Below are 72,089 nucleotides of genomic sequence, written 5' to 3'. Positions count from 1 at the left end.
GTTGTATTGCTTTCTTCCATTCCCTGGCAGGGGGAGTCCTGTAGCGAGTAAACCTTATACTCGCTCCATTATCTCATCATCCTAATGGCATAACTAATTAGCACTAACTACACAAGCTATAACCCTATCCCTATTTACAGGTAACAGTTCAACCATCCTCCTATCTTATTGGAGGGAGTTGAGGTGTAGTTACCGAATATAAGCAAGCGATAGTAGTGAATAAGGAGACAGATTGAGGTAAAAAAATTTCAGACACGGTTGGGCACTTCCATGCCGACTTGACCCTGTTGGGCCAGATCGTCCATTCCTCTTATTTGGGTGGTTAGGTTAGGACACAGTCAGCGCGCTCCTGGCTGGCTGGCGGTGGTCGGGTGGTGGTCCCCCCTGGGGTCCCTGGGGGACAACCACCAATGGTGTACCTGAGGAACTGGTGCCCTATCCTAACCTGTTTTCTTGAACGATTCGTCTCGAGCTTTTAAGATGAGTCTAGGGCCTCAAGGAGGGGGTCTCTACTTATGAGAGGTACCGAGGATGAATGTAGAATAGTTGGAAACCAAAAAATACACTGGTGAAAGGCATATAAACGTTTTTGGAGTATTTTAATGGCATGAGCAAAAATGGACGATTTGTCCCGGGGGTGTTACGAGAGTACTACGGTATCAATTTGGGGGCCCTTACTTTTGAATGGATCAGAGGGTGAATGTTCAATAGATTCAAACCAAGAAACGCAGTTGAAAGCGAATATAGAAGTTTTTGGAGTACTTTAATGAGGCTATGACTGAATAGTATAGGGAGTCCTTGGGCACAGCTCCATTTTCTGTAATGGTCAGAGGTGGATTACCCCCAGTGAGGGTCAGGCATGCATGGGGGGGGGGTCAAGATTCCTTACAAAGACCAAGTTTGGATATATAGGTGTAGTAAGCCTTATCTTGAATTTGCATGATACTGTGGGGTACATTGACATGAAGGGCGAGTCATAGAACAGGATCTGCATGTAAGATGGGTCATATTGGGGTTTTAAAGAAGTTAAGATAGCTTTAAAGAGTCCTGTGTGCTTGATAGTGGGGAAATGTTCAGTCAATAATTCTCGTGTTTTGAATCTGAATGAGGGGTCCTAGTTTGCGTTCTAGTCGTAAAATGAGTTCCTTAGTATATTTGCTATGGAAAATGAGCTTTCAGTACTCTATATAATTTGAAATGAGGTCAAGAAAGACATGTTTATGTGCGGGAAGAGTCAGGTTGGAAACTGTTTATTTCAGTCATCCCCCCTTGGCTTTGCTCCGTTTTCTGTAGCTAAAGTAAAGATTCCATTTTCTGTGGTATTCAGTTGAATACTGGTGAAAAAGGCTTACTTGCATTTGTATGGTTCTAACCTGTTTATAGATATATTTTTCGGGCCTCAAATTAGATTTTAATATGAAAAATAGCATCAAATGTATGTCTATCTTTTGTAATAAACGTTACAAGCATTAACAATACCTGTGATATTTCATAGCATACGAAATGAAGTTTAAATAGTGGGGCCTCAGCCATATTGTGTTGGGTTTGACACTTCTAACATTAATTTGACACTCGTAAATATACTATAAAGGAAAGAAGTTGAGTAGTTTAAGCAATTTAATACGTATTGGGGTATTCTGTATTAAATTTAATTTTTTAACATCATAACAGTTTTCAGCTATTGTGGTGGGGGCTCAATAACTTCATATAGCGCAACGACTGGCGCTATCTGTACTTAGTCCCCCCTAAACTTAAAACAGTTGCACAATCTTACTTAAACACATTGCTAAACTCTTAAACAAAAACTCAATTTTTAACTTACACAAATAAACCCAGGGCTTTCACATTCGCGCAAAATACTTAGTCCCCCCTAAACTTGAACACTCACAATCTTACGGTGCTTTAATTTCCAAAGCCTTCCAAACCTGCACTGGGTCCTGCCCTGCTGACTGCGGCTGGATGGATTACAATTGAGCCAAAAACAGTTGGTCAGGGCGAGATACGGCCTCATTTTTAGAGACATTTACTATAGCAAAAGCTTGAACGTCGAGAACTGAATGCGGGCCTGCACGAGAGTTGTTCTTGGCACTCAAATGTTTAGAGATTAAAATACATAGAATCTGCAAGAGCCCACCCTAAGTCGCTCACGCGGCCAATAGACATGTTTTTCGCCCAAATGTATTTATTTAAAATAATACGTCAGACAGAAAGAGTTTCGCATTGCTATTATATTTACCTTATAAAGCCTCTTTATAAAAATGAAATGCCACTGCGTATTATGATTGTTTGATAATAAATATTGCATAAATACTTACACGATTTCATAAACAAAAAAAAACTTTTAATGAGCCATGGTTGGAAGGCTTTATCATTACCATAATTACAAACTTTTAAAACTAACTAAAAATATATGTCTCATAGAGGAAGATTTATTCTTCAGGATATATATTATTTATTAATTAAGAGTTTCATTCTGTATAAAAAATGAAAGTTGCCAATATTTTCAAAGCTCTGGCCACTAATTTTTTATAAAGGTTTTCCAAGGGAGTAAATCTTGCTTCCTCTCTTTCTCCCAAATGTTTCCTCATTTGCACAGGAGCAGAGCAACCTTTGTGCGGGCCCTGGTTCAGTTCCCCAACGTCCGAGCTAATGGACATTACAAATTTCACTAAATGATGCAGTATCTTAGCTGTCTCTCTAATTATAAAGTTGTTAATCTTTTTTATAACCTTTGAGTGCTAGGTCTCAAAAGGTTCTTTACCTCAAAAAGAGAGAGAGAGATTCTATTTTTGTCCATATTCGAGCGGAATGTTGAGCAACCTTCGTGCAGGACCCGGTTCAGTTCCCCAACGTCCGAGCTATTGCACATAGCAAATTTCTCTAAATGAGGCAGTATCTCGCCCCCACCCCCTGGATCAATGATTTTAGGGCAGTAAATAAGCAATTGCTATCTAATCCCCCCCCCCCCCAAAAAAAAAAAAATACTGTTCATGAAAATGTGAGCTTATTTATACTAATTTATGAATATAAAAAAACAACTCGACATTTGTACAATTTTTATTTACATAAATAAATTAGTCTCTATGCCTTTTTTGTCTTCTTAGGAAATAATCGGTCGAAGGACATGCGAAATGGTGCGTCTGCAAATGGGGCAGTTTCTCATAGATACAAGACAATTACTGCATGTTACCATATGTCTGCAGGGCAGCAGTACGACACTCAACGCATTGTTAAAGCACACCTTACACAAAATATCAGCAGCCCAAGACGTTGGCGTAGATGTGTTCATCACAGTTTCAACATGGGATGTCGCATCAAAGTCTGTGGCCTCTTCGCCAGTTTCAACATCCATTTCATTAGCGACTATAGTCGTCTCTTCCGCCTCTGTTTCAACAGGAGAAGGCAAAGCCCGCAAACCAAGATTAGTGCTCATGAACCCGCTCATTGATCCAACAACGTCGACATCCATTTCATTAGCTGTGGCGACTGTTTCCATGTCAGAGGGCCCGGATTGCCATTCCAGATTCGCAGGCTCTACCCTACCTTCCACATCCTCATGATGAATTCCCCTTAAACCCATTTCGGCTTTAGTGCTCTCTTGCATATACCACAACATTAATTCTATACATCTGGCCTCAGTAACAAACGGTAATAAATCTTTGGTGCTTTTGAGATATAGCCTTAAGGCAGGTCTCACACAGACATCAGGAAATCCAAAATGTTCAATTAATGCTGGGAAAAAACCCAAACCTTCCATCAGACCAGTTAAAAGATGTTCATCTATGGGTTTTATAGTTCGACGCTGCGAAGATTCTCTAGCATTCTTAATGAACTGTGCATCCTTTTTAATGTTGACAAAGGTGCACTCAGGATACCATTGCGCGTGCAGTGTCCAAGGGTCGTCAGCGGGTTCCCAATTACGAAAACCATTCCCACAGAAAAAGCAGCGCATGTGGTCACTTAGGCCTGTAAATTTAAGAAAAAAAATATTCCCATTCATTATTATTATTATTATAGCTCACATCCGGCAATGTTGTAATACAAAACACACACGCGCGCACACACACACACACACACACACACACACACTTCCCGGGACCAAAGAGCCAGAGCTCCACCCCCGCAAGCACAATTGGGGGAGTAAACACACTTTTTTTCAGATATATATACAAGAGTTGTTACATTCTTGTACGGCCTAGCATTTCGGGCAGGTCCCTAGAATACGATCCCCACCTCGAAGAATCGTTTTTTACAACCAAGTACACATTTTACTGTTGAGTTAAACAGAGGCTACAGTTAAGGAATTGCGCCCAGTAAATCCTCCCCGGCCAGGAGGATACACACGCACACACTAAAAATAACAAAAACTCCAACAATATTTGTTTACCACAGAAGAAAAATCCTGATTCTGCCAATTCGTGAGATGTTTGCTTGACACAACCAGTCCAGCTGAGGTCGAATGTTTCCAAACGCTGTTTGTATGTTGCCAAGCCTGGATATCTAGGTTTAGCGTATGGAATTACCCCCAGAACCTGCAAATCATCTCCAGTCATTTTAGTTTCTTCCTCGCGGGGTGGGGTCTCTAAAAAAACAAAGATGTTCCATCACATATATGCATAAGACACAGGTTCTAAGTCAATTCTTTCAAAAACAAAAAAAAATAAAGAAAAATTATTTGAAAAGACTTACTGCGTTTATACTTATTTTTTTTTTTTGTCCTCCCTCCACATCGCCAATACTAATTATTCACAGATAAACTAGTAAATTATATTTATACAATATACTCACGATCAGATGTTGCTATATTCTTTGGTTCGAATAGGGGTGAAAAGAAATCCAGCCCATATTCGAATGCCAGTTTGGTGATTTCCAAAGGAACGTTATTGTCCTTTTCGCCTCTTATGAAGGAACAATTTGGCGACACTTTCGCATGCCTACTACGGGGCGTATCGCCCTCAATCCAAGCATGCACAACTTTACAACAAAAGGCGCAGGAACAATGATCCGCAACTCTCAGATAATAAAATCCCTCATTCACCAGGTCTTGGGGGTTTAGCCACTCGACAGGCCAATTTATAAAGGTGTCTAAACGCATTTGGGCACATTTAAGACTGTCCCTGGAGTAAAACGTTTTAGTACGGGAAGGTTCCATTGTGTACTGGTGCGACACTGGCGAATGGAGGCAAGATCCTAGGCTATATATTGCCCTCCCCGAAATAAGTGTCAAAGATCGCTACATATGTGCTAGTTTCTTTTTTTTTTTTTTTTTTTTGGTTTGGCAATTCTAGCCACCGCTACTCTTTTTTTTATGGCATAATTATGAGGAAACAGGGAAAGGAAAAAATGACTCGCAAATGTGCTAAATCATGTTGCATAATGCAGTGAATTAAAAAAAAAAAAGATGGCAGTTGGTAGTCTAGGAAAGGTGACCAAGTACTTATTTTTTGTGATAATTATCGAGAAATGTCATTAACTACATAAGGTATCCCTAATGTCAATAAGTTATCACAAACCTTCCAATAATGATGTGGCCTCCATGACTTTATATATATTTCATTAAGGGAATATGGTCTGACTACGGTTTTTTCATGGGGGGGGGGGGGGGAACATTAAAAAAAAAATTGTAACATGTCGCACTGTGTTTGACCTTTTCTGCTTCTGAAAAAAAAGGTTGCCAGTGTTTGGGTATTAAGCTGACGTATATTGATATTTTATGGCAAGATATTTGAGATACATATTGCGCTATTTGAGGTGGTTTTTTTTTATGCTAATTAAGTCAGTGAAAAAAAAATGTTCCTATGGGCTTCTTGTTGGTCGAGGCCCTTATAATAATAATATAAATATTTGCTCAGTACGTGGTAACTTTTACACGCACTAGCAGGGATGGAGATATAAGGGCGCAAAGCCCCCACGACGAATATTCGCAGGGTCGACACAGGGCGGTTGACTAGGCTTTATCCAAAACATAAGGGAAAGTAAAAAAAGAAAAGAAAAATGGAGACGTGGCTGGAAACGCACACCGGATATTTAACCGATGAAGAATTTTGCAATAATGAAACTTGCATTGTGTATCCTGTAAACTGCATATCTTGCGTCCCGTACGGGATGGCGAAGGACATATCAGTGAAATACAAACACGCAAGCGCCTATGGTGAACGCAGGCCTTTGTATAATCTCAAGAGATGTGTTCCCCATGATCGCCCAATTCCCGGTTCAATTCATGTCTCCAATCGTCGAGCTGAAAATCTCCCTTGCATTATTGCTGCTGCAGTGCAATATGGTATAGGGGCGCCTGTAGAGAACAATGAGATCGCCAAGTCGCATATAGAAAAATCCAAAGATCGTGATATGCTCACCGGATTAAAAGAAGATACAACGCAAAATCGCCTCATCTATTTCAAAAAGGCTATAGAAGCCATAACGAGATTCATCAAGTCTTCTCCGGAAATCGCACGAGTTGTATTACCTGTGGGTATTGGTCGCACCTGTGTTCAAAGAGATGAAGTTTGGGAGGAAACATATCTTCCAATTATCGAAGATCTGTATGAAAACTTAAAACATTATGATGTTAATGTTATATTGGTGCGTAATGACCAGAGCTCCAAGGAAAAAAAAAATGTCCCTGGCAACTCTACGATGCGCAGTTGTCCCCCGCGCCGGCGTGAAAAGTGTATATAGACCCCCTTCCGAGTCACTACCTCACAAGCCAGCACTATGGAGCTCCCCTCCCTGATTGGCGACTTTGCCTCTTTGCCCATCTATAACAATCGTGATTGTCTGCTCTATGATTTGGATGCAACAAGCGTGCAGTTGAGCGAAATGGTGCACACTTTATGGGAACGATACCCCTATGCTCGATTGCATCGGAAAAACCTGCCGTACAAAAATCGTGCTGTTAGAACTGATAGAGATATCCCCGGCCTCATATTTGTTGGCGAAGCACCCGAATTCTGCAATAGGATGGATGACGACCCCTATGAAAGTTATGCTGTTTTACCGCACCTTATTGGATTAATCACCCAGTTTACCAACGGTCCAGCGACGCCATCTTCTTACAAAAAGCCCAGGTACGAAGCATGGAGTTTGGATGAGCATTTTTATGACGGCCTGAAAAATGATACCGAATACCAAAGATGGCGTTGGTTTGACAAAGCTCTGCGAAAAGCCATTGAACATATTCTTCAGAGAAGCCGAAGAGGACAAGTGGGAAGGATTATTTTCCCATATGGGTTGGGCAAGGCTTGCGGGCAGTATCTCACAAGTGGCGAACGCAACATATGGGAGACTAAATATTTCCCTGTGATGTGCAAATTAGCTCAGAAACTGCAAGAACGTGGTATAGACACTTTAATGATATGTCCTGTAAATAATGACACGCCAACTCGCTCTCCAACCCATGGCATCTTTAGACACAAGATTCCACGTATGGCCATTCCACCTGTTTCTACGAATGATAAAGACTCTGTTTCTACTGTCGGACCTGCCGCTGACGTGAGAGAAGACGGGTCAGCTGTCGTGGAAGATACCACGAGCGTTGCTGTGGAAGATGATCCATCTACCGGCGCCATGTCTGTTACTGTAGGAGATGAAGTGCTCACTATTGTGGAAGACGACGACAATGAAGACAAAGAGAAAATGGAAATGGAATATAATGAAGATGAGATTAGAAAAGCTGTAGAATCTATATTGTAATATTTCATACAAATTAAACCACAAAAAAAGAAATGTTAACCTGTATTTTTATTTACTTTTCCTAATTTCTCTACACACACACACACACACACATTTATTTATTTATTGTTTCCTAATTTCTCTGTACAAAAAGAAAAACTATGAATTACATATTATAAAAGCCTCTAACAACTCTATGTGACAAGGTGTATATAAGACGAAGGTTATGTTAAAAAACCTTTTTAATCGCTTCGAGATGTGTTCCAACTACATGCGAGCCAAATTACGGAGACTCAAAGATTCTATTATTGAAGTGGATTTCCCCAACGATGATATATTTAAACCCGGGGACTGTATTGTCTATGATCTTCCTGCCCTACACCAGTTTTCTAATGGTTACTCCCAACAGCTGTGGGAAAAATATCCTTATGGGGTGGTTGAAAAGAAAATATGTCCTGAAACGCTTTGTGCTGTAGTTACGGATCGTGACACTCCAGGAAATATAATCCTCTCCCCGCCACCAGAACCTAATGTGCAGCCTTATCTCTTAGCCCTCATATGTCAATATAGTGTAGGTGCGTCTATTGAAAATAATGACATTAACCAATTTCATATTAAGCACAGTAAATATATTGATTTAGTAGCGGGATTGCGGAGAGATACAACTATCAACAGACGATGGTGTTTTAAAAAGGCCGTGAGTCGCATTATGAGCGAAGCCAAGAGTAATAATTCTATCAAACGGATAGTTATGCCATTTGGTATAGGCTGCAATTCTGGGGTGGGTTGGTCTAGAGCAGGTGAAGAAGAAGAAGAATGGCTGGCATCTTACTACCCTACACTGGCTCATTTGGCTCATGTAATGAAAAAATGCAAAAAAGAATTTGTGCTGGTGCGTCCTAAACAAGATGGAGCAGGGAAAGGTCAAGTACCGCCACAAGTAGTGAAGAGACCATCGAGTAAAAGTAGGAACCTTAGATCTTATTACACTAACGACAAATAATAAAAAAGTGCTTGTTTTTTTTTTTGTATATGTACTCATAATAAAATAAAAAATTGTATAAATGTCAAGTTTTTTTTTTTTTTATATGTTAAAGTAGTTTTTAAAAATAAGAGAGAGACCTCATCACTTATTCACCCCCATGACAAGTACTCTAGCAAATACTACCTGACATTTTTTTTTAACATATTTCATCTTCAAGGGGAGTGTGCAATAATAATAATAATAATGATACATGATTTTTTTTATTTAGGTAAAACACACACACATATATATATATATATATATATATATATATATATATATATATATATATATATATATATATATATATACAAACAAAATAATGTTCTGATTGAACAGAGTCTGGGTTGGGGGACAAAGTCTCGGGATTTGGGGATAACCCCCCCCCCCCATCAGGCCACCTGCACATTGTTCCTGTAGTATGTCCCCTTTGCATCATTAGTTCCTAAGAGTTATCTTGTGGGTGGAGCTCTATCTAGATCTGCCTTAATGACGGGATGCAAATTTTCCCTCCAATAAACCTCATCCTCTGGCGCAATTTCCTCAGCTTCGGAGGTGGAACAATAATCCCCATAATCCCCAAAGAAAATTTCTCTAAATGCATTCTGCGCTCGAACTTTGTCATGATAAATAAACCAGTTTTCACGCTGTTTAAAATCAATCCCCGCAAACTGTTTTTCTATTTCACCTTGGGCTTGCACCCACTCGATAAAGTTGGGTATTCCATTATACGCCACATTAATCAAGCCTATTCCTATTTCGACAGGTAGTCTTATTTCTGTTTCGTCACAAAAACCGCCATATACGGTCTCAACGGCGTTAATTTTTTTTGTTTTCTGTCTTTGAACATGTGAGTCTTCTAAATCTGCGCCTTCATACTGCTTTTCAATTGCCGCCAAAGCCTTGACGCGTGCGATGAACTTGAAATAAATACCAGGGGCGATTCCCTGCATTGCATCTTCCTCTTTTCCTCAACATCTACAGCCTGATGGCCGAGCTCTGATAAAAGATATAACAGAAAAAATTAATTGCATACGCCCATAGAGAGAGAGAAAAAAATCGTTGAACTTTATTGGATTTCTTTTAGATTTAACTTTTAACTACTTGGAACGTATTATCAATGAGGCACAAACCATGACAAGTCCTGTAAAGTATTAGGGTTTATGCATACCATTTATAGTATCCATCACAGCTTGGTCGTATGATCTCTCACTGAGAACCCCACACCCACCCCAGCCAGATATAGGCCGAGACCTCCTGACCTTGCTGCCAGGGGTCGCCAGTTTATTTTTTTTTGTTTTTTTATCTATAAGTTGGAATAAATAAGCTCGTATTTCCTTGAACGTTTTTTTGACAAAATTCTTGATGTGGGAAACAAATACTCAAATGTGCGAGGGAATGAAAATGCGCGAAGAGGCCATAATGGTCCTAAGAACACACATTCTTTCCACAGTCACTGATAAGTCGCCGGCTGGATGGATTGCAATTGCTTATTTACTGCCCTAAAATCATTGATCCGGGGGGTGGGGGCGAGATACTGCCTCATTTAGTGAAATTTGTAATGTCCAATATCTCGGACGTTGGGGAACTGAACCAGGACCCGCACGAAGGTTGTTCAACATTCCGCTCGAATATGGACAAAAATAGAATCTCTCTCTCTCTCTTTCTTTCTGAGGTTAAGAACCTTTTTGAGACCTAGCACTCAAAGGTTAAAAAAAAAAAGATTAACACCTTTATAATTAGAGAGACAGCTAAGATACTGCATCATTTAGTGAAATTTGTAATGTCCATTAGCTCGGACGTTGGGGAACTGAACCAGGGCCCGCACAAAGGTTGCTCTGCTCCTGTGCAAATGAGGAAACATTTGGGAGAAAGAGAGGAAGCAAGATTTACTCCCTTGGAAAACCTTTATAAAAAATTAGTGGCCAGAGCTTTGAAAATATTGGCAACTTTCATTTTTTATACAGAATGAAACTCTTAATTAATAAATAATATATATCCTGAAGAATAAATCTTCCTCTATGAGACATATATTTTTAGTTAGTTTTAAAAGTTTGTAATTATGGTAATGATAAAGCCTTCCAACCATGGCTCATTAAAAGTTTTTTTTTGTTTATGAAATCGTGTAAGTATTTATGCAATATTTATTATCAAACAATCATAATACGCAGTGGCATTTCATTTTTATAAAGAGGCTTTATAAGGTAAATATAATAGCAATGCGAAACTCTTTCTGTCTGACGTATTATTTTAAATAAATACATTTGGGCGAAAAACATGTCTATTGGCCGCGTGAGCGACTTAGGGTGGGCTCTTGCAGATTCTATGTATTTTAATCTCTAAACATTTGAGTGCCAAGAACAACTCTCGTGCAGGCCCGCATTCAGTTCTCGACGTTCAAGCTTTTGCTATAGTAAATGTCTCTAAAAATGAGGCCGTATCTCGCCCTGACCAACTGTTTTTGGCTCAATTGTAATCCATCCAGCCGCAGTCAGCAGGGCAGGACCCAGTGCAGGTTTGGAAGGCTTTGGAAATTAAAGCACCGTAAGATTGTGAGTGTTCAAGTTTAGGGGGGACTAAGTATTTTGCGCGAATGTGAAAGCCCTGGGTTTATTTGTGTAAGTTAAAAATTGAGTTTTTGTTTAAGAGTTTAGCAATGTGTTTAAGTAAGATTGTGCAACTGTTTTAAGTTTAGGGGGGACTAAGTACAGATAGCGCCAGTCGTTGCGCTATATGAAGTTATTGGGCCCCCACCACAATAGCTGAAAACTGTTATGATGTTAAAAAATTAAATTTAATACAGAATACCCCAATACGTATTAAATTGCTTAAACCACTCAACTACTTTCCTTTATACACAAGGGAGGGAGCAAAGCATTGGCAAAAAATTATAGACCAGTTGCACTAACATCGCACATCATAAAAGTATTTGAGAGAGTGATTAGGAGTTAGGTCACCAATTTCATGGAGACCAATGACCTTCACAACCCAGGCCAACATGGATTTCGAGTGGGAAGATCGTGCCTCTCACAGCTACTTGAGCACTACGACAAAGTCACTGAGGCATTAGAAGAGAAACAGAATGCTGATGTGATATACACGGACTTCGCAAAGACCTTCGATAAATGTGACCATGGCGTGATAGCACACAAAATGAAGTCAATGGGAATAACCGGTAAAGTAGGACGCTGGATACTCAGTTTTCTGTCAAACAGGACTCAGCGAGTAACTGTCAACCATATAAAATCTAGTCCAAGTGCAGTGAAAAGCTCTGTACCTCAGGGTACAGTCCTTGCACCACTGCTTTTCCTTATTCTCATATCAGATATAGACAAAAATACAAGTCACAGCTTCGTATCATCCTTTGCAGATGACACAAAAATCAGTATGAAAATTACCTCGGCTGAGGACATTGAAAAACTTCAAGCTGATATTAATAAAGTTTTCGACTGGGCATCAGAAAATAACATGATGTTTAACAGTGATAAATTCCAGGTACTCAGGTACGGTAAAAATGAGGACCTTAAACATAATACAGAGTACAAAACACAATCAAATGTACCCATAGTAGGAAAACAGCATGTAAAGGATTTGGGAATAATAATGTCGGACGACCTAACGTTTAAGGAGCATAACCAAGCAAATATTGCGACAGCCAGAAAAATGATAGGATGGATTACGAGAACTTTCAAATCCAGGGATCCCATCACAATGGTTGTACTCTTCAAGGCACTTGTGTTGTCCCGTCTTGAGTACTGCTCAGTACTCACTTCCCCCTTCAAAGCAGGAGAGATTGCTGAAATAGAGGGAATACAGAGAACATATACGGCACGCATAGACGCAATAAAGCACCTAAATTATTGGGATCGTCTCAAAGCCCTCCAAATGTACTCACTAGAAAGAAGACGAGAGAGATATCAAATAATATACACCTGGAAGATACTGGAGGGCCAAGTACCAAATCTACACAGTAAAATAACAACGTACTGGAGTGAACGACATGGAAGAAAATGTAGAATAGAACCAATGAAGAGCAGAGGTGCCATAGGCACAATCAGAGAACACTGTATAAACATCAGAGGTCCGCGGTTGTTCAACGTCCTCCCAGCAAGCATAAGAAATATTGCCGGAACAACCGTGGACATTCTCAAGAGGAAACTAGATTTATTCCTCCAAGGAGTGCCGGACCAACCGGGCTGTGGTGGGTATGTGGGCCTGCGGGCCGCTCCAAGCAACAGCCTGGTGGACCAAACTCTCACAAGTCGAGCCTGGCCTCGGGCCGGGCTTGGGGAGTAGAACAACTCCCAGAACCCCATCAACCAGGTATCAACCAGGTATAGTATATTTACGAGTGTCAAATTAATGTTTGGAGTGTCAACCCCAACACAATATGGCTGAGGCCCCACTATTTAAACTTCTTTTCGTATGCTATGAAATATCACAGGTATTGTTAATGCTTGTAACGTTTATTACAAAAGATAGACATACATTTGATGCTATTTTTCATATTAAAATCTAATTTGAGGCCCGAAAAATATATCTATAAACAGGTTAGAACCATACAAATGCAAGTAAGCCTTTTTCACCAGTATTCAACTGAATAACACAGAAAATGGAATCTTTACTTTAGCTACAGAAAACGGAGCAAAGCCAAGGGGGGATGACTGAAATAAACAGTTTCCAACCTGACTCTTCCCGCACATAAACATGTCTTTCTTGACCTCATTTCAAATTATATAGAGTACTGAAAGCTCATTTTCCATAGCAAATATACTAAGGAACTCATTTTACGACTAGAACGCAAACTAGGACCCCTCATTCAGATTCAAAACACGAGAATTATTGACTGAACATTTCCCCACTATCAAGCACACAGGACTCTTTAAAGCTATCTTAACTTCTTTAAAACCCCAATATGACCCATCTCACATGCAGATCCTGTCCTATGACTCGCCCTTCATGTCAATGTACCCCACAGTATCATGCAAATTCAAGATAAGGCTTACTACACCTATATATCCAAACTTGGTCTTTGTAAGGAATCTTGACCCCCCCTTGTATGCTTGACCCCCACTGGGGTTATCCACCTCTGACCATTACAGAAAATGGAGCTGTACCCAAGGACTCCCTATACTATTCAGTCATAGCCTCATTAAAGTACTCCAAAAACTTCTATATTCGCTTTCAACTGTGTTTCTTGGTTTGAATCTATTGAACATTCACCCTCTGATCCATTCAAAAGTAAGGGCCCCCAAATTGATACCGTAGTACTCTCGTAACACCCCCGGGACAAATCGTCCATTTTTGCTCATGCCATTAAAATACTCCAAAACCGTTTATATGCCTTTCACCAGTGTATTTTTTGGTTTCCAACTATTGTACATTCATCCTCGGTACCTCTCATAAGTAGAGACCCCCTCCTTGAGGCCCTAGACTCATCTTAAAAGCTCGAGACGAATCGTGCAAAAAAACAGGTTAGGATAGGGCACCAGTTCCTCAGGTACACCATTGGTGGTGGTCCCCCCGGGACCCCAGGGGGGACCACCACCCGACCACCGCCAGCCAGCCAGGAGCGCGCTGACTGTGCCCTAACCTAACCACCCAAATAAGAGGAATGGACGATCTGGCCCAACAGGGTCAAGTCGGCATGGAAGTGCCCAACCGTGTCTGAAATTTTTTTACCTCAATCTGTCTCCTTATTCACTACTAGCGATATGTGAATAGCGGACCACCATTTGGTCACCACTTGGTCCGGGAGACATCTCCCGTCACGCAGGGTGCAGTTGCGCCTCCACAGATCTCCAGTATCATCTTTTGATACTGGTAATGGCTCGAAAGGGCCACCACTTACGGGCTATTCATGCCCGTGCCACCTCTTGGGTGGCTTAATCTTCATCAATCAATCGAATAGCGGACGGTACAATTTCCAGTCAAGAATGTAGCACTCTGCATATGCAGTTCTAATCGACCCCAAGACACTACAGCTTCGACACAGAACAGGCAGCAGACTAGGACCACATCCAGCTACAACGCTCTCGCACATAGAGCTCCACGACTCCGACCACACTCAGCTCTCTGCTCTACTCCAAGCTCCGTCTCAACGTCTACGACACTGCTGTATGCAAGACTACCAAATAAATATGAAAACCCACTAACACCGTGTATCTAATCTACCCAACAACGTAACATAATCGTACGTTACAAACTCAGTGGTACCGATTTCCACTTTCTATTTACGTTGTACGTCGGTATATATATACTATGGTCCTCATCCTTACTATAAGTACTTCTAAAACAGGAGGATGGGCTAAGATAATGAAATGGGTCTGTTAATTCTACTTAATCCACTAATTACAATTAATACTTCTTCTCAAGTGTACACGTTCAGCTTGTTAAGATTTTTTTTTAAGCGGTACTCGTTATGAAGTGAGACAATCGCCTTGGTTTTCGTGATATATTTATTTAGTATAGTCTTGGTTACAGCAGTCTGTTGTTGTTGTTGTGGCTTGCATCCTGAGGAAAGTTGGTATAACTGGTCTAGGAGGATCTTTATTTATATATCTTTTTATTGACATATACAATAGTTCTTACATTGTTGTACAGCCATTACACGCATAGCGGTACAGGCAAGTCCTTAATATTAATTTCCACACACACACATACCCAGGCAGCAGCTGTCTAACTCTCAATTACATGTATACTGCTAGGTGAACAGATACATCAGGGTGAAGGAAACTGCCTATTTTTTCCGCCTCCGCCGGGGATCGAACCCGGACCCTTACGACTACAAACTCCGAGCGCTGTCTACTTACCCATCAGGCCCCCCTGAGGGCATCTCTACAAACCTAAAAGTCTTCCTGTCCCCGGCTATAGGAATCGTTCAGGATATTTAAAAAAGAAAAAAGATGAACTTATAGGTAGTTGTTTAGTCTGAGTTGATTTGTTTTTGTATTGAGGCAGGTATTTGTTCCCATGATTCCATATATGACTAACCATTATGTGAGATGGGAATATTAGATGAACTTATAGCTTGGTTTTTGTATCTACACTGTGTCATCTTTCATACAGAATAGAGTAGCAACACATTGTTATGTATACCTAAGCTTGAATACAACAAAATCTAAAAAAAGCGTCCTAGTTAATATTTTTTAATATTCTTTAGTGGATGAATTTATCAAGGTGAACTATTTTAAACTTACATCAAATGAGTAACGTTTCATATAATTTCTATTATTATCTAAGATTTGTTAAAAAAAAATACTCTTTCTAAGAAACAATTTTTTGTAGAGTTTAAATGTTGAAAAGAAAATAACATAGAATAATGATATTTTTAAAACTATATTAATATCTGACATAAAAAAAAGGCACAATTTTAGAAATATATTAAAAAATATTTATATAAAAATAACGTCATTATCGTTTAGGGTTTCGTAAATTCCTCAACGTACGCTTTGGTTGTTATTTTTGAGGCATTAAATGCCCTTGAATTTATTTAAAATAACAGGTGGCACTGTAGTATATGCATACTGTATATGAACACAGACCACAAGTGTGAGACTCAATAACTGACTTAGCTCCACACATGCAGAATTAGCTGCACTATAACATGCCAATAACCCACTGAAGAACAGTAGTGGATTAATTTTGTGTGATTCAAAGTCCCTTAAAAGTCCCTTTAAGGGCCCTCAGGCCCTTAAAAATCCAACATGCAAAATAGATACTAAGAATGTTGTAACATCCATTATAAACAACATTAGTAATGCAAAGAGCAAGAGTTTCAGAGTATCATTTGTATGGATACCATCTCACATAGGTGTTGTCCAGCATGATGACACAGACAAGGCAGCTAAACTGCATGTGATAAGCCTAAAATTGAGTTGGATATGGGCACTCCAATCTCTACTGTAGAAGCCGCAATATTTCCGGAAATTAGGAAAGACAGAAGAGCAGTTTCTGACACTCAAAGGCCAGAGAGAACGAATATAAAGAGCTATGACATGTTTAGAGCCGACAATTATGTGTACGGGCAGCATAAAACATCCACTAGACAGTGTGACATTGTAATTGCCAGAATTAGGCTGGAATATCGATATCTATAACAGGTGGCTGCAGGTAATGAATCCCCAAATGGTGAACATTCCAATTGTAAACAATGTGAACAAGAGCTGGGACATACTCTCCAACACTATATCTGTGATTGCCCTTTTATAATTGACATCAGACCAAATGGTATGAGGTACCGTGAGTTCTGTAACTACTTTTTTTATTTATATATATACAAGAGTTCTTACATTCTTATACAGCCACAAGTACGCGTGGCGTTTCGGGCAAGTCCTTAATCCAATGTTCCCTGGAATACGACCCCCGTGAAGAATCGTTTTTAAAACCGAGTACCCATTTTACTGTTGGGTTAAACAGAGGCTACAGTCATGGATTTGCGCCCATTAAATCCTCCTAGGCCAGGATACGAACCCAGGACAAACCACTCGCGGAACGTTAGGTGAGCGTCTTACCACTATGCCACGGAGACTGTATGAAGAAATGCTTCATACACCCAGGAATATTGGAAGATATTCTTGTCCTGTTCCCAGATTTTGCTAGTGAAGGCTAACTGATCACACATTTTGTGTTCTCTTCTGACTTTTAATCACATTTGATTTGTTTTTCTACTGAGAGGGTGGTATTATCTGCCCTGATTCCATGTATGACTAACGATCCTGTGAGATGGGAACAGATGAACTTTTAATTAATTTTTGAACTACACTGTGTAATCTTTCATACATAATAGGGTAGCAGCACATTGCTGTGTATACCTAAGCTTGATGATAATAATAAAACAATCTAAAATAAAAGCGTCCTAGTAAATATTTCTCATTTTCTTTATGAGGTAAATTTATCCAGTTAAACTATTTTAAACTTACATCAAGAGAGAAACGTTTCACAAAATTTCTTTTATGTTTTAAGTTTTGTTAAAAAAATATTTTTATTGAGAAACTTTCCGTGTTTAGTGCATAAAAAGTTGCAAAAAAATAATATTATTATTTTGAAATCTGAATCTGAATCTGAAAATACAGGAAAAGATGCCCGTGGGTCGAGCCTTGAAGTGGGGACAGAAGAAGATAACGGGGTGAGAGGAAGAAGATTTGTAGGAGAAAAAGTGGCAGGGCTAAACCCAGCTGCGTGGCGTTTGGTTGCGGCATTCGAGGCAGGGACTCAGTCGGGTGTTTCAGTGCAACAGGGACATCACAAAACTCACAACATCGCAGTGATTGGCTCAAGAGCGTCAGGGCTGAACTTTTACGGATGGTTTGTGCTGGTTGTTTAGAGCTGAATATGTAATGATGGTGGATGCTGGGTGTTGAGAGCTAAAGTTTATCGAAATACAGAGTTAGGAGGAAGATCATGGATGGTAGAGAAGAGGTCATGAGTGTGTCGTGGTCGTCTGAGAGTGTGTAGGAGAAAATCAATGTGTTGTTCATGATAAGTGAGTAGTCTATCAATTTGTCTGTCTGATAAAGTTTTCCAGTAGACCTTTAGGGTAGGAATGTTCGTACTTTCATGGAGACTTTGACTGGTGATAAACTCTTGCAATCGGGTGTTGAGTACCCATCTTAGTGCTCTATTTTGAATTCTTTGAAGCTTTAGTTTGTTAGTAGGTGCAGATAGAGAAAGAGCTAGTGGAGCATATGTTAGGAGAGGTCTAAAAAGTGCTTTGAAAAGGTGCATTTTTGTGTCAGGTTTTGCAAACTTAAGTCTTTACAGTTTTTCCATGGCTAGAAGAGCTATTGCATGTTTCTGTGTAATGTGTGTGTGAAAGAGTAGTTGTCGATCACATGTGAGTCCAAGGACTGTGGAGGAGGGAGACACAGAGATGTAAGTAGGATTTGGAGTGTATGAATAGAGTTTAAGAGGAATAGGGCGAATAGTTCTTTTACAGAAAAAGTAGGTGATTTTGGATTTGCTAGAGTTGGTTTTTATGCGCCATTTGTACTCCCATTCAGTGACAACATCAAGTTCTGTTTGTGCTCTGTTTGTTAGTGTATCAATGGTGTTGCTGGTGACACGGTGAGAGACATCATCGGCGTAGCATATGGTAATTCAATGTAAATCTTACATAGAAAGTATGGAACAATTTAAAAAATATGATTACAAATATTTATAAAATTAAAATGCACATAAAATCTGTTGTTGTTTGATGTTTTGAATTTTCTTACGTGAATTTATTTTTGCGGCATAATATGCCCTTAAATGTATTATAAATAATAATAATAATAAATATTTATTCAGGTAAGATACATACATACAAGAGATTTTACAAAGATTGATCGATTTATAATTAGAGCTAGTACATACAATGCCTAAAGCCACTATTACGCAAGGCGTTTCGGGCAGGTGCCAACAAATGCCAACAGGTCACACTGCAGCGCGTCCTATATAATATACAAAGATAACATATGTAAAGAGACCACAAGTGTAAGACTGAATAACTGGCTTAGCTCCACACATGCTGAATGAGCGGCACAACAACTTGCCACTGAAGAACAGAGGAGGAGAAATTTTCTGTGATTCAATGCCCTTAAAAACCTAACATGCAAAATAGACACTAAGAATGTTGTAACATCCATTATAAACAACATTATTAATGCAAGGAACAAGCATTTCAAAGTTTCATTTGTATGGATACCATCTCACATAGGTCTTGTCCAGCATGACGACACAGACAAGCCAGCTAAAACTGCATGTCATAAGCCTGAAATTGAGTTGGATATGGGCAGTCCAATCTCTGCTGTAAAAGCCGCAAATTTTCAGGAAATTACGGAAGACAGAGGAACAGTTACTAACACTCAAAGGTCAGAAAGCACGAGTATAAAGAGCAATGACATGTTTAGATCCGAGAATTATATGTAAGGGCAGCATAAAACATCCACTAGACAGTGTGACATTGTAATTGCCAGAATTAGGTTGGCGTATCGATATCTATAACATGTGGCTGCAGGTAATGAATCCTCCAATGGTGAACATTCCAATTGCAAACAATGTGAACAAGAGCTGGGACATACTCTCCAACACTATATCTGTGATTGCCCTGTTAGAATTGACTTCAGACCAAATGGTATGAGGTACTTTGAGCTCTGTAATTACTTCATACACTCAGGAATATTGGAAGATATTCTTGTGCTGTTCCCAGATTTTGCTAGTGGAAGCTAATAGATCACACATACATTTTATGTTCTCTCCTGATTTTTAATCAGAGTTGATTTGTTTTTGTATTGAGGCAGGTATTTGCTCCCCTGATTCCATGTATGACTAACCATCCTGGGAGATGGGAATATTAGATGAACTTACAGCCAGTTTGTGATCTACACTGTGTAATCTCTCATATAGAATGGGGTAGCAGCATATTGTTGTGTATACTTAAGCTTGTTAAGATTCTTTTTTAAGCGGTACTCGTTATGAAGTGGTGAGACAATCGCCTGGCTTTTCGTGATATATTTATTTAGTATAGTCTTGGTTACAGCAGTCTGTTTGTTGTTGTTGTGGCTTGCATCCTGAGGAAGGTTGGTATAACTGGTCTAGGAGGATCTTTATTTATATATCTTTTTATTGACATATACAATAGTTCTTACATTGTTGTACAGCCATTAGCACGCATTGCGTTTTGGGCAATAATAATTTTCACACATACACATACCCAGGAGGCAGCCCATAGCAGCTGTCTAACTCTCAATTACATGTATATTGCTAGGTGAACAGATGCATCAGGGTGAAAGAAACAACCTATTTTACCGCCTCCGCCGGGATCGAACCCGGACCCTTAAGACTACGAACGCCGAGCGCTGACTACTCACCAATCAGGCCCCCCTGAGGGCATCTCTATAAACCTAAAAGTCTTCCTGTCCCCGGCTATAGGAATCGTTCAGTATATTTAACAAAAAAAAGATGAACTTATAGGTAGTTGTTTAGTCTGAGTTGATTTGTTTTTGTATTGAGGCAGGTATTTGTTCCCATGATTCCATATATGACTAACCATTATGTGAGATGGGAATATTAGATGAACTTATAGCTTGGTTTTTGTATCTACACTGTGTCATCTTTCATACAGAATAGAGTAGCAGCACATTGTTATGTATACCTAAGCTTGAATACAACAAAATCTAAAAAAAGCGTCCTAGTTAATATTTTTAATATTCTTTAATGGGTGAATTTATCGAGGTGAACTATTTTAAACTTACATCAAATGAGTAACGCTTCATATAATTTCTATTATGATCTAAGATTTGTTATAAAAATACTCTTTCTAAGAAACAATTTTTTGTAAAGTTTAAATGTTGAAAAGAAAATAACATAGAATAATGATATTTTAAAAACTAAATTAAAATCTTACATAAAAAATAAGGCACAATTTTAGAAATATATTAAAAAATATTTATATAAAAATAACGTCATCATCGTTTATGTCTTGGTAAACTCTTCAATGTACGCCTTTATTATTTTTGAGGCATTAAATGCCCTTGAATTTATTTAAAATGATAACAGGTGGCACTGTAGTATATGCATACTGTATATGAACACAGACCACAAGTGTGAGACTCAATAACTGACTTAGCTCCACACATGCAGAATTAGCTGCACTATAACTTGCCACTAACGGACTGAAGAACAGTGGTGGATTAATTTTGTGTGATTCAAAGTCCCTTCAGGCCCTTAAAAATCCAATATGCAAAATAGATACTAAGAATGTTGTAACATCCATTATAAACAACATTAGTAATGCAAAGAGCAAGAGTTTCAGAGTATCATTTGTATGGATACCATCTCACATAGGTGTTGTCCAGCATGATGACACAGACAAGGCAGCTAAACTGCATGTGATAAGCCTGAAATTGAGTTGGATATGGGCACTCCAATCTCTACTGTAGAAGCCGCAATATTTCCGGAAATTAGGAAAGACAGAAGAGCAGTTTCTAACACTCAAAGGCCAGAGAGAACGAATATAAAGAGCTATGACATGTTTAGAGCCGACAATTATGTGTACGGGCAGCATAAAACATCCACTAGACAGTGTGACATTGTAATTGCCAGAATTAGGCTGGAATATCGATATCTATAACAGGTGGCTGCAGGTAATGAATCCCCAAATGGTGAACATTCCAATTGGAAACAATGTGAACAAGAGCTGGGACATACTCTCCAACACTGTATCTGTGATTGCCCTTTTATAATTGACTTCAGACCAAATGGTATGAGGTACCGTGAGTTCTGTAACTACTTTTTTTATTTATATATATACAAGAGTTCTTACATTCTTATACAGCCACAAGTACGCGTGGCGTTTCGGGCAAGTCCTTAATCCAATGTTCCCTGGAATACGACCCCCGTGAAGAATCGTTTTTAAAACCGAGTACCCATTTTACTGTTATGTTAAACAGAGGCTACAGTCATGGATTTGCGCCAATTAAATCCTCCTAGGCCAGGATACGAACCCAGGACAAAACACTCGCGGAACGTTAGGTGAGCGTCTTACCACTATGCCACGGAGACTGTATGAAGAAATGCTTCATACACCCAGGAATATTGGAAGATATTCTTGTCCTGTTCCCAGATTTTGCTACTGGAGGCTAACTGTTCACACACTTTGTGTTCTCTTCTGACTTTTAATCAAATTTGATTTGTTTTTCTACTGAGAGGGTGGTATTATCTGCCCTGATTCCATGTATGACTAACCATCCTGTGAGATGGGAACAGATGAACTTTTAATTAATTTTTGAACTACACTGTAATCTTTCATACAGAATAGGGTAGCAGCACATTGCTGTGTATACCTAAGCTTGATGATAATAATAAAACAATCTAAAATAAAAGCGTCCTAGTAAATATTTCTCATTTTCTTTATGAGGTAAATTTATCCAGTTAAACTATTTTAAACTTACATCAAGAGAGAAACGTTTCACAAAATTTCTTTTATGTTTTAAGTTTTGTTTAAAAAAATATTTTTATTGAGAAACTTTCCGTGTTTAGTGCATAAAAAGTTGCAAAAATATAATAATATTATTTTGAAATCTGAATCTGAATCTGAAAATACAGGAAAAGATGCCCGTGGGTCGAGCCTTGAAGTGGGGACAGAAGAAGATAAGGGGGTGAGAGGAAGAAGATTTGTAGGAGAAAAAGTGCCAGGGCTAAACCCAGCTGCGTGTCGTTTGGTTGCGGCATTCGAGGCAGGGACTCAGTCGGGTGTTTCAGTGACAACAACAGGGACATCACAAAACTCACAACATCGCAGTGATTGGCTCAAGAGCGCCAGGGCTGAACTTTTACGGATGGTTTGTGCTGGTTGTTTAGAGCTGAATATGTAATAATGGTGGATGCTGGGTGTTGAGAGCTAAAGTTTATCGAAATACAGAGTTAGGAGGAAGATCATGGATGGTAGAGAAAAGGTCATGAGTGTGTCGTGGTCGTCTGAGAGTGTGTAGGAGAAAATCAATGTGTTGTTCATGATACGTGAGTAGTCTATCAATTTGTCTGTCTGATAAAGTTTTCCAGTAGACATTTAGGGCAGGAATGTTCGTACTTTCATGGAGACTTTGACTGGTGATAAACTCTTGCAATCGGGTGTTGAGTACCCATCTTAGTGCTCTATTTTGAATTCTTTGAAGCTTTAGTTTGTTAGTAGGTGCAGATAGAGAAAGAGCTAGTGGAGCATATGTTAGGAGAGGTCTAAAAAGTGCTTTGAAAAGGTGCATTTTTGTGTCAGGTTTTGCAAATCTAAGTCTGTACAGTTTTTCCATGGCTAGAAGAGCTATTGCATGTTTCTGTGTAATGTGTGTGTGAAAGAGTAGTTGTCGATCACATGTGAGTCCAAGGACTGTGGAGGAGGGAGGCACAGAGATGTAAGTAGGATTTGGAGTGTATGAATAGAGTTTAAGAGGAATAGGGCGAATAGTTCTTTTACAGAAAAAGTAGGTGATTTTGGATTTGCTAGAGTTGGTTTTTATGCGCCATTTGTACTCCCATTCAGTGACAACATCAAGTTCTGTTTGTGCTCTGTTTGTTAGTGTATCAATGGTGTTGCTGGTGACAAGGTGAGAGACATCATCGGCGTAGCATATGGTAATTCAATTTAAATCTTACATAGAAAGTATGGAACAATTTAAAAAATATGATTACAAATATTTATAAAATTAAAATGCACATAAAATCTGTTGTTGTTTGATGTTTTGAATTTTCTTACGTGAATTTATTTTTGCGGCATAATATGCCCTTAAATGTATTATAAATAATAATAATAATACATATTTATTCAGGTAAGATACATACATACAAGAGATTTTACAAAGATTGATCGATTTATAGTTAGAGCTAGTACATACAATGCCTAAAGCCACTATTACGCAAGACGTTTCGGGCAGGTGCCAACAAATGCCAACAGGTCACACTGCAGCGCGTCCTATAGAATATGCAGAGATAACATATGTAAAGAGACCACAAGTGTAAGACTGAATAACTGGCTTAGCTCCACACATGCAGAATGAGCGGCACAACAACTTGCCACTGAAGAACAGAGGAGGAGAAATTTTCTGTGATTCAATGCTCTTAAAAACCTAACATGCAAAATAGACACTAAGAATGTTGTAACATCCATTATAAACAACATTATTAATGCAAGGAACAAGCATTTCAAAGTTTCATTTGTATGGATACCATCTCACATAGGTCTTGTCCAGCATGATGACACAGACAAGCCAGCTAAAACTGCATGTCATAAGCCTGAAATTGAGTTGGATATGGTCATTCCAATCTCTGCTGTAAAAGCCGCAAATTTTCAGGAAATTACTGAAGACAGAGGAACAGTTACTAACACTCAAAGGCCAGAAAGCACGAGTATAAAGAGCAATGCCATGTTTAGATCCGAGAATTATATGTAAGGGCAGCATAAAACATCCACTAGACAGTGTGACATTGTAATTGCCAGAATTAGGTTGGCGTATCGATATCTATGGCAGGTGGCTGCAGGTAATGAATCCTCCAATGGTGAACATTCCAATTGTAAACAATGTGAACAAGAGCTGGGACATACTCTCCAACACTATATCTGTGATTGCCCTGTTAGAATTGACTTCAGACCAAATGGTATGAGGTACTTTGAGCTCTGTAATTACTTCATACACTCAGGAATATTGGAAGATATTCTTGTGCTGTTCCCAGATTTTGCTAGTGGAAGCTAATAGATCACACATACATTTTATGTTCTCTCCTGATTTTTAATCAGAGTTGATTTGTTTTTGTATTGAGGCAGGTATTTGCTCCCCTGATTCCATGTATGACTAACCATCCTGGGAGATGGGAATATTAGATGAACTTACAGCCAGTTTGTGATCTACACTGTGTAATCTCTCATATAGAATGGGGTAGCAGCATATTGTTGTGTATACTTAAGCTTGTTAAGATTCTTTTTTAAGCGGTACTCGTTATGAAGTGGTGAGACAATCGCCTGGCTTTTCGTGATATATTTATTTAGTATAGTCTTGGTTACAGCAGTCTGTTTGTTGTTGTTGTGGCTTGCATCCTGAGGAAGGTTGGTATAACTGGTCTAGGAGGATCTTTATTTATATATCTTTTTATTGACATATACAATAGTTCTTACATTGTTGTACAGCCATTAGCACGCATTGCGTTTTGGGCAATAATAATTTTCACACATACACATACCCAGGAGGCAGCCCATAGCAGCTGTCTAACTCTCAATTACATGTATATTGCTAGGTGAACAGATGCATCAGGGTGAAAGAAACAACCTATTTTACCGCCTCCGCCGGGATCGAACCCGGACCCTTAAGACTACGAACGCCGAGCGCTGACTACTCACCAATCAGGCCCCCCTGAGGGCATCTCTATAAACCTAAAAGTCTTCCTGTCCCCGGCTATAGGAATCGTTCAGTATATTTAACAAAAAAAAGATGAACTTATAGGTAGTTGTTTAGTCTGAGTTGATTTGTTTTTGTATTGAGGCAGGTATTTGTTCCCATGATTCCATATATGACTAACCATTATGTGAGATGGGAATATTAGATGAACTTATAGCTTGATTTTTGTATCTACACTGTGTCATCTTTCATACAGAATAGAGTAGCAACACATTGTTATGTATACCTAAGCTTGAATACAACAAAATCTAAAAAAAGCGTCCTAGTTAATATTTTTTAATATTCTTTAGTGGATGAATTTATCAAGGTGAACTATTTTAAACTTACATCAAATGAGTAACGTTTCATATAATTTCTATTATTATCTAAGATTTGTTAAAAAAAAATACTCTTTCTAAGAAACAATTTTTTGTAGAGTTTAAATGTTGAAAAGAAAATAACATAGAATAATGATATTTTTAAAACTATATTAATATCTTACATAAAAAATAAGGAACAATTTTAGAAATTTATTAAAAAATATTTATATAAAAATAACGTCGTTTCGTAAATTCCTCAACGTAGGCTTTGGTTATTATTTTTGAGGCATTAAATGCCCTTGAATTTATTTAAAATAACAGGTGGCACTGTAGTATATGCATACTGTATATGAACACAGACCACAAGTGTGAGACTCAATAACTGACTTAGCTCCACACATGCAGAATTAGCTGCACTATAACATGCCAATAACCCACTGAAGAACAGTAGTGGATTAATTTTGTGTGATTCAAAGTCCCTTAAAAGTCCCTTTAAGGGCCCTCAGGCCCTTAAAAATCCAACATGCAAAATAGATACTAAGAATGTTGTAACATCCATTATAAACAACATTAGTAATGCAAAGAGCAAGAGTTTCAGAGTATCATTTGTATGGATACCATCTCACATAGGTGTTGTCCAGCATGATGACACAGACAAGGCAGCTAAACTGCATGTGATAAGCCTGAAATTGAGTTGGATATGGGCACTCCAATCTCTACTGTAGAAGCCGCAATATTTCCGGAAATTAGGAAAGACAGAAGAGCAGTTTCTGACACTCAAAGGCCAGAGAGAACGAATATAAAGAGCTATGACATGTTTAGAGCCGACAATTATGTGTACGGGCAGCATAAAACATCCACTAGACAGTGTGACATTGTAATTGCCAGAATTAGGCTGGAATATCGATATCTATAACAGGTGGCTGCAGGTAATGAATCCCCAAATGGTGAACATTCCAATTGTAAACAATGTGAACAAGAGCTGGGACATACTCTCCAACACTATATCTGTGATTGCCCTTTTATAATTGACATCAGACCAAATGGTATGAGGTACCGTGAGTTCTGTAACTACTTTTTTTATTTATATATATACAAGAGTTCTTACATTCTTATACAGCCACAAGTACGCGTGGCGTTTCGGGCAAGTCCTTAATCCAATGTTCCCTGGAATACGACCCCCGTGAAGAATCGTTTTTAAAACCGAGTACCCATTTTACTGTTGAGTTAAACAGAGGCTACAGTCATGGATTTGCGCCCATTAAATCCTCCTAGGCCAGGATACGAACCCAGGACAAACCACTCGCGGAACGTTAGGTGAGCGTCTTACCACTATGCCACGGGGACTGTATGAAGAAATGCTTCATACACCCAGGAATATTGGAAGATATTCTTGTCCTGTTCCCAGATTTTGTTACTGGAGGTTAACTGATTACACATTTTGTGTTCTCTTCTGACTTTTAATCAAATTTGATTTGTTTTTCTACTGAGAGGGTGGTATTATCTGCCCTGATTCCATGTATGACTAACGATCCTGTGAGATGGGAACAGATGAACTTATAATTAATTTTTGAACTACACTGTAATCTTTCATACAGAATAGGGTAGCAGCACATTGCTGTGTATACCTAAGCTTGATGATAATAATAAAACAATCTAAAATAAAAGCGTCCTAGTAAATATTTCTCATTTTCTTTATGAGGTAAATTTATCCAGTTAAACTATTTTAAACTTACATCAAGAGAGAAACGTTTCACAAAATTTCTTTTATGTTTTAAGTTTTGTTTAAAAAAATATTTTTATTGAGAAACTTTCCGTGTTTAGTGCATAAAAAGTTGCAAAAAAATAATAATATTATTTTGAAATCTGAATCTGAATCTGAAAATACAGGAAAAGATGCCCGTGGGTCGAGCCTTGAAGTGGGGACAGAAGAAGATAAGGGGGTGAGAGGAAGAAGATTTGTAGGAGAAAAAGTGCCAGGGCTAAACCCAGCTGCGTGTCGTTTGGTTGCGGCATTCGAGGCAGGGACTCAGTCGGGTGTTTCAGTGACAACAACAGGGACATCACAAAACTCACAACATCGCAGTGATTGGCTCAAGAGCGCCAGGGCTGAACTTTTACGGATGGTTTGTGCTGGTTGTTTAGAGCTGAATATGTAATAATGGTGGATGCTGGGTGTTGAGAGCTAAAGTTTATCGAAATACAGAGTTAGGAGGAAGATCATGGATGGTAGAGAAAAGGTCATGAGTGTGTCGTGGTCGTCTGAGAGTGTGTAGGAGAAAATCAATGTGTTGTTCATGATACGTGAGTAGTCTATCAATTTGTCTGTCTGATAAAGTTTTCCAGTAGACATTTAGGGCAGGAATGTTCGTACTTTCATGGAGACTTTGACTGGTGATAAACTCTTGCAATCGGGTGTTGAGTACCCATCTTAGTGCTCTATTTTGAATTCTTTGAAGCTTTAGTTTGTTAGTAGGTGCAGATAGAGAAAGAGCTAGTGGAGCATATGTTAGGAGAGGTCTAAAAAGTGCTTTGAAAAGGTGCATTTTTGTGTCAGGTTTTGCAAATCTAAGTCTGTACAGTTTTTCCATGGCTAGAAGAGCTATTGCATGTTTCTGTGTAATGTGTGTGTGAAAGAGTAGTTGTCGATCACATGTGAGTCCAAGGACTGTGGAGGAGGGAGGCACAGAGATGTAAGTAGGATTTGGAGTGTATGAATAGAGTTTAAGAGGAATAGGGCGAATAGTTCTTTTACAGAAAAAGTAGGTGATTTTGGATTTGCTAGAGTTGGTTTTTATGCGCCATTTGTACTCCCATTCAGTGACAACATCAAGTTCTGTTTGTGCTCTGTTTGTTAGTGTATCAATGGTGTTGCTGGTGACAAGGTGAGAGACATCATCGGCGTAGCATATGGTAATTCAATTTAAATCTTACATAGAAAGTATGGAACAATTTAAAAAATATGATTACAAATATTTATAAAATTAAAATGCACATAAAATCTGTTGTTGTTTGATGTTTTGAATTTTCTTACGTGAATTTATTTTTGCGGCATAATATGCCCTTAAATGTATTATAAATAATAATAATAATACATATTTATTCAGGTAAGATACATACATACAAGAGATTTTACAAAGATTGATCGATTTATAGTTAGAGCTAGTACATACAATGCCTAAAGCCACTATTACGCAAGACGTTTCGGGCAGGTGCCAACAAATGCCAACAGGTCACACTGCAGCGCGTCCTATAGAATATGCAGAGATAACATATGTAAAGAGACCACAAGTGTAAGACTGAATAACTGGCTTAGCTCCACACATGCAGAATGAGCGGCACAACAACTTGCCACTGAAGAACAGAGGAGGAGAAATTTTCTGTGATTCAATGCTCTTAAAAACCTAACATGCAAAATAGACACTAAGAATGTTGTAACATCCATTATAAACAACATTATTAATGCAAGGAACAAGCATTTCAAAGTTTCATTTGTATGGATACCATCTCACATAGGTCTTGTCCAGCATGATGACACAGACAAGCCAGCTAAAACTGCATGTCATAAGCCTGAAATTGAGTTGGATATGGTCATTCCAATCTCTGCTGTAAAAGCCGCAAATTTTCAGGAAATTACTGAAGACAGAGGAACAGTTACTAACACTCAAAGGCCAGAAAGCACGAGTATAAAGAGCAATGACATGTTTAGATCCGAGAATTATATGTAAGGGCAGCATAAAACATCCACTAGACAGTGTGACATTGTAATTGCCAGAATTAGGTTGGCGTATCGATATCTATGGCAGGTGGCTGCAGGTAATGAATCCTCCAATGGTGAACATTCCAATTGTAAACAATGTGAACAAGAGCTGGGACATACTCTCCAACACTATATCTGTGATTGCCCTGTTAGAATTGACTTCAGACCAAATGGTATGAGGTACTTTGAGCTCTGTAATTACTTCATACACTCAGGAATATTGGAAGATATTCTTGTGCTGTTCCCAGATTTTGCTAGTGGAAGCTAATAGATCACACATACATTTTATGTTCTCTCCTGATTTTTAATCAGAGTTGATTTGTTTTTGTATTGAGGCAGGTATTTGCTCCCCTGATTCCATGTATGACTAACCATCCTGGGAGATGGGAATATTAGATGAACTTACAGCCAGTTTGTGATCTACACTGTGTAATCTCTCATATAGAATGGGGTAGCAGCATATTGTTGTGTATACTTAAGCTTGTTAAGATTCTTTTTTAAGCGGTACTCGTTATGAAGTGGTGAGACAATCGCCTGGCTTTTCGTGATATATTTATTTAGTATAGTCTTGGTTACAGCAGTCTGTTTGTTGTTGTTGTGGCTTGCATCCTGAGGAAGGTTGGTATAACTGGTCTAGGAGGATCTTTATTTATATATCTTTTTATTGACATATACAATAGTTCTTACATTGTTGTACAGCCATTAGCACGCATTGCGTTTTGGGCAATAATAATTTTCACACATACACATACCCAGGAGGCAGCCCATAGCAGCTGTCTAACTCTCAATTACATGTATATTGCTAGGTGAACAGATGCATCAGGGTGAAAGAAACAACCTATTTTACCGCCTCCGCCGGGATCGAACCCGGACCCTTAAGACTACGAACGCCGAGCGCTGACTACTCACCAATCAGGCCCCCCTGAGGGCATCTCTATAAACCTAAAAGTCTTCCTGTCCCCGGCTATAGGAATCGTTCAGTATATTTAACAAAAAAAAGATGAACTTATAGGTAGTTGTTTAGTCTGAGTTGATTTGTTTTTGTATTGAGGCAGGTATTTGTTCCCATGATTCCATATATGACTAACCATTATGTGAGATGGGAATATTAGATGAACTTATAGCTTGGTTTTTGTATCTACACTGTGTCATCTTTCATACAGAATAGAGTAGCAACACATTGTTATGTATACCTAAGCTTGAATACAACAAAATCTAAAAAAAGCGTCCTAGTTAATATTTTTTAATATTCTTTAGTGGATGAATTTATCAAGGTGAACTATTTTAAACTTACATCAAATGAGTAACGTTTCATATAATTTCTATTATTATCTAAGATTTGTTAAAAAAAAATACTCTTTCTAAGAAACAATTTTTTGTAGAGTTTAAATGTTGAAAAGAAAATAACATAGAATAATGATATTTTTAAAACTATATTAATATCTTACATAAAAAATAAGGCACAATTTTAGAAATATATTAAAAAATATTTATATAAAAATAACGTCGTTATCGTTTAGGGTTTCGTAAATTCCTCAACGTACGCTTTGGTTATTATTTTTGAGGCATTAAATGCCCTTGAATTTATTTAAAATAACAGGTGGCACTGTAGTATATGCATACTGTATATGAACACAGACCACAAGTGTGAGACTCAATAACTGACTTAGCTCCACACATGCAGAATTAGCTGCACTATAACATGCCAATAACCCACTGAAGAACAGTAGTGGATTAATTTTGTGTGATTCAAAGTCCCTTAAAAGTCCCTTTAAGGGCCCTCAGGCCCTTAAAAATCCAACATGCAAAATAGATACTAAGAATGTTGTAACATCCATTATAAACAACATTAGTAATGCAAAGAGCAAGAGTTTCAGAGTATCATTTGTATGGATACCATCTCACATAGGTGTTGTCCAGCATGATGACACAGACAAGGCAGCTAAACTGCATGTGATAAGCCTGAAATTGAGTTGGATATGGGCACTCCAATCTCTACTGTAGAAGCCGCAATATTTCCGGAAATTAGGAAAGACAGAAGAGCAGTTTCTGACACTCAAAGGCCAGAGAGAACGAATATAAAGAGCTATGACATGTTTAGAGCCGACAATTATGTGTACGGGCAGCATAAAACATCCACTAGACAGTGTGACATTGTAATTGCCAGAATTAGGCTGGAATATCGATATTTATAACAGGTGGCTGCAGGTAATGAATCCCCAAATGGTGAACATTCCAATTGTAAACAATGTGAACAAGAGCTGGGACATACTCTCCAACACTATATCTGTGATTGCCCTTTTATAATTGACATCAGACCAAATGGTATGAGGTACCGTGAGTTCTGTAACTACTTTTTTTATTTATATATATACAAGAGTTCTTACATTCTTATACAGCCACAAGTACGCGTGGCGTTTCGGGCAAGTCCTTAATCCAATGTTCCCTGGAATACGACCCCCGTGAAGAATCGTTTTTAAAACCGAGTACCCATTTTACTGTTGAGTTAAACAGAGGCTACAGTCATGGATTTGCGCCCATTAAATCCTCCTAGGCCAGGATACGAACCCAGGACAAACCACTCGCGGAACGTTAGGTGAGCGTCTTACCACTATGCCACGGAGACTGTATGAAGAAATGCTTCATACACCCAGGAATATTGGAAGATATTCTTGTCCTGTTCCCAGATTTTGTTACTGGAGGTTAACTGATTACACATTTTGTGTTCTCTTCTGACTTTTAATCAAATTTGATTTGTTTTTCTACTGAGAGGGTGGTATTATCTGCCCTGATTCCATGTATGACTAACGATCCTGTGAGATGGGAACAGATGAACTTATAGTTAATTTTTGAACTACACTGTAATCTTTCATACAGAATAGGGTAGCAGCACATTGCTGTGTATACCTAAGCTTGATGATAATAATAAAACAATCTAAAATAAAAGCGTCCTAGTAAATATTTCTCATTTTCTTTATGAGGTAAATTTATCCAGTTAAACTATTTTAAACTTACATCAAGAGAGAAACGTTTCACAAAATTTCTTTTATGTTTTAAGTTTTGTTTAAAAAAATATTTTTATTGAGAAACTTTCCGTGTTTAGTGCATAAAAAGTGGCAAAAAATAATATTATTATTTTGAAATCTGAATCTGAATCTGAAAATACAGGAAAAGATGCCCGTGGGTCGAGCCTTGAAGTGGGGACAGAAGAAGATAAGGGGGTGAGAGGAAGAAGATTTGTAGGAGAAAAAGTGGCAGGGCCAAACCCAGCTGCGTGTCGTTTGGTTGCGGCATTCGAGGCAGGGACTCAGTTATTATTATTATTAACATCTTTATGACAAAATTAATTACAATTTTTCCTAATCTGAGGATTTTGATAGTCTTATTAAATTGAGGTTAATGCTAGTATTCACTGTCACGCAGGACAGAGGGTCATAGTCGGGTGTTTCAGTGGCAACAACAGGGACATCACAAAACTCACAACATCGCAGTGATTGGCTCAAGAGCGTCAGGGCTGAACTTTTACGGATGGTTTGTGCTGGTTGTTTAGAGCTGAATATGTAATAATGGTGGATGCTGGGTGTTGAGAGCTAAAGTTTATCGAAATACAGAGTTAGGAGGAAGATCATGGATGGTAGAGAAGAGGTCATGAGTGTGTCGTGGTCGTCTGAGAGTGTGTAGGAGAAAATCAATGTGTTGTTCATGATAAGTGAGTAGTCTATCAATTTGTCTGTCTAATAAAGTTTTCCAGTAGACCTTTAGGGTAGGAATGTTCGTACCTTCATGGAGACTTTGACTGGTGATAAACTCTTGCAATCGGGTGTTGAGTACCCATCTTAGTGCTCTATTTTGAATTCTTTGAAGCTTTAGTTTGTTAGTAGGTGCAGATAGAGAAAGAGCTAGTGGAGCATATGTTAGGAGAGGTCTAAAAAGTGCTTTGAAAAGGTGCATTTTTGTGTCAGGTTTTGCAAATCTAAGTCTGTACAGTTTTTCCATGGCTAGAAGAGCTATTGCATGTGTTACAAATGATATGAGTGGGGCTTCTATGGGGTACTGGTACTATTAAGGGGTATAGGTAGTTAGAAGACAGGAGTATCAAATATGGGAGAGCTAAAAGGCCCGGCCCCCAAAATAAACTATCCACAGTAGTAATAACTTGCTACAAGACCAAATATGTTAGTCTAAGGGTTGATCACTGCGCTCCCACCTTGGAAGAAGAGATACTCTGTAATTCATGTACTTATTTATTAACCCCTTAACAACCCCCCATTTACACTCACACCAATAACAATAATAATAACAACTTTACCACACTATCTTACGTTAAAAGCCTTGGTCCACGTAGGCAGGATACAAGGTTTACACTAATAACAAGCTAGGGTAAAGTACTACTGGCTAAGCACTGAAGCTGGATGCAGCTTAGGGTAGTGAAACCACGTGGGACCCTAATACAAAACACAACACTTAGGGGTACCCAAACACTGGCAAAATACTATCCCCAGGTCTCCCCAATCGTTACTACCAGAGTAGGCACACTTACACCATATAATACTTAACTTAAGGGTACAGGAACTTCAGGTAAGGGAAATAAGTAAGAGGAGAAGGAAGGAGAGTAGGGATACAGCCACAGAGTAGGTCTTAACCTCACGCCACCAGCCAAGAGAAGCGCGAGCTCCTCGCGACCACCTGGCCTCCCTCATGTCGTGGTGCCGGAAGGAGCCTAATTGATCGTGCAGCTAAGCACATTAAAGATCTTCCCCTATGCAACGTATTGTTACTTTATGAATGATTAGAAAGTATTAGTAAGCAAAGTTGGTGCCTATGTTATTATTTAATAATCAACCCCCAGCTCAGTCTTTAAATGCTCTTTGAGAAACAATAATAGTCTTACGTCTGGCAGGGAAGATACAAACAATTTCCATTCGAAATGCGCCAACTGTACTACTTAGGAAGTTTAATAGCTCAATTTTGACCTCTGGTTTCCACTGGAGAACCCAGGGTCGTAACACTCCTCCCCCCTTCAGAGAAAAAAAAAAAAAAATGTGACCACTAGAATAGTAGTCATTTTTTTTTTTTTTTTTTTGTAAGAGTATACAGAGAACAAAAAGAAAAACATGACAAAAACAAAAAATCAATCAAAAGCAATTTCTCTGCAAAAAAAAAATACAAAGGAGTTCTCTGAAAGAAAAAAAAACATACACAACAAAAATAAAAGAACAGGGAAGTAAATAAATTGGACACGGAATATTTAATGTCACAGGAGAACCTAAAAAAAATTAACTAAAGCATGACAGTTGGTAAATGGCTTTCTGTGGCTCAGATGAATGTTATTCAGGCAACCGGGACAGAGCGTCGGCTATCACGTTGAGTCTGCCCGGTAGGTGGGTAATGGAAAGATTGAAGTCCTGTAGGTACAACGCCCACCTGAGGATGCGTTTATTCTTACCCTTCATCTGAGTCAGGAAGACTAGTGGGTTATGGTCCGTGTACACTTCCACTATATTACCTGTGAGGTAAACTTCGAACTTTTTACATGTTAACACTAGCGCCAACGCCTCTTTTTCTACCACTGAATAATTGCGTTGCGCCTTGTCGAATTTCACAGAGTAATAATATACTGGGTGTTCCACCTGATCATCCCCAGTTTGCAACAACACTGCACCAGCACCCGAGTCAGACGCGTCAACCTGAATTTTAAACGGTCGGTCGAACCTAGGACTAGCAAGCACTGGGGCGGAAGCTAAGATCAATTTCAAATTTTTAAATGCCTCTGCACAGTCTGATGACCACTTAAATTTAACTGCTTTCCGCAACAAGTCTGTGAGAGGAGTGGCAACACTGGAAAAGTTCTGACAAAAACGTCGATAGTACGCACACATACCGATAAATCTTTGAATGTCCTTTTTAGACTTTAGTACTGGATACTCCAGAATGGCATTGATTTTATCTTGCCGAGGTAACACTTTTCCTTGGCCCACTTCATAACCGAGGTACGTCACTGTGCCTTGGCCAAAATGACACTTTTTAGCATTTAAGGTAAGATTTGCCCTTTTCAAGATGGCAAACAACTGGCGTAACCTAGCTATGTGGTCAGCCCAATTACTGTCAAACAGCACGATATCATCTAAATACGCCCGACAATTTGGCACCTTAGCGAGTAGAGAGTTCATGAGTCTCTGGAACGTGGCAGGGGCATTACGCAAGCCGAACGGTAACACTTGATACTCAAAAACACCCTCGGGTGTCACGAACGCAGTGAGCTGTTTAGCACGTTCAGTGAGTGGGATTTGATAATACCCCCTCGAGAGGTCGAATTTCGAAACGTACTTGGCATTTCCCAACTCGTCAATGCAGTCCTCGAGGAGGGGCAGCGGATAGGCATCCACAATGGTCACCTTGTTGAGCTGCCGATAGTCGGTGCATAATCGCCATGAGCCGTCTGGTTTGGGGACCAAAAGGCAGGGCGAGCACCAAGAGCCCTGGCTCGGCCGGATGAGGCCGTGCTGGAGCAAGAAGTCGACCTCCTTCCGTATGATGGCCTTCTTTTCTGGACTCATCCGATAGGGTTGAAGGCGAATGGGAGTGTAGTCCGTCAACTCGACATCATGGCAAATGGCATCAGTCTGGGTCGGGACCTCCCCGAACAGACTGGAGAATTCATCAACCAACGACTGCACCTCTTCACGTTGGGCCATCTGCAAATGGGACAGTTCCTCCACAGCATTCACAGAACTAGAATTATTGAAAATGAGATTAGTTGGGTCCCCAGAACAATCATCCCCTCTCTCACTGGAAATGGAAACATTGGTTAGTGCAATGGGCCTGGGGCCCTGGAACTTCTTCAGTCGATTTACATGTATGAGCATTACCTGGTTACGTTTGTCAGAGTGCCTCACTTTGTACGTGAGGTCCCCAGTCTTTTCTGTCACAATGTAGGGGCCTTCGTACTTGTGGGACATAGTGTTCCCTAGTCGAGGCTTTAATACCAGGACAGGGTCGCCAGGCTGAAATACCCGTAACTTAGATTTAGCATCGTTACGTTCTTTCATCTTTTCTTGGGCCTTGCCAAGATACTTTAATGCAGCCGCCTTGCAGTCCTTGAGTCTCTGGTGGTGTTGCGCAAAGAAAGCCGAACCTTCGGATAACGTTACGTTCCCTAACAGATTCTCCTGTAACATTTGCAAGGGTCCACGAACTTTATGGCCAAAGACTAACTCAAAAGGAGAACAGCCCAGTGAACTTTGTAATCCCTCTCTAGCCGCAAACAAAACATACGGTAAATTCTCATCCCAGAAGGTGTGGGAACTCTCGCACGATGTCTTCAACATCTGCTTCAGAGTTAGATGGAAACGTTCAATTACCCCCTGACTCTGTGGATGGTATGGGCTGGAAACCTTATGAGTTATTCCATGTTCCTTACAAAATTGCTCGAAAACATCAGACTTAAAATTAGTACCATTGTCAGTTTGCACGACCCGAGGCAGTCCAAAAGTGGAAAAAAATTGCAACATACGAGCAACAACAGTTTTTGCTCGGATGTTCCTTACAGCAAAAGCCTCTGGGTAACGAGTAGTGATACACATCATCGTGATTAGGTAAATATTACCAGACTTAGTTCTAGGTAATGGTCCAACACAGTCCATTACCACATGAGAAAATGGTTCCTCTGGCACGACAATAGGCCTTAGAGGAGCTTTAGGTGGAGTCTGGTTTGGTTTCCCAACCAGTTGACAAACAATACACGCATTACAAAATTTTGCCACGTCGCTTTTCAGCTTGGGCCAGAAAAAATACTTTAAAATTTTGTGATACGTAATATTAATACCTTGATGTCCCCCCATAGGATCATCATGAGCAGCTGCCAAAACTCTTTCTCTATAGCAGGTCGGCAACATAACCTGGTGGACTACCTCCCACTCATTTGACAAGGGAGCACTCTGTGGTCTCCATTTTCTCATCAAAATCCGATCATTGTAGTAGTACCCAGTTGCTGCTTCTACAATTTCCTCCATAGAGACGGCTGTTTCATGACAATCTGCAAGAGTGGGGTCAGCTTTCTGTAACTCACTCAAGGAGGCATCTAGGCCTTGGTCAGATGCCATTGGCCGAGGCTCAACAGTGTTCTCCACCTCCCCACTACTCTCGGTAGATGGCGGTGGCAGGCTCTCCACAATGTCCTCGGCCACGTCATCGAGTCGGGCCATGAATGTGTCCGCGAGGTCCACTTGGTTTTCACCACTCGGAAAGCTCCTCGTGACCTCGGGATTTACCACCTTGGCAAGCACAGGGCTGCCCTTACATTTAAGTCCCATAGACCTGGTCACCGCGCACGCAGGGTACACAACATTATCCTCTGCGGCGGGTGGATCCAGGCAAACCTTAGGGGTAGGCAACATAATAGGCAGTCTGGAGTCCCCTACCTTATCCCCTGCTAAATCATTACCAACTATTACATCAACATTAGGGAAAGGTAGGTATGAAGTGACTCCGACTGTACAAACACCCTTGTGGAAATCAGATTCCAGGGTAACCTTATGGAGGGGTACTGCCCGAGTATCACTAGTGACACCCTCGACCAGCACCACCTCTCCAGTGTCGAGAGTGTTGGCACCTTGCAATGCACTCTCTAAAATTAAAGTCTGGATGGCACCGGTGTCTCGGAAGATCACCACGTCCTTCCAGGAAGAACCCTCAGACAAAAGTAGTCTCCCTTTCGATAAGAATGGGGTAAGCAAATCCAACCACTGTGGGTTGGAGGTCTTACTCCCTAACCCTTCTGAAAGCCTCAAGCCCTGTGTCACAACTAGAGCATTGGGTCTTTTTTCAGGGTGCAGTTGCCAACAACGGCTAATAGTGTGGTTTGGACGATTACAGTGACCACAAAAACGTCGGGGAGAAGAGACATTACTAACAGAATTACCCTTCGGTTCACCTTTAGGTGCCGTTGGGCTAGACACTTTAACAGGGTTAGTTATGTCTGAAACAGAAGGTGCATTAGGTGAAGGGTTAGGATGAGCTGGTCTGGACTGGCTGTGGGTATAAGGTTTGCTACTCTGTGGGGTATAATTATTTTTATTGGGCCTTTTGCCCGCCAATTGGTAGTTTTCTGCCAACTTGGCCAAATCCCCTATTTTAGAATTTAACTCTATCCTTCCTCTAATATACTGTGAAACATTCTCTGGCATCATATTTATAAAATGCTCCATTAAAATTAAGTTCCTGAGAGCCTCGTATGTTTCGGCTTTCGCCGAGCGAATCCATCTATCAAATAATCGAATTTGATCATTCACAAATTCAGTGAGCGGTTGGTTGTGAGTAGGCCTAAGGTTACGATAAACTTGGCGGTGAGCTTCAGGAGTAATTTCATATGCCCGCAAAATACATTCCCTGACTTTATCATATTCGAAACACTCGTCGTCAGGCATGTTTATAAAAATATCTTGTGCTTTACCCCTAAGTCTTCCCTGTAGGATTTTCACCCACTCTTCCTTTGGCCAGTTCATGGACGTGGCCACTCTCTGAAAATGGTTGAAAAACCTTTCAGGGTCAGACTCGGAAAATTCAGGCAAATTATGCTTTTTCTCATAATGCCTGGGGTTTGAATCCCCGGCAGGTGGAGTTCCAGTGGCATTCGCTCTAATTTTAGCCTCCTCGGTTTTGAGTCTTTGCTCCTCTAATTTTATTTTTGCTAACTCTAAAGCTAATTCACTTTCCCTATGAGTTGCACTTTCTGCTTGGCTAGGCTGGCATAAAGGTGTATCACTTGCCAATAGTTGTTCATCAATACAATGTTCTAATATTTCATTCACCAAAGTCCACTTTTTATCTGCGACATTTAATTCTAGGCCAAATTCCTGGCCTAACAATACTAAATTAGACTTTTTAAGTTTCTTTATCTCTACCACTGAAGGCTCCCTTGCCAGTTTCTGCATTTCAGAAGACATCACTAATAATTTTAGCTCCCAGCCAAAGAAAAAATTAAAAAATAAAAATTGGAAAAAAAACAAAAATTTGCACGGCCCCTAACACAAGGCCACACTAACCTTAATCGTGAAGGGATCCAGCTGGGTGTCCAGTCAGTGCAAGAATGTCCTTTGCTAGATGAGCTGGACCCTAGGCTAGCACACAACCGTTCTGCAGAAATAAAAAATTTTAATTTTGGCACTCAAGAATCTAATTTTTTACACTTATAATGTTCCTCCCGGACTGGCCAACCACTTGTTACAAATGATATGAGTGGGGCTTCTATGGGGTACTGGTACTATTAAGGGGTATAGGTAGTTAGAAGACAGGAGTATCAAATATGGGAGAGCTAAAAGGCCCGGCCCCCAAAATAAACTATCCACAGTAGTAATAACTTGCTACAAGACCAAATATGTTAGTCTAAGGGTTGATCACTGCGCTCCCACCTTGGAAGAAGAGATACTCTGTAATTCATGTACTTATTTATTAACCCCTTAACAACCCCCCATTTACACTCACACCAATAACAATAATAATAACAACTTTACCACACTATCTTACGTTAAAAGCCTTGGTCCACGTAGGCAGGATACAAGGTTTACACTAATAACAAGCTAGGGTAAAGTACTACTGGCTAAGCACTGAAGCTGGATGCAGCTTAGGGTAGTGAAACCACGTGGGACCCTAATACAAAACACAACACTTAGGGGTACCCAAACACTGGCAAAATACTATCCCCAGGTCTCCCCAATCGTTACTACCAGAGTAGGCACACTTACACCATATAATACTTAACTTAAGGGTACAGGAACTTCAGGTAAGGGAAATAAGTAAGAGGAGAAGGAAGGAGAGTAGGGATACAGCCACAGAGTAGGTCTTAACCTCACGCCACCAGCCAAGAGAAGCGCGAGCTCCTCGCGACCACCTGGCCTCCCTCATGTCGTGGTGCCGGAAGGAGCCTAATTGATCGTGCAGCTAAGCACATTAAAGATCTTCCCCTATGCAACGTATTGTTACTTTATGAATGATTAGAAAGTATTAGTAAGCAAAGTTGGTGCCTATGTTATTATTTAATAATCAACCCCCAGCTCAGTCTTTAAATGCTCTTTGAGAAACAATAATAGTCTTACGTCTGGCAGGGAAGATACAAACAATTTCCATTCGAAATGCGCCAACTGTACTACTTAGGAAGTTTAATAGCTCAATTTTGACCTCTGGTTTCCACTGGAGAACCCAGGGTCGTAACAGCATGTTTCTGTGTAATGTGTGTGTGAAAGAGTAGTTGTCGATCACATGTGAGTCCAAGGACTGTGGAGGAGGGAGACACAGAGATGTAAGTAGGATTTGGAGTGTATGAATAGAGTTTAAGAGGAATAGGGCGAATAGTTCTTTTACAGAAAAAGTAGGTGATTTTGGATTTGCTAGAGTTGGTTTTTATGCGCCATTTGTACTCCCATTCAGTGACAACATCAAGTTCTGTTTGTGCTCTGTTTGTTAGTGTATCAATGGTGTTGCTGGTGACACGGTGAGAGACATCATCGGCGTAGCATATGGTAATTCAATGTAAATCTTACATAGAAAGTATGGAACAATTTAAAAAATATGATTACAAATATTTATAAAATTAAAATGCACATAAAATCTGTTGTTGTTTGATGTTTTGAATTTTCTTACGTGAATTTATTTTTGCGGCATAATATGCCCTTAAATGTATTATAAATAATAATAATAATAAATATTTATTCAGGTAAGATACATACATACAAGAGATTTTACAAAGATTGATCGATTTATAATTAGAGCTAGTACATACAATGCCTAAAGCCACTATTACGCAAGGCGTTTCGGGCAGGTGCCAACAAATGCCAACAGGTCACACTGCAGCGCGTCCTATATAATATACAAAGATAACATATGTAAAGAGACCACAAGTGTAAGACTGAATAACTGGCTTAGCTCCACACATGCTGAATGAGCGGCACAACAACTTGCCACTGAAGAACAGAGGAGGAGAAATTTTCTGTGATTCAATGCCCTTAAAAACCTAACATGCAAAATAGACACTAAGAATGTTGTAACATCCATTATAAACAACATTATTAATGCAAGGAACAAGCATTTCAAAGTTTCATTTGTATGGATACCATCTCACATAGGTCTTGTCCAGCATGACGACACAGACAAGCCAGCTAAAACTGCATGTCATAAGCCTGAAATTGAGTTGGATATGGGCAGTCCAATCTCTGCTGTAAAAGCCGCAAATTTTCAGGAAATTACGGAAGACAGAGGAACAGTTACTAACACTCAAAGGTCAGAAAGCACGAGTATAAAGAGCAATGACATGTTTAGATCCGAGAATTATATGTAAGGGCAGCATAAAACATCCACTAGACAGTGTGACATTGTAATTGCCAGAATTAGGTTGGCGTATCGATATCTATAACATGTGGCTGCAGGTAATGAATCCTCCAATGGTGAACATTCCAATTGCAAACAATGTGAACAAGAGCTGGGACATACTCTCCAACACTATATCTGTGATTGCCCTGTTAGAATTGACTTCAGACCAAATGGTATGAGGTACTTTGAGCTCTGTAATTACTTCATACACTCAGGAATATTGGAAGATATTCTTGTGCTGTTCCCAGATTTTGCTAGTGGAAGCTAATAGATCACACATACATTTTATGTTCTCTCCTGATTTTTAATCAGAGTTGATTTGTTTTTGTATTGAGGCAGGTATTTGCTCCCCTGATTCCATGTATGACTAACCATCCTGGGAGATGGGAATATTAGATGAACTTACAGCCAGTTTGTGATCTACACTGTGTAATCTCTCATATAGAATGGGGTAGCAGCATATTGTTGTGTATACTTAAGCTTGTTAAGATTCTTTTTTAAGCGGTACTCGTTATGAAGTGGTGAGACAATCGCCTGGCTTTTCGTGATATATTTATTTAGTATAGTCTTGGTTACAGCAGTCTGTTTGTTGTTGTTGTGGCTTGCATCCTGAGGAAGGTTGGTATAACTGGTCTAGGAGGATCTTTATTTATATATCTTTTTATTGACATATACAATAGTTCTTACATTGTTGTACAGCCATTAGCACGCATTGCGTTTTGGGCAATAATAATTTTCACACATACACATACCCAGGAGGCAGCCCATAGCAGCTGTCTAACTCTCAATTACATGTATATTGCTAGGTGAACAGATGCATCAGGGTGAAAGAAACAACCTATTTTACCGCCTCCGCCGGGATCGAACCCGGACCCTTAAGACTACGAACGCCGAGCGCTGACTACTCACCAATCAGGCCCCCCTGAGGGCATCTCTATAAACCTAAAAGTCTTCCTGTCCCCGGCTATAGGAATCGTTCAGTATATTTAACAAAAAAAAGATGAACTTATAGGTAGTTGTTTAGTCTGAGTTGATTTGTTTTTGTATTGAGGCAGGTATTTGTTCCCATGATTCCATATATGACTAACCATTATGTGAGATGGGAATATTAGATGAACTTATAGCTTGGTTTTTGTATCTACACTGTGTCATCTTTCATACAGAATAGAGTAGCAACACATTGTTATGTATACCTAAGCTTGAATACAACAAAATCTAAAAAAAGCGTCCTAGTTAATATTTTTTAATATTCTTTAGTGGATGAATTTATCAAGGTGAACTATTTTAAACTTACATCAAATGAGTAACGTTTCATATAATTTCTATTATTATCTAAGATTTGTTAAAAAAAAATACTCTTTCTAAGAAACAATTTTTTGTAGAGTTTAAATGTTGAAAAGAAAATAACATAGAATAATGATATTTTTAAAACTATATTAATATCTTACATAAAAAATAAGGCACAATTTTAGAAATATATTAAAAAATATTTATATAAAAATAACGTCATTATCGTTTAGGGTTTCGTAAATTCCTCAACGTACGCTTTGGTTATTATTTTTGAGGCATTAAATGCCCTTGAATTTATTTAAAATAACAGGTGGCACTGTAGTATATGCATACTGTATATGAACACAGACCACAAGTGTGAGACTCAATAACTGACTTAGCTCCACACATGCAGAATTAGCTGCACTATAACATGCCAATAACCCACTGAAGAACAGTAGTGGATTAATTTTGTGTGATTCAAAGTCCCTTAAAAGTCCCTTTAAGGGCCCTCAGGCCCTTAAAAATCCAACATGCAAAATAGATACTAAGAATGTTGTAACATCCATTATAAACAACATTAGTAATGCAAAGAGCAAGAGTTTCAGAGTATCATTTGTATGGATACCATCTCACATAGGTGTTGTCCAGCATGATGACACAGACAAGGCAGCTAAACTGCATGTGATAAGCCTGAAATTGAGTTGGATATGGGCACTCCAATCTCTACTGTAGAAGCCGCAATATTTCCGGAAATTAGGAAAGACAGAAGAGCAGTTTCTGACACTCAAAGGCCAGAGAGAACGAATATAAAGAGCTATGACATGTTTAGAGCCGACAATTATGTGTACGGGCAGCATAAAACATCCACTAGACAGTGTGACATTGTAATTGCCAGAATTAGGCTGGAATATCGATATTTATAACAGGTGGCTGCCGGTAATGAATCCCCAAATGGTGAACATTCCAATTGTAAACAATGTGAACAAGAGCTGGGACATACTCTCCAACACTATATCTGTGATTGCCCTTTTATAATTGACATCAGACCAAATGGTATGAGGTACCGTGAGTTCTGTAACTACTTTTTTTATTTATATATATACAAGAGTTCTTACATTCTTATACAGCCACAAGTACGCGTGGCGTTTCGGGCAAGTCCTTAATCCAATGTTCCCTGGAATACGACCCCCGTGAAGAATCGTTTTTAAAACCGAGTACCCATTTTACTGTTGGGTTAAACAGAGGCTACAGTCATGGATTTGCGCCCATTAAATCCTCCTAGGCCAGGATACGAACCCAGGACAAACCACTCGCGGAACGTTAGGTGAGCGTCTTACCACTATGCCACGGAGACTGTATGAAGAAATGCTTCATACACCCAGGAATATTGGAAGATATTCTTGTCCTGTTCCCAGATTTTGTTACTGGAGGTTAACTGATTACACATTTTGTGTTCTCTTCTGACTTTTAATCAAATTTGATTTGTTTTTCTACTGAGAGGGTGGTATTATCTGCCCTGATTCCATGTATGACTAACGATCCTGTGAGATGGGAACAGATGAACTTATAATTAATTTTTGAACTACACTGTAATCTTTCATACAGAATAGGGTAGCAGCACATTGCTGTGTATACCTAAGCTTGATGATAATAATAAAACAATCTAAAATAAAAGCGTCCTAGTAAATATTTCTCATTTTCTTTATGAGGTAAATTTATCCAGTTTAACTATTTTAAACTTACATCAAGAGAGAAACGTTTCACAAAATTTCTTTTATGTTTTAAGTTTTGTTTAAAAAAATATTTTTATTGAGAAACTTTCCGTGTTTAGTGCATAAAAAGTGGCAAAAAATAATATTATTATTTTGAAATCTGAATCTGAATCTGAAAATACAGGAAAAGATGCCCGTGGGTCGAGCCTTGAAGTGGGGACAGAAGAAGATAAGGGGGTGAGAGGAAGAAGATTTGTAGGAGAAAAAGTGGCAGGGCCAAACCCAGCTGCGTGTCGTTTGGTTGCGGCATTCGAGGCAGGGACTCAGTTATTATTATTATTTACATCTTTATGACAAAATTAATTACAATTTTGCCTAATCTGAGGATTTTGATAGTCTTATTAAATTGAGGTTAATGCTAGTATTCACTGTCACGCAGGACAGAGGGTCATAGTCGGGTGTTTCAGTGGCAACAACAGGGACATCACAAAACTCACAACATCGCAGTGATTGGCTCAAGAGCGTCAGGGCTGAACTTTTACGGATGGTTTGTGCTGGTTGTTTAGAGCTGAATATGTAATAATGGTGGATGCTGGGTGTTGAGAGCTAAAGTTTATCGAAATACAGAGTTAGGAGGAAGATCATGGATGGTAGAGAAGAGGTCATGAGTGTGTCGTGGTCGTCTGAGAGTGTGTAGGAGAAAATCAATGTGTTGTTCATGATAAGTGAGTAGTCTATCAATTTGTCTGTCTAATAAAGTTTTCCAGTAGACCTTTAGGGTAGGAATGTTCGTACCTTCATGGAGACTTTGACTGGTGATAAACTCTTGCAATCGGGTGTTGAGTACCCATCTTAGTGCTCTATTTTGAATTCTTTGAAGCTTTAGTTTGTTAGTAGGTGCAGATAGAGAAAGAGCTAGTGGAGAATATGTTAGGAGAGGTCTAAAAAGTGCTTTGAAAAGGTGCATTTTTGTGTCAGGTTTTGCAAATCTAAGTCTGTACAGTTTTTCCATGGCTAGAAGAGCTATTGCATGTTTCTGTGTAATGTGTGTGTGAAAGAGTAGTTGTCGATCACATGTGAGTCCAAGGACTGTGGAGGAGGGAGACACAGAGATGTAAGTAGGATTTGGAGTGTATGAATAGAGTTTAAGAGGAATAGGGCGAATAGTTCTTTTACAGAAAAAGTAGGTGATTTTGGATTTGCTAGAGTTGGTTTTTATGCGCCATTTGTACTCCCATTCAGTGACAACATCAAGTTCTGTTTGTGCTCTGTTTGTTAGTGTATCAATGGTGTTGCTGGTGACACGGTGAGAGACATCATCGGCGTAGCATATGGTAATTCAATGTAAATCTTATATAGAAAGTATGGAACAATTTAAAAAATATGATTACAAATATTTATAAAATTAAAATGCACATAAAATCTGTTGTTGTTTGATGTTTTGAATTTTCTTACGTGAATTTATTTTTGCGGCATAATATGCCCTTAAATGTATTATAAATAATAATAATAATAAATATTTATTCAGGTAAGATACATACATACAAGAGATTTTACAAAGATTGATCGATTTATAATTAGAGCTAGTACATACAATGCCTAAAGCCACTATTACGCAAGGCGTTTCGGGCAGGTGCCAACAAATGCCAACAGGTCACACTGCAGCGCGTCCTATATAATATACAAAGATAACATATGTAAAGAGACCACAAGTGTAAGACTGAATAACTGGCTTAGCTCCACACATGCTGAATGAGCGGCACAACAACTTGCCACTGAAGAACAGAGGAGGAGAAATTTTCTGTGATTCAATGCCCTTAAAAACCTAACATGCAAAATAGACACTAAGAATGTTGTAACATCCATTATAAACAACATTATTAATGCAAGGAACAAGCATTTCAAAGTTTCATTTGTATGGATACCATCTCATATAGGTCTTGTCCAGCATGACGACACAGACAAGCCAGCTAAAACTGCATGTCATAAGCCTGAAATTGAGTTGGATATGGGCAGTCCAATCTCTGCTGTAAAAGCCGCAAATTTTCAGGAAATTACGGAAGACAGAGGAACAGTTACTAACACTCAAAGGCCAGAAAGCACGAGTATAAAGAGAAATGACATGTTTAGATCCGAGAATTATATGTAAGGGCAGCATAAAACATCCACTAGACAGTGTGACATTGTAATTGCCAGAATTAGGTTGGCGTATCGATATCTATAACAGGTGGCTGCAGGTAATGAATCCTCCAATGGTGAACATTCCAATTGTAAACAATGTGAACAAGAGCTGGGACATACTCTCCAACACTATATCTGTGATTGCCCTGTTAGAATTGACTTCAGACCAAATGGTATGAGGTACTTTGAGCTCTGTAATTACTTCATACACTCAGGAATATTGGAAGATATTCTTGTGCTGTTTCCAGATTTTGCTAGTGGAAGCTAATAGATCACACATACATTTTATGTTCTCTCCTGATTTTTAATCAGAGTTGATTTGTTTTTGTATTGAGGCAGGTATTTGCTCCCCTGATTCCATGTATGACTAACCATCCTGGGAGATGGGAATATTAGATGAACTTACAGCCAGTTTGTGATCTACACTGTGTAATCTCTCATATAGAATGGGGTAGCAGCATATTGTTGTGTATACTTAAGCTTGTTAAGATTTTTTTTAAGCGGTACTCGTTATGAAGTGAGACAATCGCCTGGCTTTTTGTGATATATTTATTTAGTATAGTCTTGGTTACAGCAGTCTGTTGTTGTTGTTGTGGCTTGCCTCCTGAGGAAGGTTGGTATAACTGGTCTAGGAGGATCTTTATTTATATATCTTCTTATTGACATATACAGTAGTTCTTACATTGTTGTACAGCCATTAGCACGCATAGCGTTTTGGGCAAGTCCTTAATAATAATTTTCACACATACACATACCCAGGCAGCAGCCCATAGCAGCTGTCTAACTTTCAATTACATGTATACTGCTAGGTGAACAGATGCATCAGGGTGAAAGAAACTGCCTATTTTTACCGCCTCCGCCGGGATCGAGCCCGGACCCTTAAGACTACGAACGCCGAGCGCTGTCTACTCACCTATCAGGCCCCCCTGAGGGCATCTCTATAAACCTAAAAGTCTTCCTGTCCCCGGCTATAGGAATCGTTCAGGATATTTAAAAAAAAAAAGATGAACTTATAGGTAGTTGTTTAGTCTGAGTTGATTTGTTTTTGTATTGAGGCAGGTATTTGTTCCCATGATTCCATATATGACTAACCATTATGTGAGATGGGAATATTAGATGAACTTATAGCTTGATTTTTGTATCTACACTGTGTCATCTTTCATACAGAATAGAGTAGCAACACATTGTTATGTATACCTAAGCTTGAATACAACAAAATCTAAAAAAAGCGTCCTAGTTAATATTTTGAACTTTCTTTAATAGATGAATTTATCAAGGTGATCTATTTTAAACTTACATGAAATAAGTAACGTTTCACAAAATTTCTATTATGATCTAAGATTTGTTAAAAAAAATATCCGTTCTAAGAAACAATTTTTTTTTTAATTTAAATGTTGAAAAGAAAATAACATAGAATAATAAAATTTTAAAAAGTAAATCAATATCTTACATAGAAAATAAGACACAATTTTAGAAATATATAAAAAAATATTTATATAAAAATAACGTCTTTATCGTTTTACTCTTGAGTTTCTGTTTTCTTTTATCTATTTATTTTTGAGGCATTAAATGCCCTTGAATTTATTAAAAATGATAACAGGTGGCACTGTAGTATATGCATACTGTATATGAACACAGACCACAAGTGTGAGACTCAATAACTGACTTAGCTCCACACATGCAGAATTAGCTGCACTATAACATGCCAATAACCCACTGAAGAACAGTAGTGGATTAATTTTGTGTGATTCAAAGTCAGCTCTTCAGGCCCTTAAAAATCCAGCATGCAAAATAGATACTAAGAATGTTGTAACATCCATTATAAACAACATTAGTAATGCAAAGAGCAAGAGTTTTAGAGTAACATTTGTATGGATACCATCTCACATAGATGTTGTCCAGCATGATGACACAGACAAGGCAGCTAAAACTGCATGTGATAAGCCTGAAACTGAGTTGGATATGGTCACTCCAATCTCTGCTGTAGAAGCCGCAATATTTCAGGAAATTAGGGAAGACAGAAGAGCAACTACTGACACTCAAAGGCCAGAAAGCACGAGTGTAAAGCGCTATCTTCTTGAGATGATTTTGGGGCTTTAGTGTCCCCCGGCCCGGTCTTCGACCAGGCCTCCACCCCCAGGAAGCAGCCCGTGACAGCTGACTAACACCCAGGTACCTATTTTACTGCTAGGTAACAGGGACATAGGGTGAAAGAAACTTTGCCCATTGTTTCTCGCCGGCGCCTGGAATCGAACCCAGGACCACAGGATCACAAGTCTAGTGTGCTATCCGCTCAGCCGACCGGCTCCCTATGGATATGACATGTTCAGATCCGAGAATTATGTGTACGGGCAGCATAAAACATCCACTAGACAGTGTAACATTGTAATTACCAGAATTAGGCTGGAATATCGGTATCTATGGCAGGTGGCTGCAGGTAATGAATCCCCAAATGGTGAACATTCCAATTGTAAACAATGTGAACAAGAGCTGGGACATACTCTCCAACACTATATCTGTGACTGCCCTATTATAATTGACATTAGACCAAATGGTATGAAATACTTTGAGCTCTGTAATTACTTCATACACTCAGAAATATTGGAAGATATTCTTGTGCAGTTCCCAGATTGTGCTAGTGGAGGCTAATAGATCAGACTTACATTTCGTGTTCTCTCCTGATTTTTAATCAGAGTAGATTTGTTTTTCTATTGTGGCTGGTATTTTCTGCCCTGATTCCATGTATGACTAACCATCCTGTGAGATGGAAATATTAGATGAACTTATAGCTAGTTTCTTAACTACACTGTGTAATCTTTCATATAGGATAGGGTAGCAGCACATTGCTGTGTATGCCTAAACTTGCTAATGATAAAAAAAAAAATCTAAAATAAAAGCGTCCTAGCTAATATATCTCATTTTCTTTAAGATGTACTTTTATCAAGATAAACTATTTTAAACTTACATCAAATGAGAAACGTTTAACAAAATCTCTTTATGTTGTATGTTTTGTTAAAAGTATACTCTTCTTAAGAAACCTTCTTTGTTTAGAACATAAAACGTTCCAGGAAATAGAAAAGTATAATAACATTTAAAATAATATGTATTTAAATCCTACATAGAAAGTTCGGCAAAATTTCAAAAATACGTTTAAAACTATTTATATAAAGAAAATGCAAATTAAGTTTAACTACTTCTTTCTCAAAGTACTCATCTGATAATTGTATTTTTGAGGCATTATTTGCCCTTGATATTATTACGAATGCCAACAGGTCGTACTGTGGCATTCTGTAGAATGTACAAAGATAACATATATATTATTATATATGACCGAAAAAGTAAGATTAATAATTCTAACACGAATTTTCTCAATACTTCTTATGTTTCTTTTCACTGTCAATGGTAATTGAAAAATCATTTCTCCAAAAAGTCATTTTTTTTTTTCTAGTTTGACGCGACACTTGAACGCGTTTCGTAATAACTTATTACATTTTCAAAGACTTTAGTTTACACACACACAACTATAACCTGCAAACACTAAACAGATTTCTTACTATGCTATAATTCAAACGGCTTTTCATTTTATACCTGCATTTGGGTGAGGTGATATGTTACAACAGTTTTGGATGAGGTGAAAACAAACTTTCAACACAAGATCGAATTATAGCATAGTAAGAAATCTGTTTAGTGTTTGCAGGTTATAGTTGTGTGTGTGTAAACTAAAGTCTTTGAAAATGTAATAAGTTATTACGAAACGCGTTCAAGTGTCGCGTCAGACTAGAAATAAAAATGAATTTTTGAGAACTGATTTTTCATTTACCATCGACAGTGAAAAAGAAACATAAGAAATATTGAGAAAATTCGTGTTAGAATTATTAATCTTACTTTTTCGGTCATATTTAATAATATATGTCTACAGGAAAGACTGCTACCAAAATATACTAAAGATAACATATGTAAACAGACCACAAGTGTGAGACTCAATAACTAGCTTAGCTCCACATGCAGAATTACCTGCACTACAACTTGCCACTAACACACTGAAGCACAGTGGAGGAGTAATTTTCTGTGATTCAAACTCAGCCCTTCAGGCCCTTAAAAACCCAACATGCAACATAGACACTAGGAATGTTGTAACATCCATTATAAACAACATTATCAATACAAAGAGCAAGAGTTTCAGAGTCTCATTTGGATGGATATAATCTCACATAGGTGTTGTCCAGCATGATGACACAGACAAGGTAGCTAAAACTCCATGTGATAAGAGTGAAATTGAGTTGGATATGGTCATTCCAATCTCTGCTGTAAAAGTCGCAATATTTCAGGAAATTAAGGAAGACAGGAGCAGTTACTGACACTCAAAGGCCAGAAAGCACGAGTATAAAGAGCTATGACATGTTCAGATCCGAGAATTATATGTACGGGCAGCATAAGAAATCCACTAGACAGTGTGACATTGTAATTTCCAGAATTAGGCTGGGATATCGATATCTATGGCAGGTGGCTGTAGGTAATGAATCCTCAAATGATGAACATTCCAATTGTAAACTATGTGAACAAGAGCTGGGATATACTCCTCAAAACTATATCTGTGATTGTCCTGTTATTAGTGATTTCAGACCAAATGGCACGAGGTATTTTACGCTCTGTAATTCATGTACTCAGGAATATTGGAAGATATTCTTGTGCTGTACCCAGATTATGCGAGTGGAAGCTACTAGATCAGTCACCTTTACATTTCATGTTCTCTCCTGATTCCATGTATGACTAACCATCCTGTGAGATGCGGATATTAGAGGAACTTAAAGCTAGTTTTTCATCTACTCTCTATAATCTATGATATAGAATATTGCAGCAGTCCACTGCTGTGTATACCTAAGCCTGTTTTTTTTTAATAATAATAATAATATTTTATTTATAGGAAGTAACAATGGGTTTGTGAGATTACATAAAATTGGTATTTTTTCCTTTCCTGCAAAGCCACTTACTCGCATAGCGAACATGGGAGGATTGTAACGTAGATATAGTAATTATTCCCCTTCAAAAGAAAAAAAAGTATGTATGAGATAGGAGAGCTGAGGGCAACATATGATTGTATAATTAGGCAATGACCTACAGAAAACACTCTACATGTATATTGTGATGGGTCAGTAGCTAGGGATGGGAAGGCAGGATGTGGAGTCTTGATCAGGGAGTACACTGACATCGGCACTGTAGATACTGCTATTGGACGCCGCTTAACTGACAATGTCTCTTCAACGCAGGCTGAACTCCAAGGTGAATTAGCAGGATTACAGGAAGTAGTCAAATGTGGTAAAAGTGCCTGTTTCTTTATAGTCGTTGAAGGCTTTAAATAGCAGACGACCAGTATACCAGAATAATGTAATCGAGTGTAGATAGAATGTTAAGGCATTAGAAAAATATGGATATAAAGTAAGATTCATGTGGATTCCTTCACATGTGGTTGTGCTGATTGAGGCAGTTGATGAGATAGGGAAGAGAGCCTAGGGGAAAAATGTTGTTGCCTAGTTGTAAGTCAGAAAACTTTGAAACAAATAAAGTCAAGAATCATGATGACCCAAGAGGATGAAGTAAAAGTTAAGAGAATGGCAATGGTGGACAGCAGTTACACACTTAAACATTATGCAATAATAAATACAAATTTGTCCTTCATTTATTGTAGAGGAAAGTCTACAAGGAAGGACTCATTTTACTTGAGATTAAGAGTAGGATACAAATATTTCTGGCAATACGGTGCTGATATCAGTGAAAAAGATAAGGAGTGTAAATTATGTAGTATGCCGCACGCCCACACCTTAGATCATTATGTATACAGGTGTCAACTTATTGATAACTATAGAAATAAGGAAAAAAGTAGTGTACCACATAAATTTGTTTGGATGTTTGATAATGGTATGATAGACAAAATACTTAGGAGCTATAAGCACTTTGCCCCAAAAGAGTAACACTTAAATCATGTGTTTACTATTTGATTATTTTTACTATCTTAATCTGCATTGTAAACTGCGATACTTGTCGTGTGAGTTGTGGATACGTACTTACAAGATTTGTGCGCCCCTTGAGGGACGTGAAATACAGGAGGGTAGAAATAGCTTAAGCTTGAGATGCATGTTATTGTGTCGCTGCAACCAGGTTAGGTTAGGTTAGGTTAGGTTAGGTTAGGTTAGGTTAGGTAAGGTTAGGTTAGGTTAGGTTAGGTTAGGTTAGGTTAGGTTAGGTTAGGTTAGGTTAGGTTTGGTTAGGTAAGGTTAGGTTAGGTTAGGTTAGGTTAGGTTAGGTTAGGTTAGGCTCAATAAAGGTACTTGAACACTCGTAGCGTTTCGGGCAGGTCCTTAATCTAACATATCATGAAAGATGAAAATGTCCATTAAAGCAAAATTTTGTATCAGTATATATCTACAATATATTGACCAAACCACACACTAGAAGGTGAAGGGACGACGACGTTTCGGTCCGTCCTGGACCATTCTCAAGTCGATCTTGAGAATGTTGACCAGTCACGTTATTGTGACTCATCGCCTGCATCTTGAGAATGGTCCAGGACGGACCGAAACGTCGTCGTCCCTTCACCTTCTAGTGTGTGGTCTGGTCAACATTAGCCACGTTATTGTGACTCATCGCCTGTAACTACAATATAAACTGACAGATTACACTTAAGTACTAATATTAGTACTTAAGTACTAATATTAGTACTTAAGTACTAATATTGGGCAAGTGGGTAGTACAAAATATAGTGAATTTGAGCAGTAAGATTATTGGAAATTTTATATCCTGTTACTTAATGAAAGTCTTGTAAGTAAATTATTTATTGTCTATATGCTTCCATTAATATCCTGTAGCGCAGTAGTCTACGTTGACTGCTCACAACTAAGCTCTCTGCAAGGTCAGATGGTGGCCTAGAGAATCCTTATACCTGGTGCCACTGTTCACCTAGTAGTTAATAGGTATATTGGAGTTAGGCAACTGTTGTGTCTTGCATCCTGGGGAAGGAAAGTCATTGACGTATTAGGACTTTACAACTGATGATGCGTCTGTTCACCTAGAAGTAAACAAGTATATGGGAGTGAGGCAACTGTCGTGACTCGCATCTTGTGAAGGTCAGTAGTTGCCCTAATGGAACCTGGATAAGCCTAACAGGCTTCCTGTCCCCAACAACGGCCAAGATGAATGAAAACAGGAACCACTTCGCATGAGTCAGTAATCAACAGTTCTAGTGAAGATCCACACACACGCTGCAACCCATCCTCCGAATTGACAGTAAGTTTTAAATACTAAGTGTAATAAGTACATTTCTTGACTGTCATACATAGTATATAATTGCACTTATGGGGCTGTTACATTTACCTCCTCATTTAATTCACACACACGCCGAGCGGACAGCACGCTGGACATGTGATCCTGGGTTCGATCCCGGACGCCGGCGAGAAACATTGGGCAGAGTTTCTTCCACCCTATGCCCCAGCAACCCACTCAAGACAGCACATATATGATTTATTGCTTATAGTCACTATTTTGCTTATAAATAAGTATATTTGTGACATATTCCAAGCTATATATTTATTTCAAGGCACTAACTTTTCGTCTCAGTTTTATTAAACAATAGAGATTTTATATAAAATTTGACAATATCCTGAGTTGCTTTACAATTTATTTAAATATTTTAGTTTTGTTTATTATTTTTATAAAAGTATAATATCAATATAGGTATAGGTTCAGTACTAATTGTAATATCTTAACAAACTAAGAAGGTTAGGTTAGGTTGTGGTTTTCTATTTAGCATTTCAAGGTAAACTCAAATATTCACAATAAATTAGTATGTCACATATGTACTTATTCATAAGCAAGATATTGACTATAAGCAAGTGCGAGAACGGGTTGGCCCCTGTTACCTAGCAGTAAATAGGTACCTTGGAGTTAGTCTGCTGTCACAGGCTGCTTCCTGTGTGTGTGTCATGTGAAAAAAAGGTAGTAGTTGTTAGAAACCGTTGATTGACAGTTGAGAGGCGGGCCGAAAGAGCAGAGCTCAACCCCCGCAAGCACAACTAGGTGAATACACACACACACACATACTTTGTGCCCTTCTTGTTCTTTCAAAGTTAGTCCATTGTCTAAGCAGTTGCGTGTAAATAGGTTTATCTATGTATTTACACATGATGCACCTTGTTCTTTGCTACTCAATCTTTGCTTGGCTGCAAGCTTATAAAGCCTGTCAACCTCTGTATGGTAAATACAAGACAACCACAGGGCTATATTAACCAACTAGCGAGTTCCGGGGTTGGCTTGAGGCCTCTCAACCTCTGGCGGGTTATTAAGGTCACCGTAATATCTTACTAACCAACCACCAATATTAAAATTGAAGTTAAAGCCCCTCAACCTACGAATCGTTATTGTAGTTACCGTAATAAATTATTTTATATAAAACTTTATTTTTCGAACTGACAAGTTTTTTAAGGTGAGACGAACTGACAAAAGTTCATTTATTGAGACTATATAATTTATCTCTAAATAATAAAGCAGCTTAGACTATTTTTCTCAATCTATTATGTATTATAAAGCTAATATGTAATCACATTTGTTCTACGTAGATTATAAATACGTTGTCATTTATAGTAATGCATTTCAGATTAATAGTTAGATGCTTTAAGGCTTTTATACAATGAAAAGTGATCATTCCTTCGTTCACAGTAAAATTAAAATATATACGAGTGACGGTGCGACACTGTACTCGCCCGGACAATGTGAGGTAGACAGGTAGAGATGGTAGAGTGGTGCGTCTACGTAACGCACGGGAGCAACACCGTCTAGAGAGACGCTTCTATGACGTGCGCACGTGTGACCCATTCGTACGACCCTTGATGAGCCATGACTGGTGCGCGATGATTGAGAGCGGTGTACCGTATCAACAAGGAATACCAGTGTAATCCTAACGAGCCACAAGCTTCGGTCATCCTCTCGTAAGTTACAATGAGATAAAGCAACGAGTGGCGGCGGTTTGGCGGACGGAGTTGGCAAGGGACCAAGTCCCAGCCCACGGGGGACTCCGCGTCCTTGGTCAAGGCCTTTCTGCTCCCACCGACCGGTTCACTCTTCCTCCCCGACGAGTTACATATCCGCGCTTCTCCCGAGCCAGCCAGCCAATCACGAGTCATCTTCTTGCCTGTTTGCGAATGAGGAGGCCCGATACAAACATATCCTGGTAGAAAGAGGTCAATGAACAGGTAACAATGAAGGCGAGGGGCGTCACTTGTACCCAAGGCAAGATCTTGCAAGCCTAACACCCGTATGTTGGGCTGCTCGATGGGTGAATACCGGAGACCCGGCTGCTGGGGCCAGGACACAGGGCGGCACCTGTTGACGACCTCGCCCTGGGAGAGAGAGTAGCTTCTTTTGGGCACGGAGTTGTGGCACTAACACCAGTATGGAAGAACTGAGGGCTGGTCTAACGGCATAACTTTTCCTGCCATGAATCCCGGACGCCCCCGGGCGACCGCCAGCTCCACACTTCCTCACGGGGCCAAACAGGTCATTTCCCGCCGTCCCTCACCCCTGAAATTCCACAGAATTATTTTCAGTTTTATCCTTTTTGCTTGTCAGTTCGTCTCACCTTAACATAGCAGTAACATCAGAGGTAATAAACAACATGCGAGCCTTTACAGCCACGAATTGTCGGGGAGCTGCCAGGGGGCGCTGACTCTCTTTAGTGGGACGTCCACCATAATAATGAGAGTTCTTACAACCGCTTTTTCTAATGACTTGCTCATCCGCACACACGCTATCGTAGGTGTACACCGTGGCTCTGGCAGCTTGCAAGGCTATCGTAGGTGGACACCGTGGCTCTGGCCGCTTGCAAGGCTATCGTAGGTGGACACCGTGGCTCTGGCCGCTTGCAAGGCTATCGTAGGTGTACACCGTGGCTCTGGCCGCTTGCAAGGCTATCGTAGGTGTACACCGTGGCTCTGGCCGCTTGCAAGGCTATCGTAGGTGTACACCCGTAGCTCTGGCCGCTTGCAAGGCTATCGTAGGTGGACACCGTGGCTCTGGCAGCTTGCAAGGCTATCGTAGGTGTACACCGTGGCTCTGGCCGCTTGCAAGACTATCGTAGGTGTACACCGTGGCTCTGGCCGCTTGCAAGACTATCGTAGGTGGACACCGTGGCTCTGGCCGCTTGCAAGGCTATCGTTGGTGGACACCGTGGCTCTGGCCGCTTGCAAGGCTATCGTAGGTGTACACCGTGGCTCTGGCCGCTTGCAAGGCTATCGTAGGTGTACACTGTGGCTCTGGCCGCTTGCAAGGCTATCGTAGGTGTACACCCGTAGCTCTGGCCGCTTGCAAGGCTATCGTAGGTGGACACCGCAGCTCTGGCTGCTTGCAAGGCTATCGTAGGTGGAGAGCATGGTTCTGGCCGTTTGCAAGGCTATCGTAGGTGGAGAGCATGGCTCTGGCCGCTTGCAAGGCTATCGTAGCTGGACACCGTGGCTCTGGCCGCTTGCAAGGCTATCGTAGCTGGACACCGTGGCTCTGGCCGCTTGCAAGGCTATCGTAGCTGGACACCGTGGCTCTGGCCGCTTGCAAGGCTATCGTAGGTGTACACCGTGGCTCTGGCCGCTTGCAAGGCTATCGTAGCTGGACACCGTGGCTCTGGCCGCTTGCAAGGCTATCGTAGCTGGACACCGTGGCTCTGGCCGCTTGCAAGGCTATCGTAGCTGGACACCGTGGCTCTGGCCGCTTGCAAGGCTATCGTAGCTGGACACCGTGGCTCTGGCCGCTTGCAAGGCTATCGTAGCTGGACACCGTGGCTCTGGCCGCTTGCAAGGCTATCGTAGGTGTACACCGTGGCTCTGGCCGCTTGCAAGGCTATCGTAGCTGGACACCGTGGCTCTGGCAGCTTGCAAGGCTATCGTAGCTGGACACCGTGGCTCTGGCCGCTTGCAAGGCTATCGTAGCTGGACACCGTGGCTCTGGCCGCTTGCAAGGCTATCGTAGCTGGACACCGTGGCTCTGGCCGCTTGCAAGGCTATCGTAGCTGGACACCGTGGCTCTGGCCGCTTGCAAGGCTATCGTAGCTGGACACCGTGGCTCTGGCCGCTTGCAAGGCTATCGTAGCTGGACACCGTGGCTCTGGCCGCTTGCAAGGCTATCGTAGCTGGACACCGTGGCTCTGGCCGCTTGCAAGGCTATCGTAGCTGGACACCGTAGCTCTGGCCGCTTGCAAGGCTATCGTAGCTGGACACCGTAGCTCTGGCCGCTTGCAAGGCTATCGTAGCTGGACACCGTAGCTCTGGCCGCTTGCAAGGCTATCGTAGCTGGACACCGTGGCTCTGGCAGCTTGCAAGGCTATCGTAGCTGGACACCGTGGCTCTGGCAGCTTGCAAGGCTATCGTAGCTGGACACCGTGGCTCTGGCCGCTTGCAAGGCTATCGTAGCTGGATACCGTGGCTCTGGCCGCTTGCAAGGCTATCGTAGCTGGACACCGTAGCTCTGGCTGCTTGCAAGGCTATCGTAGGTGGACACCGTGGCTCTGGCAGCTTGCAAGGCTATCGTAGCTGGATACCGTGGCTCTGGCAGCTTGCAAGGCTATCGTAGCTGGATACCGTGGCTCTGGCCGCTTGCAAGGCTATCGTAGCTGGACACCGTAGCTCTGGCAGCTTGCAAGGCTATCGTAGGTGGACACCGTGGCTCTGGCAACTTGCAAGGCTATCGTAGGTGGACACCGTGGCTCTGGCAGCTTGCAAGACTTTCTCACACACACAACAAAGAAAGTTTCTCCGGGTCTCTTTCTATGGAGGAGTGACGGCACGCCGCCTCAGGCCGGCCATCTGCTCACCTGTGCTTTCTAGCTAACGGATCCGGTACCCCGTGACGTTAGCGACCAGCAACGGCGAAGTGAAGCCTATCTCCGCCCCGTTACCAACCCCTACACATTCCTCTAGCAACACGGGGCGATTATGCTCTGTCACGCTGCACGCTAACGTCCAACGGGTCAGTACTGAACGTGAAAGTTAACATGGGAGGATCCTGCAGCTCTCAGTCACCTCCTCCAAACAGGAATTAACATGAGAGAGCCCCAGAGCTCCCGTTCACCCCCCCCCCTTCCCCCCCACCACACACAACTAACAGGGGATGAATCGCATTTTCCACAAGTTCCGTTTGGGCAACAGGGGGACCTGAGCTCAGCGCCCCACGTGACTACTCGACTATGCTGTCCCTTCTCGCCGGAATGACGCCCGCCGGTCCTGCAGGTGTTGAAATGATGGGAATTTATTCAACTTAATACAGGAAAGGAACTGGTTTTTTGAAGGGGCCGGTGGGTGGGGGGGGGAGCCCACATAACATTGTTGATGTGGTTGGGACAGATGGGGTGTTGTGGTGTTGACAGATGGGTTGTTGTAGTGTTGACAGATGGGTGTTGTGGTGTTGACAGATGGGTGTTGTGGTGTTGACAGATGGGTGTTGTGGTGTTGACAGATGGGTTGTTGTAGTGTTGACAGATTGGTGTTGACAGATGGGTTGTTATAGTGTTGACAGATGGGTGTTGTGGTGTTGACAGATGGGTTGTTGTAGTGTTGACAGATGGGGTGTTGTGGTGTTGACAGATGGGTGTTGACAGATGGGGTGTTGTGGTGTTGACAGATGGGTGTTGTGGTGTTGACAGATGGGTGTTGTGGTGTTGACAGATGGGGGTGTTGACAGATGGGTGTTGTGGTGTTGACAGATGGGTGTTGTGGTGTTGACAGATGGGTGTTGTGGTGTTGACAGATGGGTGTTGTGGTGTTGACAGATGGGTGTTGTGGTGTTGACAGATGGGTGTTGTGGTGTTGACAGATGGGTTGTTGTAGTGTTGACAGATGGGGTGTTGTGGTGTTGACAGATGGGTGTTGACAGATGGGGTGTTGTGGTGTTGACAGATGGGTGTTGTGGTGTTGACAGATGGGTGTTGTGGTGTTGACAGATGGGGTGTTGTGGTGTTGACAGATGGGTGTTGTGGTGTTGACAGATGGGTGTTGTGGTGTTGACAGATGGGTGTTGTGGTGTTGACAGATGGGTGTTGTGGTGTTGACAGATGGGTGTTGTGGTGATGACAGATGGGGTGTTGTGGTGTTGACAGATGGGTGTTGTGGTGTTGACAGATGTGGTGTTGACAGATGGGGTGTTGTGGTGTTGACAGATGGGTGTTGTGGTGTTGACAGATGGGGGTGTTGACAGATGGGTGTTGTGGTGTTGACAGATGGGTGTTGTGGTGTTGACAGATGGGTATTGTGGTGTTGACAGATGGGGTGTTGTGGTGTTGACAGATGGGTGTTGTGGTGTTGACAGATGGGTGTTGTGGTGTTGACAGATGGGTGTTGTGGTGTTGACAGATGGGTGTTGTGGTGTTGACAGATGGGTTGTTGTAGTGTTGACAGATTGGTGTTGACAGATGGGTTGTTATAGTGTTGACAGATGGGTGTTGTGGTGTTGACAGATGGGTTGTTGTGGTGTTGACAGATGGGGTGTTGTGGTGTTGACAGATGGGTGTTGTGGTGTTGACAGATGGGTGTTGTGGTGTTGACAGATGGGTGTTGTGGTGTTGACAGATGGGTGTTGTGGTGTTGACAGATGGGTGTTGTGGTGTTGACAGATGGGTGTTGTGGTGTTGACAGATGGGTGTTGTGGTGTTGACAGATGGGTGTTGTGGTGTTGACAGATGGGTGTTGTGGTGTTGACAGATGGGGTGTTGTGGTGTTGACAGATGGGGGTGTTGACAGATGAAGTGTTGTGGTGTTGACAGACAGGATGTGTGGGTGTTGCGGTTTAAATAATTTGTTTTAATTAAAACAAATTTTTATAATTAAAAATGCTTTAGTGTCAATACAGCTTTAATTAAAAAAAATATAGAATGCTGCAGCCCGTCCTCCAAAAATGGGGTGGTAAATGTAAGGAGACAAATAAGTGCAATTATGTACTATTCATAGCAGTTAGGAATTGTACTTATTTTCACTTAGTATTAAATCATACTGTCAAATATATTGTGAATATTTGAGTTTACCTGAAAAACTGAATAGAAAACCACGACCTCACCTAACCGTCTTAGGTTTTGAAGATAATAATTTTATTGCTTCTTAATTACAATTAGTACTTAACCTATAGCTATACTGATAACACAGTTTTATAAAACTAATAAAACAAAACTAAAATATATCAATAAATTGTAAAGTAACTCAGGATATTTTAAAATTTTGTATAAAATCTATATGGTTGAATAAACCTGAAAAAGAAATTCCTGATATTTAAAACTTGTATAATGCTAATTGAAATTGAAAACTTCATCCTAAAATTTTGAGTGTCTTAACAGTAAACGAGGAGAATTAAATCGGGGGAGGGAGTTGGGTAAATGTAACAGCCCCATAAGTGCAATTATGCACTGTTTATGACAGTAAGAAAGTGTACTTATTACACTTAGTATTAAATCGTACTTTCAATTCAGAGGATGGGTTGAATGCTGAGTGTAATATTTTTGATACACTTGAGTGAGCAGAAACTACAAACTACCATCTTGTAGTTGGGAACAAGATTGAAACCAGCAGCTGACACTAGCTGAATTGATTGATTGATTAAGATTAAGCCAACCAGGAGGTGGCACGGGCATGAATAGCCCGTAGGTAGTAGATTTTAATTTTTATTTTTAAGTGAAATATATACCCCGGCGTATGGGGGATAGAATTGAGAGTAACTTCGGGTAGGATAGGAGTATCTTAAGCTTTTTTGGCAAATACCATAATTTCGATAAAATAAAATCTTATAAATATCTAATTTTATGTGTTTCTGGTTTGCCCATTGTCGTGTAAATAACATAGGAGTTTCACATTTTCACATTCACAAGCATTGTGTTTTCAGGTATTTGTCTTCAACGACGTTGTTTGAAGCTCCCAAAATTCTCAAGAATTGAATTGTTTAATCTTGTTCACATTAACAGATGATAATTCTTTTGGTCACAGAAGTAATTATCTTTCATTTGAATCCATATACTAAGTCTTCATCAAGCCTAAAGTCTTATGAAAACGCAAAGTGGTTTTTTCCATAAACTATTGGCGATCCAGTAATTAGTAAGCATCAATAATACTCTTATAGTAATGAGTGTAATGGGGTGGTGGCAACAGGTTCTCGTTTGAATTGAGATGAAACATTTCCTTGTCAGTATTGTTGGTACAGTGTGAGCCTAATACAGCCGTGGGATGAGTAGTTTAGTAAGATCAGTAATACAGTAGTATTAGGTGGGGTTACAACCTGTGACAGGTGGCTAGTGTTATCTGTGGCAGGTGGCTACCGTTACCTGTGGCAGGTGGCTAGTGTTATCTGTGGCAGGTGGCTAGTGTTACCTGTGGCAGGTGGCTACCATTACCTGTGGCAGGTGGCCAGTGTTACCTGTGGCAGGTGGCTAGTGTTACCTGTGGCAGGTGGCTACCGTTACCTGTGGCAGGTGGCTAGTGTTACCTGTGGCAGGTGGCTAGTGTTACCTGTGGCAGGTGGCTACCGTTACCTGTGGCAGGTGGCTAGTGTTATCTGTGGCAGGTGGCTAGTGTTACCTGTGGCAGGTGGCTACCATTACCTGTGGCAGGTGGCCAGTGTTACCTGTGGCAGGTGGCTAGTGTTACCTGTTGCAGGTGGCTACCGTTACCTGTGGCAGGTGGCTAGTGTTACCTGTGGCAGGTGGCTACCGTTACCTGTGGCAGGTGGCCAGTGTTACCTGTGGCAGGTGGCTAGTGTTACCTGTTGCAGGTGGCTACCGTTACCTGTGGCAGGTGGCTAGTGTTACCTGTGGCAGATGGCTACCGTTACCTGTGGCAGGTGGCTAGTGTTACCTGTGGCAGGTGGCTAGTGTTACCTGTGGCAGGTGGCTAGTGTTACCTGTGGCAGGTGGCTAGTGTTACCTGTAGCAGGTGGCTACCGTTACCTGTGGCAGGTGGCTAGTGTTATCTGTGGCAGGTGGCTAGTGTTATCTGTGGCAGGTGGCTACCGTTACCTGTGGCAGGTGGCTAGTGTTACCTGTGGCAGGTGGCTAGTGTTACCTGTGGCAGGTGGCTAGTGTTACCTGTGGCAGGTGGCTAGTGTTACCTGTGGCAGGTGACTACCGTTACCTGGGACAGGTGGCTAGTGTTACCTGTGGCAGGTGGCTAGTGTTATCTGTGGCAGGTGGGTACCGTTACCTGTGGCAGGTGGCTACCGTTACCTGTGGCAGGTGGCTAGTGTTACCTGTGGCAGGTGGCTAGTGTTATCTGTGGCAGGTGGCTACCGTTACCTGTGACAGGTGGCTAGTGTTATCTGTGGCAGGTGGCTACCGTTACCTGTGGCAGGTGGCTAGTGTTACCTGTGTCAGGTGGCTAGTGTTACCTGTGGCAGGTGGCTAGTGTTACCTGTGTCAGGTGGCTAGTGTTACCTGTGGCAGGTGGCTAGTGTTACCTGTGGCAGGTGGCTAGTGTTACCTGTGGCAGGTGGCTAGTGTTACCTGTGGCAGGTGGCTAGTGTTACCTGTGGCAGGTGGCTAGTGTTACCTGTGGCAGGTGGCTAGTGTTACCTGTGGCAGGTGGCTAGTGTTACCTGTGGCAGGTGGCTAGTGTTACCTGTGGCAGGTGGCTAGTGTTATCTGTGGCAGGTGGCTACCGTTACCTGTGGCAGGTGGCTAGTGTTACCTGTGGCAGGTGGCTAGTGTTACCTGTGGCAGGTGGCTAGTGTTATCTGTGGCAGGTGGCTACCGTTACCTGTGGCAGGTGGCTAGTGTTACCTGTGGCAGGTGGCTAGTGTTACCTGTGGCAGGTGGCTAGTGTTATCTGTGGCAGGTGGCTACCGTTACCTGTGGCAGGTGGCTAGTGTTACCTGTGGCAGGTGGCTAGTGTTATCTGTGGCAGGTGGCTACGGTTACCTGTGGCAGGTGGCTACCGTTACCTGTGGCAGGTGGCTAGTGTTACCTGTGGCAGGTGGCTAGTGTTACCTGTGACAGGTGGCTAGTGTTACCTGTGGCAGGTGACTAGTGTTACCTGTGGCAGGTGGCTAGTGTTACCTGTGGCAGGTGGCTAGTGTTATCTGTGGCAGGTGGCTACCGTTACCTGTGGCAGGTGGCTAGTGTTATCTGTGGCAGGTGGCTACCGTTACCTGTGGCAGGTGGCTACCGTTACCTGTGGCAGGTGGCTAGTGTTATCTGTGGCAGGTGGCTAGTGTTATCTGTGGCAGGTGGCTACCGTTACCTGTGGCAGGTGGCTAGTGTTATCTGTGGCAGGTGGCTACCGTTACCTGTGGCAGGTGGCTAGTGTTACCTGTGGCAGGTGGCTAGTGTTATCTGTGGCAGGTGGCTACCGTTACCTGTGGCAGGTGGCTAGTGTTACCTGTGGCAGGTGGCTAGTGTTATCTGTGGCAGGTGGCTACCGTTACCTGTGGCAGGTGGCTAGTGTTACCTGTGGCAGGTGGCTAGTGTTACCTGTGGCAGGTGGCTACCGTTACCTGTGGCAGGTGGCTAGTGTTACCTGTGGCAGGTGGCTAGTGTTACCTGTGGCAGGTGGCTAGTGTTATCTGTGGCAGGTGGCTAGTGTTATCTGTGGCAGGTGGCTAGTGTTATCTGTGGCAGGTGGCTAGTGTTATCTGTGGCAGGTGGCTACCGTTACCTGTGGCAGGTGGCTAGTGTTACCTGTGGCAGGTGGCTAGTGTTACCTGTGGCAGGTGGCTAGTGTTACCTGTGGCAGGTGGCTAGTGTTACCTGTGGCAGGTGGCTAGTGTTACCTGTGGCAGGTGGCTAGTGTTACCTGTGGCAGGTGGCTACCGTTACCTGTGGCAGGTGGCTAGTGTTATCTGTGGCAGGTGGCTACCGTTACCTGTGGCAGGTGGCTAGTGTTACCTGTGGCAGGTGGCTAGTGTTACCTGTGGCAGGTGGCTAGTGTTACCTGTGGCAGGTGGCTAGTGTTACCTGTAGCAGGTGGCTAGTGTTACCTGTGGCAGGTGGCTAGTGTTACCTGTGGCAGGTGGCTACCGTTACCTGTGGCAGGTGGCTACCGTTACCTGTGGCAGGTGGCTACCGTTACCTGTGGCAGGTGGTTACCGTTACCTGTGGCATGTGGCTACCGTTACCAGTGGCAGGTGGCTACCGTAACCTCTGGCAGGTGGCTACTGTTACCTGTGGCAGGTGGCTACCGTTACCTGTGGCAGGTGGCTACCGTTACCTGTGGCAGGTGGTTACCGTTACCTGTGGCATGTGGCTACCGTTACCAGTGGCAGGTGGCTACCGTAACCTCTGGCAGGTGGCTACTGTTACCTGTGGCAGGTGGCTACCGTTACCTGTGGCAGGTGGCTACCGTTACCTGTGGCAGGTGCAGGTATGAGGTACCTAGAGCTGTGAGTGTCCAGTCATTAGACCCTTAACAGCTTAGTAATTACATTATCCACCTGAATTTTTTTAGGGACATCCTCCTAAAAGCATGGCAAGTCTGCCTGTGATGGCCAGCAGACGGCATGACTTAACCCATCGTGCGAGGTGGGTGTCTTAGTACCACACACCTGTAAGGGAGTCGCTTAACTACCCTTTGTGGGTAGTTAAGATCTAAATGGTGATTGGGGCTCCTGATCTGTGATTGGTGTCCCACGCTGAGTTGTCTGTGGCTGATGTCTGTGGGTGATGTCTGTGACTGATGAATGTGGCTGATGTCTGTGACTGATGTCTGTTGGTGATGTCTGTGGCTGATGTCTGTGACTGATGTCTGTGGGTGATGTCTGTGGCTGATGTCTGTGGGTGATGTCTGTGGGTGATGTCTGTGGCTGATGTCTGTGGGTGATGTCTGTGGCTGATGTCTGTGGGTGATGTCTGTGGCTGATGTCTGTGGCTGATGTCTGTGACTGATGTCTGTGACTGATGACTGTGGCTGATGTCTGTGGCTGATGTCTGTGGCTGATGTCTGTGGCTGATGTCTGTGACTGATGTCTGTGACTGATGTCTGTGACTGATGTCTGTGACTGATATCTGTGGCTGGTGTCTGTGACTGATGTCTGTGGCTGATGTCTGTGGCTGATGTCTGTGGCTGATGTATGTGGCTGATGTCTGTGACTGATGTCTGTGACTGATGTCTGTTGGTGATGTCTGTGGCTGATGTCTGTGGCTGATGTCTGTGACTGATGTCTGTGGCTGATGTCTGTGGCTGATGTCTGTGACTGATGTCTGTGGCTGATGTCTGTGACTGATGTCTGTGACTGATGTCTGTGACTGATGTCTGTTGGTGATGTCTGTGGGTGATGTCTGTGACTGATGTCTGTTGGTGATGTCTGTGGCTGATGTCTGTGGCTGATGTCTGTGGCTGATGTCTGTGACTGATGTCTGTGACTGATGTATGTGGCTGATGTCTGTGACTGATGTCTGTGGCTGATGTCTGTGGTTGATGTCTGTGAATGATGTCTGTGACTGATGTCTGTGACTGATGTCTGTTGGTGATGTCTGTGGTTGATGTCTGTGAATGATGTCTGTGACTGATGTCTGTTGGTGATGTCTGTGGCTGATGTCTGTGGCTGATGTCTGTGACTGATGTCTGTTGGTGATGTCTGTGGCTGGTGTCTGTGAATGATGTCTGTGGCTGATGTCTGTGGGTGATGTCTGTGGCTGATGTCTGTGGCTGATGTCTGTGGCTGATGTCTGTGGCTGATGTCTGTGACTGATGTCTGTGGCTGATGTCTGTGACTGATGTCTGTGGGTGATGTCTGTGGGTGATGTCTGTGGCTGATGTCTGTGGGTGATGTCTGTGACTGATGTCTGTTGGTGATGTCTGTGGCTGATGTCTGTGGCTGATGTCTGTGACTGATGTCTGTTGGTGATGTCTGTGGCTGATGTCTGTGGCTGATGTCTGTGGCTGATGTCTGTGACTGATGTCTGTGGCTGATGTCTGTGGTTGATGTCTGTGAATGATGTCTGTGACTGATGTCTGTGACTGATGTCTGTTGGTGATGTCTGTGGCTGATGTCTGTGGCTGATGTCTGTGACTGATGTCTGTGGGTGATGTCTGTGGCTGATGTATGTGGCTGATGTCTGTGGCTGATGTCTGTGGGTGATGTCTGTGGCTGATGTCTGTGGGTGATGTCTGTGGCTGATGTCTGTGGCTGATGTCTGTGGCTGATGTCTGTGACTGATGTCTGTGGGTGATGTCTGTGGCTGATGTCTGTGGCTGATGTCTGTGGCTGATGTCTGTGGCTGATGTCTGTGGCTGATGTCTGTTGGTGATGTCTGTCACTATTGCACCTCTACACTGCACTATGGCACCTCTATTCTTAACTATGGCACCGCTATGGCGCTGAGTGCTCTATGTTGTAGCCTCTGTGCTCTATTACATATTGTAGCCTCTGTGCTCTATTGCATATTGTAGCCTCTGTGCTCTATTGCATATTGTAGCGTCTATGCTCTATTGCATATTGTAGCGCCGTGCTCTATTGCAAGGGAGATGTTGCCAGCGTGTGATCTCCTTCTTCTCTGACCGTCTAGACGCGATAATAATTAGCATTCTTGAACAGAACACCTGCTGGAAGGTGTTTTAGCTGAACAGAACACCTGATGGAAGGTGTTTTAGTTCAACAGAACACCTGATGGAAGGTGTTTTAGTTCAACAGAACACCTGCTGGAAGGTGTTTTAGTTCAACAGAACACCTGATGGAAGGTGTTTTAGCTGAACAGAACACCTGATGGAAGGTGTTTTAGTTGAACAGAACACCTGATGGAAGGTGTTTTAGTTCAACAGAACACCTGATGGAAGGTGTTTTAGTTCAACAGAACACCTGCTGGAAGGTGTTTTAGTTCAACAGAACACCTGCTGGAAGGTGTTTTAGCTGAACAGAACACCTGCTGGAAGGTGTTTTAGTTCAACAGAACACCTGCTGGAAGGTGTTTTAGTTCAACAGAACACCTGCTGGAAGGTGTTTTAGCTGAACAGAATACCTGATGGAAGGTGTTTTAGCTGAACAGAACACCTGCTGGAAGGTGTTTTAGTTCAACAGAACACCTGCTGGAAGGTGTTTTAGTTCAACAGAACACCTGATGGAAGGTGTTTTAGTTGAACAGAACACCTGCTGGAAGGTGTTTTAGTTCAACAGAACACCTGATGGAAGGTGTTTTAGTTCAACAGAACACCTGCTGGAAGGTGTTTTAGCTGAACAGAACACCTGATGGAAGGTGTTTTAGCTGAACAGAACACCTGATGGAAGGTGTTTTAGTTCAACAGAACACCTGCTGGAAGGTGTTTTAGCTGAACAGAACACCTGCTGGAAGGTGTTTTAGTTCAACAGAACACCTGATGGAAGGTGTTTTAGCTGAACAGAACACCTGATGGAAGGTGTTTTAGCTGAACAGAACACCTGATGGAAGGTGTTTTAGCTGAACAGAACACCTGCTGGAAGGTGTTTTAGCTGAACAGAACACCTGCTGGAAGGTGTTTTAGTTCAACAGAACACCTGCTGGAAGGTGTTTTAGCTGAACAGAACACCTGCTGGAAGGTGTTTTAGTTGAACAGAACACCTGATGGAAGGTGTTTTAGTTCAACAGAACACCTGTTGGAAGGTGTTTTAGTAGCCATTACGACTATATAGCACATGGAAGGGGTCAGGATAAGAATTTGGGATGGGACGGGGGGAAGGAATGGTGCCCAACCGCCTGTGGACGGTCGGGGATTGAACGCCGACCTGCATGAAGCGAGACCCATGGCCTGGTTGGTAGAGCGACGGACTGGTTTGTGTTTTAATCCATGATAATTGTGCAAACTGAAATGTTATTGGGGATGGCATCGTTATAATATCTATGTATAACGTACGTGTCCGTATATACTTTCTCACATACGTGTATACCTCCTGAAATACGTATATACCTTATTAAATACGTGTATACCTTCGTAAATATGTGTATACCTTCTTAAATACGTGTACACCTTCGTAAATACGTGTATACCTTCTTAAATACGTGTATACCTCCTGAAGTGCGTGTATACCTCCTGAAATACGTGAATAATTCTTGAAATACGCATATTTCTCCTGCAATACGTGTATACCTTATGTAATACGTGCATTTCTCCTGCAATACGTGTATACATCTTGAAATACGTATATACCTCCTGAAATACACGTATACCTCCTGAAATACGTGTATAATTCTTGAAATACGCGTATTCCTCCTGAAATACGTGTATACCTCCTGAAATACGTGTATTCCGGTTGAAATACATGTATTCCTCCTGCAATACGTGTATACCTCCTGAAATACGCGTATTTCTCCTGAAATACGTGTATAATTCTTGAAATAGATGTATTCCTCCTGCAATACGTGTATACCTTCTGAAATACGTGTATACCTCTTGAAATATGTGTATTTCTCCTGAAATACGTATATACCTCCTGAAATACGTATATACCTCCTTAAATACGTGTATTTCTCCTGAAATACGTGTATACCTCCTGAAATACGTGTATACCTCCTGAAATACGTGTATTTCTCCTGAAATACGTGTATAACTCCTGAAATACGTGTATTTCTCCTGAAATACGTGTATACCTCCTGAAATACGTGTATACCTTCTGAAATACATGTATACCTCCTGAAATACGTGTATTCTCCTTGAAATTCCTTTAGACAGAATTCTCCTTTAGACAGAATGGAAGCAAAGCATCTATGGGATGAAATATCTAGAGCATCTAGATCTAACAGTATTTATGTCATGGGTGACTTTAATTTTAGCGGAATAAACTGGTTGAACAAAACAGGGAATAGTGAAGCAGAAGATTTTCTAGAATTAATTGACGATTGCTTTCTTACGCAACACATTAAGGAACCAACACGGGAAAATAATATTTTAGATTTAGTGTTAACTAACAGGGAAACGCAAATTAATGACATCGAAATAGGGAGTGAGCTAGGGAGCAGTGATCACAAAGAAATCAGATTTAGCATAGAATGGAATAGACCAGTAGGAGAAAATTCTGTTAAAGTGCCAGATTTTCGAAAAGCTGATTTTAATAGCCTAAGAAATTTTTTGGGTCAAATTGATTGGAAAGGCTTGGGTATGGGGTGTGGGCCGGTCTTGGAGCGAGACATGAACCCAGCGATAGGTGACTTAAATGGGGATTTCGATGTGGATTCAATATATAACTTATTTAAGAATATTCTAAACAAAGCACAGGAACGTAGTATACCATACAAATTGAATAGATCGTATACTAATGACCCAAAGTGGATAACAAAGAATTTGAAGAACCTTATAGGTAAAAAGAGAGCTTGGTACAAAAGGATTAAAAATGGGGAGGTCACTTTAGAACAGGAATTCGTACAACTGGTTAGAAATGTTAAAAAAGAGATAAGGAAAGCAAAAAGAAACTATGAAGTTCGCATAGCAGGGCAAGCAAAGACAAATCCTAAAGGGTTTTTTCAGTTATATCGTACTAAGACTAGGGAAAGGATAGGTCCATTAAAAACTGAGACAGGTCAAATAACAGATAGTGATGAAGAGATGAGTAGTATTTTTAATAAATATTTTGTATCTGTATTTACTAAAGAGGAACTTAACAATATGCCTTCAGCCGAACAAGTCTATGTGGGTGGGGACGAGGACAGGTTGACGAGTTTAGCAGTTACCAGGGAGGATGTTCTTAAACAAATAGTAAAACTCAAACCAAACAAATCCCCAGGGCCGGATGAAGTGTTTGCTAGGGTGCTTAAAGAATGCAAAGAGGAGCTTTGTGACCCACTGTCAACCATATTTAATAAATCAATAGAGTCAGGCAGAGTGCCAGAGTTTTGGAAAGTTGCTAATGTGATACCAGTTTTTAAGAAAGGAGATAGATCACTTGCGTCTAACTATCGACCAATTAGCCTAACGTCTATTGTGGGAAAGTTACTCGAATCTATAATAGCAAATAAAATTCGTCTTCATCTTGAAAAACATAAATTAATAATTGAGTCGCAACATGGTTTTATAAATGGCCGTTCATGTTTAACAAATTTGTTATCTTTTTATTCTAGCATTGTTGAGGCAGTTGATAGTGGTAAGGATTGCGATGTTGTATACCTTGACTTTAGCAAAGCTTTTGATACAGTGCCACATGAAAGACTGATTAAAAAAATAGAGTCTCATGGTATTGGGGGTGCTATATTAAGCTGGATTAGGGCATGGCTATACCAAAGGAAACAGAGAGTTAGTATAAATGGAATCAAGTCAGAGTGGGAAAATGTTGTAAGTGGAGTGCCTCAAGGCTCTGTCCTGGGACCTCTGTTGTTTATAATATATATAAATGATTTAGATTCAGGTTTGAGTAGCAACATTTGCAAATTTGCCGATGATACGAAAATCGGTAGGGAAATTAATTCGGAGGAGGACTCACTATCACTTCAAGTTGATCTAGATAGGGTTTTGAAATGGTCAAAGGATTGGCAGATGCAGTTTAATGCTGATAAATGTAAAGTTCTGAGGTTAGGTAATGATGATAGAGTTACAAGATACGAGCTAGATGGTGTTGTGATTGCGAAGTCGGATTGCGAAAGGGATCTGGGAGTTATGATTAGTAAGAATTTAAAACAAAAGGATCAATGCATAAATGTTCGTAATAAGGCAAATCGGACACTTGGATTTATTAATCGCAGCGTTAGTAACAAGACACCTGGTGTGGTTCTCAAGCTATATCTTGCTCTAGTTAGGCCCCATTTAGATTATGCAGTTCAGTTTTGGTCGCCATATTATAGAATGGATATAAATTCACTTGAACGTGTCCAGCGTAGGATGACTAAGTTAATTCCCCAAATTAGAAATCTTTCATATGAAGAAAGATTAACAAAGCTTAAGTTGCATTCACTGGAAAGGCGAAGAGTTAGGGGTGACATGATAGAAG

General features: G+C 40.9%; 3 protein-coding genes across 3 annotated transcripts; 1 reads left to right on the top strand and 2 right to left on the bottom strand.

Annotated features, from left to right (window-relative positions):
* Window positions 1-3,041: 3,041 nt before the first annotated feature.
* Window positions 3,042-4,629, bottom strand: LOC138366249 (baculoviral IAP repeat-containing protein 8-like). The gene is made up of 2 exons (XM_069327208.1): window positions 4,388-4,629; window positions 3,042-3,966 (listed from the first exon to the last, which is right to left on the bottom strand). The coding sequence occupies exons 1-2, from the start codon at window positions 4,551-4,553 to the stop codon at window positions 3,101-3,103; spliced, it is 1,032 nt and encodes a 343-aa protein (XP_069183309.1). The 5' UTR covers window positions 4,554-4,629; the 3' UTR covers window positions 3,042-3,100.
* A 13,468-nt stretch (window positions 4,630-18,097) lies between these two features.
* LOC138366375 (glutamate--tRNA ligase-like) lies at window positions 18,098-62,154 on the top strand. Its single transcript, XM_069327414.1, has 10 exons — window positions 18,098-18,143; window positions 19,392-19,559; window positions 24,407-24,574; window positions 29,433-29,600; window positions 41,796-41,963; window positions 46,961-47,128; window positions 49,096-49,265; window positions 51,431-51,511; window positions 51,708-51,841; window positions 62,103-62,154. Exons 1-10 carry the CDS (start codon window positions 18,098-18,100, stop codon window positions 62,152-62,154), a joined length of 1,323 nt encoding a protein of 440 aa, XP_069183515.1.
* Window positions 62,155-65,783: 3,629 nt separating this feature from the next.
* LOC138366374 (uncharacterized) lies at window positions 65,784-69,002 on the bottom strand. The gene is made up of 2 exons (XM_069327413.1): window positions 68,901-69,002; window positions 65,784-67,442 (listed from the first exon to the last, which is right to left on the bottom strand). Exons 1-2 carry the CDS (start codon window positions 69,000-69,002, stop codon window positions 65,784-65,786), a joined length of 1,761 nt encoding a protein of 586 aa, XP_069183514.1.
* Between the last annotated feature and the right edge of the window lie 3,087 nt (window positions 69,003-72,089).

This window comes from Procambarus clarkii, chromosome 19, assembly GCF_040958095.1.
Source record: "Procambarus clarkii isolate CNS0578487 chromosome 19, FALCON_Pclarkii_2.0, whole genome shotgun sequence".
Lineage (NCBI taxonomy): Eukaryota > Metazoa > Arthropoda > Malacostraca > Decapoda > Cambaridae > Procambarus > Procambarus clarkii.
The sequence above is the reverse complement of the archived record's forward strand: the minus strand, read 5'-3'. Positions and strand labels throughout refer to the sequence as shown.

Bases quoted from the DNA above. Each gene is read 5' to 3' on its own strand.
- LOC138366249 (XM_069327208.1), bottom strand. From the start codon at position 4,553: ATGACTGGAGATGATTTGCAGGTTCTGGGGGTAATTCCATACGCTAAA. The intron at 3,967-4,387 runs GTAAACAAATAT...TTAAATTTACAG, and splicing joins ATCAGGATTTTTCTTCTGTG to GCCTAAGTGACCACATGCGC.
- LOC138366375 (XM_069327414.1), top strand. From the start codon at position 18,098: ATGGATGGTAGAGAAGAGGTCATGAGTGTGTCGTGGTCGTCTGAGA. The intron at 18,144-19,391 runs GTGTGTAGGAGA...CATCTCACATAG, and splicing joins TGTGTCGTGGTCGTCTGAGA to GTCTTGTCCAGCATGACGAC. The intron at 47,129-49,095 runs GTATAAAGAGAA...CATCTCACATAG, and splicing joins TCAAAGGCCAGAAAGCACGA to ATGTTGTCCAGCATGATGAC.
- LOC138366374 (XM_069327413.1), bottom strand. From the start codon at position 69,002: ATGCCATCCCCAATAACATTTCAGTTTGCACAATTATCATGGATTAAA. The intron at 67,443-68,900 runs GTCGGCGTTCAA...CATCACCAACAG, and splicing joins ATGGGTCTCGCTTCATGCAG to ACATCAGCCACAGACATCAG.